The sequence below is a fragment of the Rhinoraja longicauda genome, chromosome 3 (assembly GCF_053455715.1).
Source record: "Rhinoraja longicauda isolate Sanriku21f chromosome 3, sRhiLon1.1, whole genome shotgun sequence".
Taxonomy (NCBI): Eukaryota; Metazoa; Chordata; class Chondrichthyes; order Rajiformes; family Arhynchobatidae; genus Rhinoraja; species Rhinoraja longicauda.
In genome coordinates this window covers 21,018,294-21,079,892 of record NC_135955.1, presented here as the reverse complement: position 1 = coordinate 21,079,892, position 61,599 = coordinate 21,018,294, and the positions used below count along the sequence as shown (strand labels likewise).

Below are 61,599 nucleotides of genomic sequence, written 5' to 3'. Positions count from 1 at the left end.
GACAGAAAGGTCAGACTGGGAATGGGAGGGGGAGTTGAAGTGCTCGGCCACTGGGAGATCAGTTTGGTTAATGCGGACCGAGCGCACGTGTTCAGCGAAGCGATCGCCGAGCCTGCGCTTGGTTTCGCCGATGTAAATAAGTTGACATCGAGAGCAGAGGATGCAATAGATGAGGTTGGAGGAGGTGCAGGTGAACCTTTGTCTCACCTGGAAAGACTGTTTTGGTCCTTGGATGGAGTTGAGGGGGGAGGTAAAGGGACAGGTGTTGCATCTCGTGCGGTTGCAGGGGAAAATGCCCGGGGTTGGGGTGGTTTTGGTAGGAAGGGACGAGTGGACCAGGGAGTTACGGAGGGGACGGTCTCTGTATGTACTTTGTGTCTGGGCAGTTTAAGAGTCCATTAAGTGTGTCCAGGAATGTATTTTCAGATCAGGGAGCTGAAATTGCACCCACTCTATCCAATTCATCAGGAAACCCAAAAATGTTTTTAAAATTTACTTTGGCTGAGTTAACACTAACAGAATTTCAGGTCTGCAGCCTACTGATGAGCTCCCAAATCGTCAGCATCAGCGAGTTAATATACAGTGCACAGCAATTAATTGTCCATAGCAGAGAGATTTATCACCTTGATATTGGAAGTGAATGATAAACTGGATAATTGGTTGGTGGAAGTGTTCCATCTGTCCATGTGAAGTCAATTGCAAACCTTCAGTTGAGCTCTGCACTGAGATTACTAATCATTAACAAGAGTCAAGAGGGAATCAAGAGACTCAAGTCAAGAGTTTAATTATCATACATACCAACATCAAAACAATGAAATTCTTGCAGCAACTACATAGGCCCATAAATATATTAGCCACAGATAAATATAATAATCAAAGGATCCACCAAATTAATAACCATAATACTAGTGCAAAGGAAAACCTTGGAGTCCGTAGTGCAAGCAGGGACATGGTCCATAAAAGTTCATAGTTGCTGAGATTAGCGTTGTGTATTGTTCAAGAGCCTGAAGGGTACTGGGAAGAAGCTATTCTTGAACCTGGGGGTCTTGGTTTTCAGGCTCCTGCACCTTCTTCCTGATGACAGGAGCAAAATGAAAGTGTGGCCAAGCTGGTGTGGATCTTTGATGCAATTGAGTGCTCACTATTAAAAGTCAGCGGGAAGGAAATATGTTCTTATTTGCGTGAACTAAATGCAAACTTATACCTTCAAAACTCCATTAAACTGGACTGAGGAAGCAGAATACTTAGTGGATAGATTTCTTCCCTAATTTATTTTAAGGAGTGTTTGTGTACTTACAAAATGCATACTGTGGAGTTTGGTTAATAAATACATATGCAGAAATAATGTGTTTTCATACATTTGGGATAAACAGGTTAAATTCATACACCATTGACAAGCATTGTACAATATTGTAACAATGCAATTTGTGTGGCAGCACTAATGCATTTGCGGTATTCCTTTCTTTTAAGCAATCAAAATTGTCTTATAAATCATGTGCAAAATTTAACTGGCCTTAAATTTAGTGTATATTAAACAGATTAAGTAATTTAAGAAATTAAGATCATTTGAACATTTTGGATAGGGGTGAGGGGTGAAAATATTTTATAGATTCTCTCTATTCAGCATCATGTATACACATTTCAAGAAGCTTCATTATCCATTTAATAGGAAGACTGAGAATTTTTTTTAAAACTGCAGATGCTGCAAATCTAAAATAAAAACAGGAATTCCTGAAACACTGTGGAAAAAGAAACAGAGTTAACATTTCAGGTTGAAGATTCCTATCAAGGATCTATGTTTGACTTGAAACATGAATCTTGTTTTCCCTTCCACAGATGCTGCCTGACCTACTGAGAGTTTCTAGTAATTTCTGTTTTTTATTCATGTCAGCAGGCTGGATGAACTGGATTGTTGCAGCTGCCTTGAGGAGAAATGGCATAACATGAAGCCTACAGCTTTCTTCACTGACTCTGAATGATACATTTTAAAATCTACCAAAGAACACCACAACTATGATTTGTGACGTTGCCATTCTATCCAAATAATTGCTTAGATTTCAGAAGTGATTTTAGTTTAACTATTAACTCTCTGTTGAGTCCTGGGAATGGGTCCAGATCCCATTCAAGGGTCTAGAATGAATGACTGAAAGCACTGAAGTGCAGCTATTGTTATCATTGTCTATAACGTTGTTCAAGAGAACAAGGTCAACGCCTTAAAATCAACTTATAATTGACAGTGAACAGATTTGGTGCTGTGTCAGCCTCGTTTATTTTAATTTAGAGATCCAGGACGGAAAATGGTCCTTGGGCACATCAAGTCCCTGTACACTAGGACTATCCTACACATACTAGGACTATTTACAATTTTAACAAAGCCAATTAACCTACAAACCTGTACGTCTTTTTAGTGTGGGAAGAAACCAGAGCACCCGAAAAATCCCACACAGGTCACGGGAATAACGTACAAACTGCATACAGACAGCACCTGTAGACAGGATCGAACTCTGGTCTCTGGTGCTGTAAGGCAGCAACTCTACCTATGCGCCACCGAGACGCCCTTCATCTTGTCTTTTTGATCATTATCACATTGTTGTTTGTGAGAACTTGCAATGCATGAATTTCCTGCAATGCAACATTAGGCACATTTCAAAGTAGACACAAGATGCTGGTTTACAAAAAAAAGACACAAAGTCCTGGTGTAACTCAGTGGGTCAGGCAGCATTTCTGGAGAACATGGATAGGTGACTTTGCACACATGATTTGTTGGGGGGTGAGGTTGATGTGCAGATGGTGGACAAAGGCCAGAGATTCAGAGATGAAAATACAGAAGGTGTGCGACAAAAGGATTGAAGAGTTGCAAGTTGTGAAGTAGAGAAAGGAATGCAGGTAGAAGGGAAGGGGTAGAGAGAAATAGGTGTAAGTCCCAGGTGGGATACAGAAAGGAGGAGTGGGGAGAAAGGGGGGCAGAAGGGAGATGGGGAGGGTTTGCAGTTACCTAAAATTTCATACCCTTTTGTTGTAACCTACCCAAGCGGAGTTTGAGGTGTTGTTCCACCAGTTTGTATGTGGCTTCACTCTGGCAATGGAGGAAATGGAGGAGGATCAGGACAGATAGGTCAATATTGGAATGTGAAGAGAAGTTAAAATGGTTAGCAAGCGGGAGATCCCATAGACCTTGGTGAACTGAATGCGTCAGGCTGCATCTCTGGAGATCCTGGATAAGTGACTTTTCAGGTCAGGGCCCTTCTCTAGACTGATTGTGGTGGTGGGGGGTGGGGGGGGGGAGAAAGCTGAAAGAGAGCAGGTGCAGGACAAATCCTGGCAAGTGATAGGTGGATACAGGTGGGTGGGGGGGGGGGTGGCGGGGGGGGGGGGGGGGGGGGGATTGATAGCCAGATGCACTAAAGATGTCAACATGAAAACATGAACCAAAGGCCAGGCATGAGATAAGGACAGAAGTACAAATTGTGAAGTCAGAAAAGGAATATCAGTCAAAGAGGAAGGAGAAGGGGAGTCCAGGTGAGGCACAGTTTAGGGGAGTGGGGGGGGGGGGGGGTGTGCTGAAAGATGGTGGGGAAGAATGGGCAGTGTTAATGCTCTATTGATTATTATGGGACATCTTCAAAGAGAAATGAAACCTGTTGTATAAATGCCTCTTTTCTTATTTGCTTACACAAAGGTGAATGGCTGGCTAAGCAGACTGAACAAACTCAGTGATGCCGCATTTCATTACTACAGTATGATTTATCACTTCTATTATGGTCGCAAAGAGATTGGTTAACATAAATCAGGCAAGTAGACTTCAAAGAGTCTATTACAAAACTTACTGGCTGGCCTACTAACAACTTTAACTACCAGTTCGCAATAGAACATTGATTCAGCATAATGCACAGACTGTCTTTAGACTGACAATATGCTCTGTTAATCACAGAATGCCTGATGTAGCAAATGAACATTCTGAAGGGGCAGATTAAGGAAAACCATTGATTGCATGACAGAGTCAGTAATGTGGTGGATTATGGTGATAGATGCAGATTGCAAAAAGATGCAGTCCATTGGACACATCATTCACAGAGCACTGAATTTGTACAGCATATTCTCGTGTGAAGACCGCGGCATTTTATATCTGGATTGGTAATTGTGGTAAGCAGTGAGCCTATAGCTAAGATTGTGCAAATTCTGCCCAGCTTTGCTTAGCCAGTGCATTGCCCGCATTCTTGCTGAAGCCTTAGATCTGAACATTCTGTAAAGTTAGAGTCATAGAGTCATAGAGCATGGAAAAAGGCCCTCCAGCCTAACTTACCCACGCCGACCAAGGTGCCCCATCTATATTAGTCCCACCTGCCTGCATTTGGCACATATGCCTCTTACATTTTCCGATCCATGTACCTATCCAAATGTCTTTATATGTTGTTATAGCACCTGCCTCAACTACCTCCTCTGGCAGCTTGTTTCATATACCCACCACCCTTGTTTCATATACCCACCACCCTTGTTTCATATACCCACCACCAAAATTGCCCTCAGGTTCTGATTAAATCTTTCCCCTCTCATCTAAATCTCTGATCACTGATCCTTGATTCCCCACTTGCCCAAATGAACAAAATCTTGCTGCAACATTTGATAATCATTTTCACTATCTACAATACCACCCACTTTAGTGTCATCTGCAAATTTGCTAATCATGTCTTGCACGCTCTCATCCAAATCATTGGTATAAACCACAAACAGTAATGGGCCCAGCACCAATCCTTGAGGCACACTCGTCATAAGCCTCCAGGCTGAAAAACAACCTTCAACCATCACTCTCTGCTTCCTTCCAGGAAACCAATATTCTAACCGCTCATTTAGCTCTCCCTGGATCCCATGCGATCTAACCTTCCAGAGCAGCCTATCATGTAGAACTTTATAAAATGCCTTGCTGAAATTCATATAGATGACATTCAGATTATCCTAGGATAATTCAAATCAACCCCTCCATATATGCAGGCTCACTGGTCTATAATTCCCAAGTTTTTCTTTGTAGCCCTTCTCAAATGAAGGCACACATTAACCAACCTTCTGGTACCTCACTCATGTCAAATGATGTTTCATATATCTAAGCCAGGGTGCCTGCAATTTCCTCTCTAGCCTCCCACATATATCTGATCAGGCCCGGAATATTTGTTTACTTTCATACGCCTTAGGATGTTCAGCATAACCTTGACCATAATATGAATTGTCCTCAAGATACTTCTATTAACTGTCCCAAGTTCATCGGTCTCCATGTCTTTCTTCACTGTAAAAATAGAGGAGACATACTCATTGAGAAACTAGAAAATGCAGTAGCTGGCATCTTGCGCAAAACATAAAGTGCTGAAGGGACTCAATGGGCCAGGGAGCATTTGGGAAAGGAATGGACAGGTAACAGTTCAGGTTGGGATCCTTCTTCAGTCCAGCACTTTGTGTTTTTATAATATTAATTCTTTGAGGCTGTAGTAATAACATCAGAAAGAAGATAATACTTTTCCAGTTGTTTGCTTTATGTGAATTATATAAGGGACAACAAATTTCAATTTCAACTACTCAAAATAAATCATAAGAACCTATTGATAGACCACAATTTCCTCTTTGGGAAGAATGGATGAGAAACATTTCTGTCTTCTCTGTTTTGGCACAGTCATAGTTCTCAATCCATGTCATCAATTGCATGATGACTTGCAGTCAATCTTTTGCAGCATGTCCTCTCTGTCATGGCTATAGTGGCAGGCTTGGAATAAGTTTTTATGCAACAAAATACTTGACGGTCACCATAGAAGACATTTACCAGGGAACCCAATCCACATTCATGTATTGACCAAGTCATTGTGAAGAGAATTGTTGAGAAATTTCCTGTTTTGGGGGAGAAAATGTGACTGACTGGAAAAAAGGCACAACGCCATTAATTGAAGGCTTGTTAACATTTCAGGACAGTCTTAATGCTTATCAGCACTAAAGATGTCAACATGAAAACATGAACCAAGCAGAAAGGGATGGCAGGTTGCAAATGCTGTGCTCGTATCTGATGTTAGAAACGTCATTCTACACTTCTGAGAGCTGTAGCAATGGAGTGATAATGTTGTGCACTGAAGATAGCCTGAAAAGAGACAACTAGTGACAGCTGTGATACTGGATTCACCCTCAGTGGCTGGGACCCACAAGTCCAGTTCAATTTCCCAACAAACTCCAAACATTACATGCAGTAACAAAGTTACTCTTTGTTTGTGCTGCCACTTCATTCGAGAGGTGAGGATTTCCAATTCAATGCAATGATGACCTTTGATACAATATTTACAACTCCCAATATTTAGTCCAAAAAGGAGGCAGTCTTTTCCAATTCCCTGTGGATAGAGTACTTACTGCGTATTGCAGCAACAGTTAAAAAATATGCCCACTTGTTTTTAATAGTGTGCATCAGGCCGTTAACATTTGCATCTTCCCAAGAAAATTACAAAATTGGTCAATCACTTTCTAAGTGCTTTAATTCAGCAGGGAGCCTACAGAGAAGCCTAGAATTTCAATGTCATGATCAGCTTCAGTAATGCCCAATATTAAACCAGCCAGTGGTTGAACGAGAGTAGAATCTGTACTTTCTGATGAATAGAATGGGATGGGAGTTTAATCTGAAAGCTCAACATGCACAGTACTGGTTTTGTTGTCCATGAGATAATGTGGCCCAGATGATAGCATGAAAAGTGGATTCATCGTGTTGTATTGAATTCACAGTTGGCTTATTGTTTATTACACTGTGATCATTGTCCAGCATACAGTTTAACCAACTATGTCTATTATCATTCATCTTAGAAAGATAAAATCATGCATTCTGTATCTATACACTGTAAATGGCTTGATTGTAATCATGTATTGTCTTTCTGCTGACTGGTTAGCACGCAACAAAAGCTTTTCACTGTACCTTGATACACGTGACAATACACAAAATTGAAACTGAACTGAACTGAGATCTTTAAGCTCAGTGCACTCCATCCACTGCTGGTGATGTGGTCTCTTTCAAACACACACAGCATGGTCACTTTGCGGACTATCTTTTATTCACAAGCTTGAATCCATGCTTCAGTGACCAATCGCTTTATGTCTCCAACTCACACCCCTCTGACCTTACTATTCTTTGCCTCCAATGTCATGAAACGAAGGAACAGCACTTCGTTTCACTTCTTGCAAAATTCTGGACCGATGCTGAGTTCAATTATTTCAGATAATAAGCAATTTCTTCAGAACTTTTATTCCTGATTTCCAAACTCCATTTAAATCTCTTTCTTCAATTACAAATAACTATTGAGACTTTTGTTATATGTACCATCATTTAATCTTTGGATCTTTCCCCCCTACAACAGACCTTCCCTTTATATTTTTTTTTTGCTTCCCGACTTCTGCACAAATGTCACATTCTCCATATCACTAATTATTCTGATTTCTGACAATAAATGATCAACCTGAAACATTGACTCTGTTTCTCCTTCCACAGATGCTGTTCGTCCTGCTGAACAGCAAGATTCAGGAACAGATTCTTGCCTGCTGTTATCAAGCATTTTCCATGTTTATTACGATTTGCAGCATGACAATTCTTTGAGATAGAATGCTCAGCAACTGTGTGCTACCAAGTCTCTCACTTTCAATGGGCCTTCATTGCCTGTGGTTCTTTGAGAAGTAATAAAATGTGCAATAATTAATACAAATTCTTGTTTCTCAAAGATTATTCAGTTTCCTCAGCGCAGTATTGAATAAAATCAGACGTAAGGTGAATTTTAAGTGATGGAAATTTAATTTTACAGGAAAGAATTTCCAGAAAGTTGTCACCAATGTTCATTTCAACCATATTATAGTGTCTCTTCAAGCATGGGTGCATTAAATTCTCTATATCCATTTGTGTATTCATACTGTGAACCTAAGAAGACAAGCGAGTCATGTGGTGAGCCTACATTACAATAGATTTAAGATTATCACTAAGTGTTTCTCCTCTTCTTTCCTCTCCTGTCATGCAGAAGATACAAAAGCTTGAAAGCATGTTCCACCGGATTCAAGAACAGATTCTTCCCTGTTGTTATCAGACTCTTCAGTGTATCTTTCACATGGTAAGGATGTACTCCCAATCTCACTGTCTACCTCATCTTGCCCTTGCACTTTTTAATGCACTTTCTCTGCAGCTGTCATGCTATATTGTGCACTCTGTTGCATATCTCATTTTACAATGACCTAATGCTATGATTTGCCTGGATAGCATGCAACACATAGTTTCTCACTCTATCTCGATGCACATGGCAATGATAATAAACCAAATCAAAATATTCAGTTTTCCATTTTAATGTCTAAATATGTACACATTTTAAGCATACAAACGCAAATAAATAACTTTTTGTTCAGATAGTATTGTGTTGTAATTCTGTGTATTTGTGAAGATACTACAAATATGTGGAAGAGAGCTACTCTGGGAGTTATATACTGGTGTGGTCCAATGCCTTGCCCAGCACCAGTGAAAGGTGGCAGGGGCTCAGGCAATGATTGCAAAATATCAACAAGAAACAAGTCATTAAACACATAAGGTCATAAGATCATAAGTTAGTAGAATTAGGCCATTCGGCCCATCAAGTTCACACCGCCATTCAATCATGGCTGATCTATCTCTCCCTCCTAACTCCATTCTCCTGCCTTCTCCCCATAACCTCTGATACCCGTACACATACGGTTATTATTGTGCTGCTTCCAGACCTGCAATGTGTTGATACTACCAATGCAGCTATTGTGAAATTGTTTAGACTGGGTGTCCGGAATGGTGTCAAAATCACAAAAGGGTGCATCAAGAAATTATTCCTTCACCAAAACGCTCAATGATTTCATGTGGATCATGGCTTGGCGCAGCCAGGCATTCATCGTTCAATCAGCACATTGAAATTAAGAGAACTTCTGCACCTGTCTGAAATAATTCTTGTGTGCCTGTTGCTAAGCCTATATGGTTTAAACATCAGGTTTCATTATTTGTTGGTTTGCATCAAGTGCCTGTGAAATTCCTTGGTATCTTCCCATACCATTTTTCATTCATGCCACAGGGTTACAGCTAAATTATTTTATTGGATACAATAAAAGGTAATATTGATCTAACTCATTGGTTAGATATGGTGAAATGTTACTTCCGATGTGGGAATATTTTAACATCGGTCTGTTGGCAAAATGGCATTGTCAGGCATTACTGCGAAATTGAACAACCCTTCGCCCTCGAATGCTGCAAGAATATTTGTACTTATGATCTTCCCTTAATGGTTTATATAACAGGAGCAGATGTCACCTAATGTCATTGTGCCAACTCACTGGGAACACCTACCAGCCCCATGACAAACAGTTGTTTATGACTTGTGCAGAAATTATTTACAGAAATGACCAGTTAGTTCTTTATTGATCAATATACTTAATTCTAACATGATTAACTCAGAGCCTAACTCTCCTGGATCTTGCTACATTGGCAATTTGTGCCAAGATAATACTAAAATCAAAAGACGTACAGGTTTGTAGGTTAATTGGCTTGGTAAATGTAGAAATTTAGTGGGTGTAGGATAGTGTTAATGTACGGGGATCACTGGTCGGTGCGGAAAGTGGGCCGAAGGGCCTGTTTCCGCGCTGTATCTCTAAACTAAACTAAAATCCATCAATGTGAAACCGCCCCAGATGCAATGCAATGAGCTTCAAAATATGCTCCAATCATGCAGGGAGCTGTGGATACATGGAAAATGCCTTTCTGTTATAGAAAAACCTTAATAAAAGTAGCATGTAAAACCCATACCCAACTTCTAATGCAGTAAACTCTGCAGTCAAATAATCTACCCTTTAATAGCAAAATGGGTCCTGCATGTCGTTTCTGCCTCAGAAAACCTCACAGCATAACTTCCTCTGGAGTCTGATATTGAGTGGAGCAAGTTGAAGGTGCATAGAGAGGAATGTGGTTGAAAGGCATTGGACCTTATTTTAAATTGTGAAGTGACCTATCGAGACCTTGAAGGGAAATGGCATTCATCTGATGGAATCTGGTGCATAATTTTTCCTCCAATAGGCTTGATGACTTTGTGAACCACATTTTACAGATCCGATCACTCAAGGTTTGTAATTCAATGTAATTCAATCAAAATATTTCCATTTTAAAAGCTTTGAAACACCAATGGGTTGCCTGAAGTAGGCATGGCTCACATTGCATTACATTCTATTGGAGCCCTTTCTACCACTAGTTTATTTTGAACATATTAACAACTATATTAAAGTAGAACTCTATTGCATTCGTCTTTTTTGCAGCCAGAACAGAAATTCTATTGAGATAATATGGATTTTGCAGAGGATAAAATGAATAATAGCAAACCAGTCTGTCTTATATCTCTTTCCTTCCTTGTTCCCTTAGTGAATGTTAAAGCACATTGAACGTAGAGCTTTAATATTTCATGAACCCTATGGGGCACTAAAAGCTTTTGCAGCATCTCTGGAGAGAAGGAATGGATGACTTTTCGGGTCGAGAACCTTCTTCAGTCTCGACCTGAAACGTCACCCATTCCTTCTCTCCAGAGATGCTGGTTGTGCAGCTGAGTTACCTTTGGTTTAAACCAGCATCTGCAGTTCCTTCCTAAACTAAAAGCTTCTACACCTTCCCCCATTTTACTGCAACTGAGGCATAGCAGAGTACCAATCTGCAATACAACACATTACTAATTTAAGTAATTTCCTGCAGGAATGGATAAAATATCACAGAAATGTTTTGTAGGACTGATGTTACAAGCTAAACAAATTTGTAGATGTAATTCTTGAACATTCCCAATGGAATTTTGTAGATTATATAAAGCAAGATAAAGTTGTAACTATTTAATGATACAGATTATAAAATGTATAGCTATGTATTATAAAGTATTTCAAGTATTTCCTTGTGAATTTATCAAACCAATGTTTTTTTGTTTCCATAAAATTCTATGAACAAAATACGGCAATTAAAGCACACACTCTGGGAGACTGAGGAAGTAGGTGATTAATCATGACGGCTTTGCCTGGAATCCGTTGAGACACAAGAAACTGGAACTTCGAAAATTGTTCTCCTCTTTCGTTTCTGTAGAGTGTTCCTGAGAGATACTCCAATGTTCCTTTGGAGTAAAACCTTTGAGATAAATGCAGTCTGAACAATATGGCGAAAGGTAAGTCAAGATTGTATCTCAAAAAAAACATTGTTCTGTAAATTCAGGAAAGTTTCAAAGGTTTCAAAGGTTTCAAAGGCCTTTTATTGTAACAGATACCAATTAAGGTACAGATATGCGAAATACCATACAACCATACGAAAATAAAAAGCACCAAGACACACATCTACATAAAAGTTAACATAAACATCCACCACAGCGGATTCCCCACATTCCTCACTGTGATGGAGGGCAAAAATAAATAAATAATAATACCCAGATTCCTTAAGTATACTTATTATTCTCATTGTTCATTCCAGTTCCCATTTACGTCTCCCATTTGAAGTCCGCAGCTTGCGAGCTGGGTGCCCTGAGGTTTAACACTTTACCTCGGGGAGCTGGTTGTGACCAAGGGGTAACCAACAGAAAGTGAGATCCAAAGGCAAATTCTCAAAGACAAGCCCAGACCCAAATATACCACCCTTGGTTTGGAAAAGCTTTGAGGTAAATGATGGTTGAAAGGGCAGAATGGATTATCAAGTTAACATAGCATTTAGTTGAAAACTGCTGCAGGATGTAGTTTGGGTATTCACTTCACTGAACCATTTGCACATATTAAGTGCTCTCCAGAGGATACTCAGAAACCCCCATCCAGATGGAAGCTTCTTATTTTGCTTTGTCCCCCGAAAACATTGCAATTGACTCAGGTTTGATGCTTATTCAGAATTCTTCTTCCATGCCCTTTCATATTAATGCAAAAAGGTGAATAGACATTCACAAAGGCCGTCAGCAAGGAAAATAGGGATGTTCATGTATTGTTCAAAACCAGTTAAACTTTGCTCTGATTTTTCTTTACCTTGTCATTACATCATGACCATACCTCAGGTAAGCTCAATTTAAAATCAAACACATTTAAACAAAGCAGTGTACCGTACAACTGCCCCAAATAAAGAAGAGTTTTGGGATACAGATGATACAATGCACGACATGGTTTATTGCCTATTCCTAGTTGTCCTGCAATGTTAATTGTGGATCTTCTTTTGAATAGTTGCAAGCCTTTCACTAAAATTTCCAGAATTTTGAACAAGTAAAGATAATATGTTTGGGCAAGTCAGGATGATGTGAGTCATCATGAGATTTCTTGATATGCTCCAGTTTAGCTCCATATCCTAAAAATGTGCGATTGGTGGGTTAATTGGCCCCCTGTAAATTGCCGGTGGTGTGAAGGTAAATAATTATTGGGAATGCAGGGGGAATATAATAGTATTACTATTGCATTACTTGAGGTGGGTGCTTGATGTGCTAAGTGTTCATGTGTTGAGCTGACAGACCTGTTTCATATTGTCCAACTCTAGATTACAACAGTGACTGTAAATATTGGACATTGGGTATAGTTAAAGAACTAGTAATTGACCAAAAGGTACTTGATGGTTAAAGTGTTTCCATTGTTCAATTGTAAATCATTGACCTGCAGCCAATTCAGGTCGATTTTGACTTTAATTTTATTGATAAGCAGATGATCATAACTGCACAATTTATAACTGACAAACAAATGACCAGATCAAGATAAACAGAACACTAGTGAGCACTGTCTCCTTGCTTCCTTCTGAGATGTCCTCTTTCTTTAGTAAAAGTGGTTTCCCCCCCTGCTGTTGTGGATGGAGCCCTTACCCAGTGTCTCCTCTGTGTCAGTCCCCTTCCCCTCAGATGGAACAAGAATAGAGCTTCTCCTCACCTTTCACCTGATAAGCCTCTGCTCCAACACAACATTCTCTCACATTTCTGCTTCCTTCAATGTAATCCCACAACCCTTCCTCCCCAACCCATTCCTTCTCCACTTTCCCTTGCAACCGCAGGAGATGTAACATATTTCCTTACATCACCTCTCTCATTTCCATCCAGGGTCCCCAGCAGCTTTTTGCAGGTGAGACACGCACTTCTTCAAACCTCGTCTACTGCATTCAGTGCTCTCGACATGGCCTCCTTTGCATCAGTGAGACCAAACATAGATGAGGCGACTGTTTTGTTAAACATTTGCACTGAGTCCGCCAAGACCTGCTGGATCTGCTGGTGGCTGACCATTTTAACTCCCCTTCCCATTCCTATAAGGGCCTTTCTGTCCTTGGCCTCCTTCATTGCCAGATGCAAAATGAAGGAACAGCAACTCATGTTTCACTTGGGTAGCTTACAACATAATAGTATGAATGGTGAATTCTCTATTTTGAAATAATAATTCCCCCACCCACCCGGCCCCAGTTCGAACACGTCTATCCCACCATCTCCCACCCGTTATTCACCTGCTGCTCTCCCCTCCTCATGCGCTTATTTTGCATCCCAGAATCCTACAATTCCCTGTTACCCCCCTCTTTACCCTCCCCTGTCCCCTCCACCAATCTCCCTCCTATTTTCACTCCTTCTATTTCACTCCTCCTTATCTGACACCCTTTTGTCTCTTTTATATTTCTAGCTTTTGTTATGTACTCCACCCATGTGCCAACCACATCCCCTCACCGATCCCTTGCCAGGCTTTGTCCTGCCCCCCATTTCTCTTTTTGAGTTGTCTTCTCCCTAACTGAATGAATCCGAAGAGGACTTCTGAGCCTAAATGAATGTCCATTCCTTAAACGATCCTTAAACCTGTGGACCTCTGGTCCTCTGGTCCTCGATTCACCTACTCTGGGCAAGAGACTCTTTGCATCTACCCTATCTATTCCTCTCATGAATTTAGATTTTTTTTTAGATTTAGAGATACAGCGCGGAAACAGGCCCTTCGGCCCACCAAGTCCGCGCCGCCCAGCGATCCCCGCACATTAACACTATCCCACACACACTAGGGACAATTTTTACATTTACCCAGTCAATTAGCCTACATACCTGTACGTCTTTGGAGTGTGGGAGGAAACCGAAGATCTCGGAGAAAACCCACGCAGGTCACGGGGAGAACGTACAAACTCCGTACAGACGGCGCCCGTAGTCAGGATCGAACCGGAGTCTCCGGCGCTGCATTCGCTGTAAGGCAGCAACTCTACCGCTGCGCCACCGTGCCACTGTTTACACATCTCTATAAGATCACCCCTCATCTTCCTGCGCTCCATGGAATAGAGTCCCAGCCTGCTCCCCCCAGAGAGCTCAGACCCTCTAGTCCTGGCAACATCCTCGTAAATCGCTGTACCCTTTCCAACTTGACAACGTCTTTCCTATAACATGATGGCCAGAACTGAACACAATACTCTTAATCCTTGTCTAATTGCTGTTAAGGCCCAGCTTTTTATTTATTTTTGCTGCAGACTATATCGTCAGCCAGATGTGGGAGCTGGCAAAATGGTCTTTACATAAAATGGCTATTTCAACACTGAGAAAATAGGAGAACCTGGATTCTACCAATGATAATTTAACGTTTGCTAAGGAATCATAAAAAATGGAAATCAGAACCATTTCCTTGAGCGCTGACTGCCTTTGTTCAAGGATTTCTGCTGAGAATTGTTTTTTTCAGTTAAAAACCTGAATATCACAGCCATTACCCAGTAAATCTCTGTCAATGATCACTGCCTGACCTGCTGGACCTGTATTAAAGTTCCACAATTCACAACCTTTATTTGTCCTCTCACTCTCCAGCTCTCAATTCATTGCTTTTACATTCCTTTGTTCAGATTTTCTCTCTGTCTCCATTAATCCATCAACTCGATGATCTTATTCACAGTTAATCCCCACAGCAACCCTGGTCTCATTGCAGACATTATCTTTCTCTTACCCAAGTCTGCAAATTAAAATCGACTTGTTTTCTCTCCCTCACAGTCTCCGATGAAGGGTCTTAGACCCGAAACACGAACTCTGTTTCTCTTAAAGATTTAATGAGGAAAGTAGAATAATTACTTTTACGTCAAAGACAGAATATGGAATCCTTTACAAAAAAAATTTGAAACAAAGTATTTAAATTATTTTAGTCAACAATGAGATGCTGGATTGAAAAAAATGAATAATATCATTATCATCAGGTTCCTCCTCAATCAACTCATTCCAGTGGCCAAAGATATTGACAAGCTGAAGTAAAATGTATACAGTAGCGTCAACCACTATACATGACCTTCCTTAACCTCACATTGACTCTAATAATAAAGTGACTTCTTATATTCACTCTATACCCATGACGGTGTAGCTGGACACAGTTCCAATTCCATCTTCGAATCTGCTGATGACACCATCATTGTTGGACAAATTACGGATGGTGTGATTCAGAGTATCGGAGGAAGATCAATCGACTGTCCGAATGGTGCCAGAACAACAACCTTGCTCTCAATGTCAGGAAAACCAAGGAATTGTTTGTTGACTTTAGAAGAGGAAGGCCGATGGATCCATAAACCAGTCCTCATTGACAGGAAGATGGTGGAGAGGGTCCATTCCATTCCCTTCATATTCATGTGTCTATCTAAAAAGCCTCTTAAACACCACTATTGTATCTGCTTCCACCACCACCCTGGCACGGTGTTCCAAGCACCCACATGTGTAAAAATACTTGCCCCATACATCTCCTTTAAATTTTGGCCATCTCATCTTAAAGCCATGCCCCAAGTCTTTGACATTTCCACTGTGGATAAGAGGTTCTAATATCTACCCTATCAATTCATAGCTTTTATATTTCTTTTATACTCACACTAATGGAAGAGGTTGCAGCTATCAAAGGCATATTAAGGACAGACAACACTGGAGATATTCTGGCTGATAACCAGGCACACTTGGGTGCTTGGCCACCTACCTTCTCTTTTCCCTTCTGATTTAAATCTCTCAATCACAAACTCAACAGTGTCAGCCTGACAATCTGGTCAGATATTGTGCTGCCAATGATCAACTCCTCTGCTACCTTGTCGCTACACATTAACCCTTATTCTTCTCCATTTTCTTGGTCCATACAAATATACTGGAGACATTAGCTATGCTTGGGGTGTACCCTTGCTCAATCCTTCTTTGTGATGCACTGACTCCAAAATCAGCTCAAAATGGATGGAGATTAAGAGATACAGTCATTGCAAAGGCTGATTCGTTAAGGACACCTGTCCAAGAACAAGCCAAGGACTAACTAAGGAAAGAATAGAGCAGACCAAATAGAACACATGGGAACAGAAGATTACATACTTTAAGCAAAAGTGATGAGCCCAAGATTGCCTGTACATTGCCTGCCTTTCAAAAGGCAAAAAAATTCAATTTTAATCCTGGAGAAACTGTATCTGATCTAAATGTGTACGTGTTGCACTACATTTGTGGAATGCTTTTGTTGGGCATTCTGGATATAAGCACAAAATAGACTTCGGATTGAGACATAAAAATCTGGTGTAATCTTATTGAAGAAACTCATGTAGAAATCATTGGTGCGGCATTAACTTTGATTTTTCCTTATTTAAGATTCCTCATTGGCTCTATGGCTCCTAATAATCGGTCATTAACTTCCGTCTTTTAAAAAACTCCTGCATAACCCGTAAACAGAGGAATGCTTTCCCAACATAATCAAGAATCACTCACACATTCTTTTCTCCCCTCGCGGATTGGCCAAAGGTACAAAAACGTGAAATCATGTGCCACCTGATTCAAGGACAGCTTCATTCCCACTGTTATCAGACTCTTGAATGAACCTCTCATCTGCTAAGAATGTATTCCCAACCTTACAATCTACATTGTTGCAGACCTTGCACATATTATTTTATGTACTTTGTCTGTAGTGGTAGCACTGTATTCACAATATATTTTTACTCCTTTTGCACTATGTCCTCCTAGATAACCATCAGCTAAAGGCTGTGTGCTCAGCCCCCTACTGTACTCACTCTATACCCATGGCAGTGTAGCCGGACACAGTTCCAACTCCATCTCTAAAGTCGCCGATGATATCACTTTTGTTGGATAAATTACAGATGATGACGAGTCCGTGTATAGGGGGGCAAATCGATCAACAGACAAAATGATGCCAGAACAACAAGGAAAACCAAGGAATTGATTGCTGATTTTAGAAGAGGAAAGCTGAGGATCCACAAACCTATCCTCATCGACTGGAGGATGGTGGAGAGATTGAAAACTTCAAATTCCTCGGGTGTGCACATCTCTGAAGATCTGTCCTGGACCCAGCACATTGGGTACTTTCCCGAGGCAGCATGGTGTAGATAGAGTCGACGCTCATTTGCATGATGCATTGGGCTGCTTCCACAACTTCCAGCAATTTCTTGTGATCTTGAGCAGAGCAGGTGCCATACCAAGCTGTGATGCATCCCGATAGTATGGTGCATCTGTGGATATTGGTAAGAGTCATTGTAGGCATGCTGAATTTCCTTGATCTTCTGAGGAAGTAGTGACATTGGTGTGACATTGGCTGTTGCATTGATGTTGTTGGCCCAGGTCAAATTGTTGCCGATGTCTAGATTTAGATTTTAGATTTTAGATTTAGAGATACAGCGCGGAAACAGGCCCTTCAGCCCACCGGGTCCACGCCGCCCAGCGATCCCCGCACATTAACACTATCCTACACACACTAGGGACAATTTTTACATTTGCCCAGCCAATTAACCTACATACCTGTACGTCTTTGGAGTGTGGGAGGAAACCGAAGATCTCGGAGAAAACCCACGCCGGTCACGGGGAGAACGTACAAACTCCGTACAGACGGCGCCCATAATCAGGATCGAACCTGAGTCTCCGGCGCTGCATTCGCTGTAAGGCAGCAACTCTACCGCTGCAACACCGTGCCGCACATCTATACTTAGGTTGTGATGAACAACCACGATAAATAACTCTTGACAAACTGCGCCGTACTCCATGTCAAAAGCAGTGAAATGCTTGTGATTAATGTGACCCTGACCCCCCACCACCCGATTTCCTGACACATCATTTTTAATGTGTATTTTATGTGCGTAATTTAAAAACCGGTCCTTCTCCAAAGATTGAAGTGCCTACGAATTGCTAACTGCAGCCAACACTCCACTGTGGACTTGCTGCTATCACCAATTAAATATTTATGGGGCTATTCACGACTACAGAGTGCAATCAGCCTGCACTCTGGTTAGGGGATCTTCACACCGAGACACTCCTGCACAACCTCCCCTTCCCATTATTTTCTGAGATGACCCAACACCCATCCACCTGCCCTCATGCTGCATGGAGGCCTCCCTCTCAAAGTGCTGATCTCCACAAATAACATTACGTCTGCCTGTCTTGCAAATGGCAGCATTGGCACAAAGCATACTGGTCAGGCTTAAATATTATCAATGGAGATCGAGCTAGAGAAGAATTTCTTTAAGAAGTGAGGTTTTCAATTTCATTTTTAGTTGCACCCTGTAATGCGAATGAACTAAAATCCAATATCTGTGGTTAGACTGAATTATGGCGTATAAACCATTAATTATTATCTCATACCAGCTATGTACTCCGCACATTACACTTAGTCATTTATGACAATAAAATAATTTAATGATAGGAGATGTGCAATTTATCAGAGTGGCGAGTGGTAGGAAGCACCTTTCATGTTGATGCAGGGTATATAAATCTTTACTAGAACTGTATATAAATCAGCGCAATCTGAGTTACAGAGGAAGGGTAGCAGTCTTGCCACTGTGGTCAAGTACAGCTCATCTCGATAAGGTTCTCCACTTGTGCAGAGGGCATCTCAGAGCACCTACCAGATAAAGATAAAATATATGATGATCGTTGAGCATGGGGTAAAGTGAAAGCCATGAACCCATGACAGAGAATGGGTGGCACAGTCAAAGATGAGAGATTGAGGTCACTTTGAAAGATAGGAAGGTGGGAAGACAGAAAGAATCAGCAGAACATCTCAGAAAAGATAGATGCTGAATGATTGAATGCTATTCAGATTATATTTTTTATATAGAAATGGAAATGCTTAAGATAATAAGTTAATTTATCTTTCAGATTGTAATCCTGCTGATATTATTGCAATAGTTGACGAGATTGATCCCTGGGATGGCGGGACTGTCATATGAGGAAAGATTGCAAAGACAAGGCTTGTATTCACTGGAGTTTAGAAGGATGAGAGCGGATCTTATAGAGACATATAAAATTATAAAAGGACTGGACAAGCTAGATGCACAAAAAATATTCCCAATGTTGGGGGAGTCCACAACCAGGGCCCACAGAATAAAGGGGAGGCCATTTAAAACTGAGGTGAGAAGGAAAATTTTCACCCAGAGAGTTGTGAATATGTGGAATTTGCCACAGAGGGCAGTGGAGGCCAAATCACTGGATTAATTTAAGAGAGAGTTAGAGAGATGCTAGGGGAATCAAGGGATATGGGGAGAAGTTGGGCACAGGTTACTGATTGTGGCTGATCAGCCATGATCACAATGAATGGCGGTGCTGGCTCGAAGGGCCGAATGGCCTCCTCCTGCACCTATTTTCTATGTTTCTATGTTCTTGGCATTCAACTCCCCTTCCCTTTCCCACACGAACCTGTCCATCTTTGGCCTCATCGAATTCATGTTCTTGGCATTCACGCACAGTTCTGCTTTGCATTTCCTGGTCTTCATTAAACTACTTTGGCTGGGTCTTCAAATGTGTGGGATTCTAAGGCTCTTTGTCAGAAAAATGTAGGGTACCAATTTAAGAAATATTCATTAAATCTCCAAACAATATGCTGGAGGAACCGAACGGGTCGAACAGCATCTTTGGATGGAAATGAATGGTTGATATTTCAAGTCAAAACACTGCATCAGGACTGAGCATGGAGAGGGAAGATATCTAGTATGAAAAAAAGAGAGGGAGTGGTGAGGGGAAGCAAACAATAATTGGTGAAGAGCAGTGAAGGATGATGAACATATGTATGTTCATCAAGTAACCCCTGCATCCCCTCTCTCTCCATCCCTCCCCCACCCAAGTCACACCAGCTTCTCGTTCTCACCTAGCAAACAGCTATCAATGGCCTGTTCCCTTATCATTGTTACGTTTTTGCATAAATCTAATTTATTTCTTCTATATCTATCCACATCACCGTCTATCTCTCTCCTTTCTCTTTCCCGTGACTCTCAGTCTGAAGAAGGGTCTCGAACTGAAAGGTCACCCATTCCTTCTCTCCAGAGATGCTGAGTTACTCCAGCATTTTGTGTCTATCTTTGGTGTAAAGCAGCATCTGCAGTTCCTTCCTACACATGAACATATGAAGCCAGATGGGGGAGGGATGCGCAAAATGTGTAGGAAGGATCTGCAGATGTTGTTTACACTGAAGATAGATACAAAGAGCTGGAGCAACAAAGCGGACCAGGCAGCATCTCGGGAGAAAAGGAATAGGTGATGTTTTGGGTCAGAACAAGACTGAATGGACGCAAGGTGCTTCTGCCTCCTTTCCTCAGTGCGGTGATAGTGAACACAGTGACAGACAGGACGTTAGGTGCTATGGGGTCTAAACTTCAAGCCACTCACCTCAAATTACTGTCATTGACTTTACAGTTCAGAGCAGAGATGGTGTAAGATTTGGCTTTGTCCACCACATATTGAATGCCTGATTCCCTTTTGCAGGACATGGATTTTGCCTAATAGTGTGTCACAAATGTTCCTTATCGCCAGGAAGCAAAAGCCTGAATATGGACCAACTGTGACTATCTGCAGCCACAGACTGCTCATCTACCTGAAGAGTTGTGAATAGAACAGAGCTGATTGTGACAATCAGTTAATATTTCCAAGCAAAAAAACATCGTGCTCGATGAACTCAGCGGATCAGGTCGCATGTGTAGAGGGAATTGACAGGCGATGGTTTGGGTTGGGATCCTTCTTCAACCCTAATACCTCCAATGAGATAACATAGAACTATTGGGAATGGATGATTGATGCTTGGCGTGGACTCGATGGGCCAAAGGGCCTGTTTCCATGCTGTATCTTACATTTAATCGGGTTGAAAGATACAGCTTGGGTGTAGGTTAGGGCTAGTAAGTCTCAAATGAAGGACAGGCAGGGAGGGGTGAAGGAATATGGTGATGCAGATGGGCTGAAGTGCATTTAATTTCAATGCAAGAAGTATTGTGGAGTAAGCAGATGAACTTAATCCTGGATTGATGCTTGAGACTATGATGTTGTGGCCACTGTGGAGACATGGTTGCAAGGGGGACATGACTCGCTGCTCAATGTTCCGGAGGTTTGATATTTCAGACGTGATCCAAAGGGAGGCAATAGAGATGGAGGGTTTATGCTACTGATCAGGGAGACTATCATGGCACCATGCAGAGAGGACATACTGGAGGATTTGTCCACTGTGACAATAGACAATAGGTGCAGGAGGAGGCCATTCAACCCTTTGAGCCAGCACCTCCATTCAATGTGATCATGGCTGATCATTCTCAATGAGTACCCCGTTCCTGCCTTCTCCCCATACCCCCTGACTCCACTATCCTTAAGAGCTCTATCTAGCTCTCTCTTGAATGCATTCAGAGAATTTGCCTCCACTGCCTTCTGAGGCAGAAAATTCCACAGATTCACAACTCTCTGACTGAAAACGTTTTTCCTCATCTCCATTCTAAATGGCCTACCCCTTATTCTTAAACTGTTGCCCCTGGTTCTGGATTCCCCCAACATTGGGAAAATGTTTCCTGCCTCTAACGTGTCCAACTCCTTAATAATCTTATACGTTTCGATAAGATCCCCTCTCATCCTTCTAAATTCCAGTGTATACAAGCCTAGTCGCTCCAGTCTTTCAACATATGACAGTCCCGCCATTCCGGGAATTAACCTAGTAAACCTACGCTGCACGCCCTCAATAGCAAGAATATCCTTCCTCAAATTTGGAGACCAAAACTGCACACGGTACTCCAGGTGTTCTCTCACTAGGGCCCTGTACAACTGCAGAAGGACCTCTTTGCTGCTATACTCAACTCCTCTTGTTATGAAGGCCAACATTCCATTGGCTTTACCTTTACCTGTACCTGCATGCTTCCTTTCAGTGACGGATGCACTAGGACACCCAGATCTCGTTGTACGTCCCCTTTTCCTATCTTGACACCATTCAGATAATACTCTGCCTTCCTATTCTTACCACCAAAGTGGATAACCTCACACTTATCCACATTAAACTGCATCTGCCATGCATCCGCCCACTCACACAACCTGTCCAAGTCACCCTGCAACCTCATAGCATTTTCCTCACAGTTCACACTACCACCCAGCTTTGTATCATCTGCAAATTTGCTAATGGTACTTTTAATCCCTTCATCCAAGTCATTAATGTATACTGTGGCAGTATGGCTGGAGCTTAGAAATAAGAAAGGTGCGAGCACTCTAATGGCATTATACTATAGGCTCCCCAATAGCAAGCGGAAGATAGAGGAACAAATATGTAGACACATTCACGAATGATGCCAAAGCAACAGGGTTGTCTTAGTGGGTGGTCTTAACCCACTTTCTTAGATGGGGCAGAATTTGTGAAGTATTTTCTAGAGGGTTTCTTGAAATAGTACGTGGATACTCTAACTTGAGAAGGGAATATACGAGATGTTGTGTTGGTAAATGAGTTTGGCCAGGTGACTGGTGTTTCAGTGGAAGAGCACAAGATCACAACTCCATAAGTCTGGCAATTATTTTGAATTGCGGGAATTGGAGTAAGGCAAACTACAATGTTATTACACAGGAGCTCAGGAGGCTACACTGGGACAATTGTTATTGGGTAAGCTGTTTAAAGGCCAGTTGATCAATGTTCAGAACCGGCATGTTCCAATGAGGAGATGGGATAAGGTTGGTAAAGTAATGGAACCTTGGATGACCAAAGAGGATGTAAATTTGGTCAAAAAGGAAAAGGAAGCACATGCTAGGTTTAGGAGGTTGGAACCATGCAGAGCCTTTGAGGAATATAAAGAAAGGAGGAAAGCAGGTGAGTGGAAGAGTCAAAAGGGGTCATAAAATGGTTTTGGTGAGTTGGATTAAAGAAAATCACAAAGCTTTTCATACCCATACTAAAAACCAGAGCATAACCAGGGAGAAGGTAGGACCACTGAAGGATCAGGAGGGAATTTGTGCTTGGAATTTGGGGATGTTGGCGAGCTTCTAAATGAATACTTTGCATCTCTTTTCACCAAGGAGAAGGACAAGGAGGACAGTGAGATCAGTGTTGAGAATATTAATATGCAAAGGCAATTTGAGATTAAAAAGGAGGAGGTGTTGGGGGTCTTGAAGAGCAACAAGGTGCATAAATCCCCGGGACCTGATGGGATTTATCCCAGGTTATTGAGAGCGGCAAGAGTGGAGATTGTGGGAGCCTTGATGAAGATCTTTGCCTGCGGTCTCACCACAGGTGAGGTCCTGGAGGACTGAGGAGCATCTAATGTTGTTCATTTATTTAAAAGTAGTGAGAAAAATCCAGGGAATTATAGGTCGGCAAGCCTCCTGTCAGTGATAGGGAAACTATTGAAGGGCATTCTTTGGGGTAGGAATTACTCAAATTTGGAAGAAAATGTGTTAATCAGGGACAGTCAGCATGGCTTTGTACATGTGAGGTCATGTCTTACTAACTTGATTGAGTATTTTGAGGAGATGATGAGGGTCGATGTTGGATTTTAGTAAGCCATTTGATAAAGCTCCCCATATTTGGTTGATTCCATTGATTAAGATGTGTGGGATTAATAGTGACTTGGCCGTATGGATTTGGAATTGGCTTACTGATTGAAGAGAAAGAGTTGTGATGGAAGGACAATATTCATGATGGAGGTTTGTGACCAGTGGAGTTCTGCAGGGATCTATGCCGGGATCACTGCTGTTTGTGATATACATAAATGACTTGGACATAGAGGGAGATGGACTGGTTAGTAAGTTTGCAGATGATACCAGATTGCTGGAACTGTGACTGAGGAAAGCTGTTAAAGTATACAGCAGGATCAAAGAGAAAACAAGAAGATCCAGAAGAAGGCATAACAAGCATAGAAACATAGAAACATAGAAAATAGGTGCAGGAGTAGGCCATTCGGCCCTTCGAGCCTGCACCGCCATTCAATATGATCATGGCTGATCACCCAGCTCAGTAACCTGTACCTGCCTTCTCTCCATACCCCCTGATCCCTTTAGCAAAAAGGGCCACATCTAACTCCCTCTTAAATATAGCCAATGAACTGGCCTCAACTACCTTCTGTGGCAGAGAATTCCACAGACTCACCACTCTCTGTGTGAAGAAATGTTTTCTCATCTCGGTCCTAAAAGACTTCCCCCTTATCCTTAAGCTGTGACCCCTGGTTCTGGACTCCCCCAACATCGGGAACAATCTTCCCGCATCTAGCCTCTCCAACCCCTTAAGAATTTTATATGTTTCTATAAGATCCCCCCTCAGTCTTCTAAATTCCAGCGAGCATCTTGTAGTTCAACAACACACATCTACTCCCGACATCCAGTCTTTTTTTCCCTGAAGCAATTTCCCTCTGGAATGCCCTCCCACAATCCTCTGTTGACGTGCCCACCTACGCATCCTTCAAGGCCTCCATCCAGACCCACAGACACAAAGCTCCCACAAGACCAGACCCACTCTCGCCAACTTCCAGTGTAGTCCATGGTGGACTCTTCGGAGGTGATGACCACAAGATACAAGATTCAAGATACAAGATATGGATCAGCTGCAGCTAAGGTTTCCACCTCATTAACCTAGAAAGCCTTCCTCTGACATGATGCTTGACTGGTTAATTATGTGGTCCACTGAGTCGCATGTCTTATCCCCCAAAAAACATTAAATGAAGCAATCTATTTCATGCTCATTCGATGAATGGTGCTGTGCGGATTGAGAGGCCATGGAACTTGACGGCAATTAGGACCCAGGGCGTTGCTCCTGATGTTGAGCTTGTTTAAAACAAGGGAAATCGATAACAGTGCAATCTCTCTCTCTCTCTCTCTCTCCCTCCCTCCCTCCCTCCCTCCCTCTCCCCCTCCCCCTTTCTTCTCTCCCTCTCCCTCTCTCCATCCCTCCCTCCCCCCCCTCCCCCCTCTCTCCCTCTCTCCCTCTCCATCCCTCTCTCTCCCTCTCTCTCCCTCCCTTCCTCTCCCTCTCTCCTCTCCTCTCCTCTCCTCTCTCTCCCTCCCTCTCTCTCCCTCCCTCTCCCTCTCCCCCTACTCTCTCTCCCCCTCTTCTACCTCTCTCTCTCTCTCTCTCTCTCTCTCTCTCTCTCTCTCTCTCTCTCTCTCTCTCCTCCCTCCTCTCTCTATCCTACCCCTCCTCTCTCTCCCTCCCTCTCCCCTACTCCCTCTCTCCTCTCCTCTCTCTCTCCCTCCCTCTCTCCCTCTCTCCCCCTCTCCCCCTACTCTCTCTCCTCCCCCTCTTCTACCTCTCCCTCCTCTCTCTCCCCCCTCCTCTCCTCCTCTCTCTCTCTCTCTCTCTCTCTCTCTCCCGCCCGGAGAATGGGCTGTGCTGGCGCTAACGCGTACACACTCCACCTCCCGCATCATGATATTTTCTTAGATCCATTTGCTTCCTGTTCCACTTATCCACAAGGGGCTTAGAGAAGTTGTGCTGCAGTTTCTGGCTGCGGATGGGAAAGGCTGACAGTTTGCAAGAGGTGCCATGCAGTTGTCAATAGCCCTGATTGTGTGCGTGCTGTCGCTGTCAGGCACCACAGGTGAGTGGCTGCATCGCTGCTGTCGGGTGTCCAATTTTGCAAATAAATCAGTGGAGAATGTTTCTTTTATGTGTTTCTGTCCTCGCAATCGCTCGCAGGCAGCAGTTAAAAGATGAACGAGGCTTGGGTGGATAGCAGACGGATTTATGAGATGGCTTCTCTTGTTGGACTGAGTGGGAACCAGCTCAGATGGAGAAAAACGTCAGTGGTTTAGGAAATATTTCCAGTGACTTCACTGGCGCTGCCATACCTAGTTTAATGGCATATATCTACTTTAGTGTTTTGTTTACTACCCAAATCTTTTAACCACCAAGTTAATAATTAGGACACAGGTATCAGTATTTGATGGCAGCCCTTGCAAAATGCTGGATTTCTGATGTGGATAAGATTAAAGGATATGGTGCGGATACATATTACTTTTAGACATTATTCAGTTCGTCCCAGACAGCACAGACAATGCACGTCTTATCCAGAAAGGGGTTAATGTTACAGAGAATGTGCATGCTTTTTTAAGCAAACGGTAAAGTAGATTATGTAACTAAACTCGGCAAGGTCTCTCTCGGGGACTGTGGAGATGAATATTTCAATCGATTCGGCACTCCACCATCTGGATGGATCTTAATCCGATGATGTTTGAAATGTATTCGCAAACAAAAACAACTGGCTTGCATTCAGAGGCATTTAGAAACATGTTGGACAGAACACAGTTCTACAGAAGAATAAACGCTGAAGCATTAGGAAAACAACAAAATATGTTCCCTGATTAATGAGCAGTATTATCTGGAATAAAACTCATTTGTTTCAGATTGTTTCTATATATATATATATATAGAAACAATCTGAAACAAATGAGTTTTATTCCAGATAATACTGCTCATTAATCAGGGAACATATAAAACTCATTTGTTTCAGATTGTTTCTATATATATATATATAGACAATCTGAAACAAATGAGTTTTATTCCAGATAATACTGCTCATTAATCAGGGAACATATTTTGTTGTTTTCCTAATGCTTCAGCGTTTATTCTTCTGTAGAACTGTGTTCTGTCCAACATGTTTCTAAATGCCTCTGAATGCAAGCCAGTTGTTTTTATATATATATATATATATATAGCACAGCACAGTGTCGAGTTTAATTGCAACCTTATACCACAAAACACAGGATCTCAAGAAACTAGAAGCAGGATGAGGCCACCAAGTCGGTCAAGATTGACCCGCCATTCAGTATGATCACGACTGATCTCACCTGGCCTCATCTCATCTTCTGTACTAATTCTCCATACCCTCAATTTGTCAATCTTCCAAATATTTGTCTATCTACACATTAAATCCATTTAATGATTTAGTCCCCACCACTCTCTGGAGCAGAGTATCCAGGATTTTGCTGTTCATTGAGACAAGAGATTTCTGCATAACCTAGATATTTAGATAACCATCCCCTTATCTTGTAACTATGGTCTCTTATTCAAGAGTTTCCCACATGAAAATATTTCAATATCTACTCCGTCAAGTCCCCTTTGGATATTATATGTTTGAATAAGGTCGCCCCGCATTCCTCTAAACTCCATGGAAAACAGACACAAACTGTTCAGCCTTTTTTATTAGGATAAGACTGATAAGACTGATGTTTTAATCCTATTTGAAATATATTGAAGCATTCTGAATTGAGGGCTCAGGAAGTGAGCTCTATTTAATTTTAAATGTAATCACACAATACAAAAATAAATGAACTAACACAGTATAGGATGGATAATGCGTATATAAGGATAGATTGGATCTATTTATATGTACATTTAATATTAAAATGAAAAAATCATTTCAAATTTCAACATTTTTAGCAATTAGATTTAATTTATGAATGCAGGTTTAAACAAAGACGAGTACAATACTTTTTAGATTTCTTCATTTATGATTTGAAACAATTGTGTCATATGAAGAGTTGATAAAAATGTTTTATTTCATTTTATTATTTTCTCTCTGAACTTTTCCTACTATGTGAGTTCCTTAGCTTAAGGAATAGACACTAACCTATTTCCTAGATGTGGTATCATTCTTTTGCATCTTTCATTCCTCTCTAATAGTTTAAATATGTTGCATCTTGCTTTCTACGGCAGCAGACTATGTATAATTTATTGGCACATGATCCATTGCCTGACTGCACTAACTCTATCAAAGCCATTGACGGCGATCAAAAATGCATCTTGCATTACCTGAAAAGAGTTATTAACATAAAATGATATTAATATTGAATATATGCAACCTGATAAAATATTTTCAAAACATTAATATTTTGGAATATCTTATTTTGCATATACCTATTTTTGTCACCTATGGTCAGCCATGACCGAGAGGGGCCTACAAATATTTTTGTCCCAAAGCAGTCGATAATTTTTATTTTTAAACTGAATTATGCACCATGGGCCATTTGCCTCAATTGGTTTATTCTGATTTTTGTTTTCTCTCAGCTTTATTACTTCATCTTGTCTTTACGATAGGTTATTCTATTCTTTTCTCCTTCATGCATTGAATTGAATTTACATCTTTTCATTTACCGTATCCAACTGCTCAATTAACAATTCATTTTTCTTACACAGGCATTATAATTTAAACAGGAGAATCATTGATGCTTGGTTTAACTTCAGCACATATAACCTAATCTTCCCTGACAAGATGTAATAAGAATTACTATTAGGGATGTCAGGAAAGAAACAAAATAGGTTATTAATGGAAACCCATTATTACTAAATTACCAAATTCTACTTTACCAGAGAAATGGTTCATGTCTTTGTTATTGTTGGGAAGCATTTTACAGTAAAGCTTCAGGAACATTTCCAGCATAACTGTTGGTAAAACTAAACCATTTGAGGGCCGTGAGTCTTTTTTCTTTGAATGAATAAGGACATATGAAAATTGCCCTTGTACACTCGGGTTGTTTCATTGGTGTGTCAATGCAGTCAATTGATATCCAAGATATGGTGAATGCATTATGTAATCAGGCAGATCAAAGTATATAACAGGGTTTCTATTTCCTCAAGTCATCTACAAACACATCCTTATCATCATATCTAGACCCATGATTAGAGATGGTAGCAGCTCAGTGCAGAACTGAAAGCTGATATTATAAACTGTCTTTCCTCATATTTTAAGGTAACCTTGGACAAATGTCACTTCAAGAATATTGGATTGTATTATAAGACAGTGACTTGCTGATCAAATAGATTTGATGCTGACCTCTCTGCTTCTGAAACTTAATATTATCACTCTCCTTGCCCTCATCTTTATCCTTTACCCATATGCCTATGTAGCTCATTTTGCATTATAAAAGTCATTGTATATGTTATTGTGTAAAAATATTCACCTCAGAAAGCAAAATATTATTATTATAGACCTAAGGGTGCAGTTTTGGTCTCCAAATTTGAGGAAGGATATTCTTGCTATGGAGGGCGTGCAGCGTAGGTTCACTAGGTTAATTCCCGGAATGGCGGGACTGTCGTATGTTGAAAGGCTGGAGCGATTGGGCTTGTATACACTGGAATTTAGAAGGATGAGGGGGGATCTTATTGAAACATATAAGATAATTAGGGGATTGGACACATTAGAGGCAGATAACATGTTCCCAATGTTAGGGGAGTCCAGAACAAGGGGCCACAGTTTGAGAATAAGGGGTAGGCCATTTAGAACGGAGATGAGGAAGAACTTTTTCAGTCAGAGGGTGGTGAAGGTGTGGAATTCTCTGCCTCAGAAGGCAGTGGAGGCCAGTTCGTTGGATGCTTTCAAGAGAGAGCTGGATAGAGCTCTTGAGGATAGCGGAGTGAGGGGGTATGGGGAGAAGGCAGGAACGGGGTACTGATTGAGTGATCAGCCATGATCGCATTGAATGGCGGTGCTGGCTCGAAGGGCTGAATGGCCTACTCCTGCACCTATTGTCTATTGTCTATTGTCTATTGTCTAAACTGTTTCCAGTGGCAAGAGGGTCATGAACTAAAGCCGATAATTAAAACTGATTAACAAATGAAGGATTAACAGTCTGAAGAAGGGTCTCGACCCGAAACGTCACCCATTCCTTCTCTCCCGAGATGCTGCCTGACCTGCTGAGTTACTCCAGCATTTTGTGAATAAATACCTTCGATTCGTACCAGCATCTGCAGTTATTTTCTTATATAACAAATGAAGGAGAAATGGCACGAACAGTTATTCACTGGCAATTAACATCTGCTGGAGGAATTCAACCGACTAAGCAATGTCTCTGAGGATTGAAGGGTGAGGGAGGAATTGCCAATGCTTCAGACTGAGAATCTGCGTTAGAATAGACCTGCTGCAGGCAATTGGCCAGAAATGTCAACAATTCCTACAGATGCTGCTCGATCACTGATTTCCTACAGCAGATTGTTTGTTGCTCCAGATTCCCGCATCTGCAGATCATTGTGTCTCTTTGACCATTCTTATGATCTGGGATGCACTATCTGGAATAATGGAGGAAGCCAATTCTGCACATTCAAGAGGCACTGGATAGTGGGATAAAAATTGCAGGGTTTTATGAAGTGGCTGGGGGAAAAGAGTAATTAATTGACACCTTCAAACTCCTGGCATGAATCCAACAGGCCAAATTACCTCCTACCATGCTGCATCATTCTGTGATAATTTCTGTAAACATATTTGCCTCATTGATGACCACTGCAATCTTAAGTAATTATTTAAATTATAATTATTGACTCATGGTTTAGCTAAAGAAATGTGGCTAATTACTGGGTGAAATAATCCTGATTGGACAAGAGCCAGACATGGGTCAAAAGCACAAAGCATCCTTGCCATTGACATTCATTATGAAAAAACAGTATCTGACTTAAATATTAATTTTGTTAACTTAATAATACAAACTGATTAAAGACAACAAATGTGTTGAATTATATAATGTGCCTTAAGGCTCAGATGATGATTGGTGACTACTACTACATTTCATCAATAATTTATGATGGCATTAGAATTATCAACTTTGCATAAAAGCTATCTACAAGATATTAACTAAAGAAGATTGCTTCTTGTGAAATCTATTTTTTTCCAAATTGTGGTTCCTATGTAAACACATTTTGTCAATCTCACAGTTGTGCTTTTCATTATATCAACCCGTCACAGGCTGTGAACATCCTCACTTTAACATTGTGTGGGTAAGATTTAATTGAAAATATGCAAAAAAGTTATAAAATGCTTCAGGCTGGAAAGAGCAAGAATAAATGTGAAATATTATCACTTGTTAGATGATTCGTAGAATAACAAATGAGCAAATATAAATGTGAAGTATTATCACTTGTTAGATGGTTCTTAGAAATAATAAACTATTAATTTAAATTTTGTACCTAATTCTGAATGTAATATTCGAACAGTATCCATGAGTTATATTCCTATTAGTCTGTTATAAAAAAAATGTAAAGTAATGGAATTGATGTCAATGAATAAGGATGATGACCCCTTTGGCTGGAAGATTAAAAGAGGAAATCCTATTTGATAATTGCTATTGATTTTGTAGATAAACTGGTTTATTTAATTTTCAATCAGCATCATGGACAAAGCAAAATAGAGGGGATTGAAAATTAAAGCACACTTTACTAAAACACCAGATGATCTGATTGTTTATTATTTTATTTATCGATCCACTTTCCATTCTGATTTTTTTACCTTCAGCATCCTGAACTGCTGAAACAAATTTCCTTCCTACACCAAAATAAATTTCAACCCAAGCTTGGGAGGTGATCTTCCACGTGGATACATTACATGGTTTGAAACATAACACATGAACTCAGAAGCATGCAAGACAGATTCACTTATCTTGCAGTTGTCGGATTCGGATTAAATTTAACCTCATGATCAGTTCCTTTAACTTAATAAAGGTGTTAAAAGTTGCTCATTCCCAGGATGCCTTTGGACTTGATTTGTAAGGGTAGGTTAGACTGTGGTATAGTTGTTTATCAAAATAGGTGAATTAGATCTGGCATCTTGGGTTGTGTTCAAGGTTAGATTGATACAATGTAAACAGCATACTTTTTAGATTGCAGGTTGATGAGCAAGAACAGATTGAAAATAGTAGCATCTCCTGGTTTGAAGAAATCACATCCTTTCTGAGGATCTTGTAAGCAATTACACGTCTTGCATGAATTAGTTATCACTCCCAGAACTTGTTACAAAAGGAGTATGTCAAGTGTCTTGAGCAAGCTGTAGAATCAAGATTAATAAAAGAGCAATTTAAGGTAATTTGGGGAAGGAAAACATGGTGATGTTATCCTGCCAAAGGTATTGTGTATCTGGATTTGATCCAATATAATTAAATAGAGATGATAGACACAAAATGCTGAAGTAACTCAGCGGGACAGGCAGCATGGCTGGAGAGAAGGAATGGGTGATGTTTCGGGTCGAGACCCTTCTTCAGACTGAGAGTCAGGGGAGAGGGATAGACTGGAAAACCATATTCTCAAAAAAATTAATAAATTCTGATCCTCAAATGACAGGGCCTACTACTGCCTCTATTTCTGATGTTCCAAAAGTGAAACCCTCTGATCATCAAAAAAAATTCTTAATACTATTTTCTGAGCACTGGAAAAAAAATTGTTACATTTGCAAACTTTGTTTTGCCCGATTCTATCCCAAAAACTGCAGAATGGATTATTGGGGCTGAGATTGGGGCTGAGCTCTTTCCCCCAGATCTTTGTGCTTGGGAGGTATCTATGTTTCAATGTGACAATTGCCACAAAAAAAAAGTGCCTTCTGTTTTGCTTTTATCAATCTGCTTTTGATTTTTGCTGTGTGATCATCGCGATTGATGTTCTCCTCCATCCTGCTCTGTTCCAGCTGCAACAACGATGAAGTTGCTTGCTGAGATGGAGGATACTCTTTTGAAGAACTTGTTTCGAGGATATCAGAAATGGGTGAGACCAGTGAGAAACCGCAATGATACAATAAGAGTGAAGTTTGGACTTGAAATCTCCCAGCTCGTTGATGTGGTAAGCAGGTTTGTGGGTTGATATCTGTGGAAAATGCATCTTAACTGGCAGTCCAGCCCAAATATTTTTAAATTAAATTTACTTACATAGAAAATAGGTGCATTCGGCCCTTCGAGCCAGCACCGCAATTCAATATGATCATGGCTGATCATCCAAAATCAGTACCCCGTTCCTGCTTTTTCCCCATATCCCTTGATTCCTTTAGCCCGAAGAGCTACTCATTAATTGGACTTGTTTCTACTCATTAATCGGGAGCGAATGTTACTGGCCAGGTCAACATTTATGGACATCCTAAATGCCCCTGGATCTGAGTATCTTGCTGGGTTATTTCATAAGACAGTTAGGAGTCAATCAAATATACAGTACATTCCTTTCCCTCAAGGATATTAGTCAATCCGATCGATGCTTTAAAAAAAATAACAATCTAGTAGTTTCAATGTCACTAATTAGCAGTGTTGCTGTGCTAATTTTTTAGGTGCCCGAGCTGTCACTGGTGCTGGAGCAGCTGCTGTTAAATTCCCCCGCTGGTTAAAATTCCCCGCTGTTTATTTTGGCTTTTTTTTACAGAGGTGCCGGAGCGGCGTTCCAGTGAGCTCTGGCAGCATTGCACCCTGCTAATTAGTCTAGTTTAGTTTAGAGATACAGCGTGGAAACAGGCCCTTCAGCCCCTCCAAGTCCACGCCGGCCAACGAATACCTGTAGGTAGACACAAAATGCTGGCGTAACTCAGCGGGTCAGGCAGCATCTCGGGAGAGAAGGAATGGGTGACGTTTTGGGTCGAGACCCTTCTTCAGACTGAAGAAGGGTCTCGACCCGAAACGTCACCCATTCCTTCTCTCCCGAGATGCTGCCTGACTCGCTGAGTTACTCCAGTATTTTGTGTCTACCTTCGATTTAAACTAGCATCTGCAGTGTTTTTTCCTAAACGAATACCTGTACACTAGTTCTATGTTATCCCAGTTTCGCATCCTACACACCATGGACAGTTTAGACAAGCCAATTAACTGACAATCCTGCATGTTTTTGGAATGTGGGATGAAACAGGAGCACCCAGTGAAAATCCACATGCTCACAGAGAGAACACCCTGCAAACTCCACACAGACAACACCAGATATCAGGATCGAACACAGGTCTCTGGCGTTTTGAAGCAGCAACTCTACTGCTGTGTCACTGTGCCGCCCTAATACCATGTTTACATTCTAAATTGCATGATTTAAATTGTGTTGTTGTTTTGGTGTGAATTAAACTTGCATGTCCAGATCAATTGGTCAGGACTCTGGAGTTTAAACCAATAAATAAACACAGCTCTATAAGTGTAGTTAAGCACAGAAGCATAGAAAATAGGAACAGATGTGGGCCATTCAAACCATCAGGGCTATTACACCATTCAACATAATCAGGAATGATCCTTATTTTCTCAACACCATATTCCTGTTTTCCCCCTATTCCTATCAATGCCTTTAATATCTAGAAGTCTATCTACTATTCTTTAATACATTGAGCATCTTAGCCTTCACCAGCTCCGTGGTAGCGATGTCCAAAGGGTGACCAGCCTCTTAGTGAAGATATGTCTCCTCAATTGATTTTTAAATGCCTTAACCCATATCCTGAGACTGTGACCCCTGAGTCAGGATCAGCCTCCTCCCTTAAGCCAGGGGAACCATTCTCTATGTATCAGCCTGTCTAGCCCAGACAGAATTCTATGCATCTCAATGAAATCATCTCTCATTCTTCTAAATTCTAGTACTAAATTCTAAATACAGGCCGAGTCAATCCAATCCCCCATGTACAACAGTCCCACCATCATAGGAATAAGGAAAATATCTGCCCCATTGCTGGAAGAATGTGGAGGCTTTGGAGAAGGTGCAGAAGAGGTTTACCAGAATGCTGCCTAGATACAGAGGGTATTAGCGATGAGGAGAAGTTGGGCAATCTTGGGTTGTTTCCTTTGAGGAGAGACCTGATAGAAGTATATAATATTATGAGAGGCATGGATAGGGTAGAGAGTTCAAACCTTTTTCCCACCATGGAAATGTGAAAGGCAAGAGGGTGTACCTTTAGAGACAGTGTGGTAAAGTTTAAAAGAGAAGTATGAGACGTTTTTTTTCACAGAGAGTCGTGAGTGCCTGGAATGCACTGCCGGAGTTGGTGGTGGAGGCAGGTGAGGGAATTGAGGAATGTGGATCACATGCAGGCAGAGGAGATTATTTTAACTTGGCATCATGTTTGGCACACACATTGTGAGCCGAAGGATCTATTCCTGTGCTGTTTTATGTTTAAGTTGGAGACACAAGTGACAGCAGATGTTGGGATGTAGAGCAAAAAGCAAAGTGCTAGAGAAGCTCAGCAGGCCAAGCAGCTTCTGTGGATGGCAATGTGTAGTCTGAAGAAGGGTCCCAATCCAAAACAATGTGTCTCCATTTCCCTCGACAGATATTGCCTGGCCTGTTAAGTTCCTGCAGCAAAATGTTTAAATGGTCGAATGTGGCTGATAGTTCTGATGTTTCTGAAGTTGTAACATGACAGAAGTTATTTGACATCCACATATACCATTTATCTCAATGCATTAAAGAATACTGTATACTTACTAGATATAATTTGATTTCTAGGAGAAAATGGGTTCCTGCACATCAGCGATGGATGTTCATCCACATTAAAGTTGACCAGCTGTATGTTATCTGTAATCTGCACAGACAGTCCATGAATGAGTATCATGTTTTGGGAATTGGTCATACAAAATGCCTGATCATCAGTCTCAAATTCCAGCCACATTAAGAGGTTTATAATGAGGAGCACTCTTATACCAAAGATAGTGCAGTTCCTTTTAATCAACACTCTTACACTGCAAGGATCACCAGTAGCTGGTAGGAAGCACAATACAAGTAGGATACAGGTATTGTGGCAAAGAAGGGTGGTTCTCCAAAGGCAGCAACCTAAATCTGCACTGAGGAAGAAGGCAGATCGGGTTAACAACATTGTGCAGTTCTTAAGTATCCAAGCAAAAGTATGGAACATATTTCTGGTCATCAAATCATGTACAAATGTAAATAAACTCTCTGTGTAATAACTTACTGTCTCTTTCTTCAGTGAAAATGTGTCCAGCAGGTTTAAGTGCTGTGTTTGGCCTCCCTTGCTACAATTTTGGCCTTTTCATTGCTACAGGGCCATGAAAAGAAGTTTGCAATATCCCATGTCCCATAAATGTCTAAGTGCCGAAGGGCCTAAGGGGTGGAGACGGGAAGATGTGACTGGTGGTGGGATCACGTTGGAGGTGATGGAAATGTTCGAGGGTGATGTGCTGGAAGCAATGGCTGATGGGGGAAAGGTGAGGACCAGAGGAACTCTATTCTTGTTCCATCTGAATGGAGGGGGGGGCGAGTGCAGAACTACAGGGTACAGAGGAAAAGCAGCTGAGAGATCCATTTATGACTTCAGGGTGGAAACCACATTAACTAAAGAAAGAGGATATCTCGGATGTCCTAAAATGGAAAGCCTCAGCTTGGGACCAGATGCGGCAGAGACAGAGGAATTATTAGGAGGGAATATTGTCTTTGCAAGAGGCAGGGTGGGAGGAGGTTTAGTGCAGATAACTGTGGGAGGCAGGAGGATTATAGTAGAAACCAGTTGAAGGCCTGTTCCTGTGAGGGAGACTGAGAGCAAAAGTGGGAAAGAGGTTTCGGGGATGGTCCAGGTAAATTTAAGGGGAGGGTGGAGGGGGTTCGGAGGGGGTTAGTTGTGAAGTATTTCTCAATATAAAGAACTAGACCAAGTGGACCTGTTGGGCCCAAACCTCTCCAGCATTGGTGCAGCACCCTCTCCTCCCCCCCACTCCCCCCTCCCTTCCCCCCTCTCCTCCCCTCCCTCCGCCCCTCCCCTCTCCCCTCCCCTCTCCCCTCCCCTCTCCCCTCCCCTCTCCTCTCCCTCCCCTCTCCCTCCCCTCTCCCTCCCCTCTCCCTCCCCTCTCCCTCCCCTCTCCCTCCCCTCTCCCCTCTCCCTCCCCTATCCCTCCCCTCCCACCCCTCCCTCCCCTCCCCCCCTCCCTCCGCTCCCTCCTCCCCCTCCCCTCCACCCTCCCCTCCCCCTCCACCCCCCCTCTGCCCTTCCCCTTCCCCCCCACTCCATCCTCCTCATCCCCCCTTCTCCTCCCCCCCTTCCTCCTTCCCCCCTCTCTCCCTAGGAGATCGATTTAAACTTTAAAATGTGAATAACTTTTAAATCATAACACCGATTTCAATGAAACTTCTTCCATTAGCACCAAAGGAACGACGGTGAGTAAGGTGGGCCTAAAATTGTCGCGCTATCGTGTACCGTTTTGGCTGTAGTTCTGGAACAAACAAACAAACAAGCGAGAGTTTTACTATATAGATTTCTATACTGGTGTTACAAGTGAAGTGAGAACAATGGGGTAAGTTGACTGAAACAATGTGCGACTTCTCAGCTCTGTGGTTGCAACAATTTGCAAAATAAACATTTTCTGGAAAAATATCTACTTTGCAAAAAATAAAAAAGTGTTAAAATTAATTTTAGGTGAAAGCTTTATGACTAGAAGCATTGTAAGTTGCCATGCCGTGGGCACCTTTCACCCTGGGTGGAGATTCCAGCAATGCCTCCAACCATTTGCAATTATATGTCAGGGAGTGTTTCAAAGATGGACGATACTGCTACCTTTTATATAATTCAGGTTATTTTGTTTCCATTGAAATGTCCTTAAAGAAACAAATAGCAGAGCCTGTTAATAAGCCATAAAAAGTATGCTTGTCAGGAACTTGCCATGGTGACACATTCTATGCCCTGTTTGCATGTTGGCCAGCAGACAATGAGACTTATTTAGGCCAATAATAAAATCCTGCAAAATTTATTTTCATGGAAAAAATCTAATGTTTGAACTCCCTTCATTATTAATACTGCTTTGGACAAATTTTAAATGAAATTCACAGGTAAAACTGAGGCGGGGCCAGGAAAGCTCTGCTCACCACCCATTCCGCACTCCATCCTTTCTGAACCTAGCTCCATCCACAACTGGTTGGTTCTTTTTGAAAAATGTAGTCTGCATGTGTTGGAAACCTGATTTTTTTAAACCAGAAGATGCTGGGAGAGAAGAAGATAATATGTTATTGCCTTCCATCACAGTGGTGGATGTTTATGTTAATTTTTATGTCGTTGTGTGTCTTGTTGCTTTTTTGGTATGACTGTATGGCAAAATCAAATTCCTTGTATGGTTTTACATACTTGGCTAATAAATTAATTACAATTACAATTACAATGCTGGAGAAACTCAACAAGTCAGGTGGCATTTATGGAGAAAGACATTCAAGGTTGATATCCTTTCATCAGAACTGGGAAAAGCAACATTGACTATTGCTCCACAGATGCTGCGTGACCCGTTGAGTTCCTCCAGCAGTTTGTTTTTTGTGAGTCCAGATTCCTGCACTGGCAGTTTCTTGTATCTCCAAAGTTAATGTTTGCAGCTTAATGACCTTTCATCAGAACTGGAAAATTTGATGCTACTGAAATTTTTGGTTATTTCATATCAATGTTGAATACCTAGAGCAGTATTCTAACTAGTTAAAGGATATGATATTACTTATAGTTGTGGAGCAATAGTCAATGTTGCTTTTCCCAGTTCTGATGAAAGGATATCAACCGAATGTCTTTCTCCATAAATGCCACCTGACTTGTTGAGTTTCTCCAGCATTGTAATTGTAATTGTAATTAATTTATTAGCCAAGTATACTTATATACTGAAGAAGGGTCTCGACCCAAAACATCACCCATTCCTTCTCTCCGGAGATGCTGCCTGTCTCCCTGAATTACTCTAGCATTTTGTATCTATCTTAGATATTACTTCTTAATCTGTAGAAAGTACGAATTTCATTGTTCCAGTCCTGGTGCATACGACAGTTAAAGTCTTCAATAGGCTGCACATGGCATAGCAGATAGAGCTGCTGCCTCACAGCTTCAGAGACCCAGGTTCTGTCCTGAACTTGGGTGTTGTCCGTGAGGAGCTTGCATGTCCTACTTAGACAATAGACAATAGACAATAGGTGCAGGAGTAGGCCATTCAGCCCTTCAAGCCAGCACCGCCATTCAATGCGATCATGGCTGATCACTCTCAATCAGTACCCCGTTTCTGCCTTCTCCCCATACCCCCTCACTCCGCTATCCTTAAGAGCTCTATCCAGCTCTCTCTTGAAAGCATCCAACGAACTGGCCTCCACTGCCTTCTGAGGCAGAGAATTCCACATCTTCACCACTCTCTGACTGAAAAAGTTCTTCCTCATCTCCGTTCTAAATGGCCTACCCCTTATTCTTAAACTGTGGCCCCTTGTTCTGGACTCCCCCAACATTGGGAACATGTTTCCTGCCTCTAATGTGTCCAATCCCCTAATTATCTTATATGTTTCAATAAGATCCCCCCTCATCCTTCTAAATTCCAGTGTATACAAGCCCAATTACTTGTGACCATGTGGGTTTCCTCCAGTTGCTCCAGTTTCCTCCAGTGTTCTAAATATGTGTGGGTTTGCAGGTTAATTGGCTTCTGTAGAAAAATTACCCCTTAATGTATGGGGAGTAAATGAGAAAGTGGGATAATATAGAATTTGTGTGAATGAATGATCAATGGTTGGTTTGGACCCGAGGGGCTGAAGGGGCTTTTTTCATGCTGCACCTCTAAACTAAATTCTTGACTCTTTTGATCTGCATTTTGCTTCTCCAGTATAGGGGAGAATGCATCATGAGCACGAAATTGGAACAATTACAAGTGATTACACTTTCATCTGCAAGGATTCTGAGATGATGGGAAGGGAAAAGATAGAAAGACAGGTATTGTTTCTCCTGTGCAGTGAAAAGCAAAGTGGTTGTTGGTGGAGATGCAGGAGTGAACACTAGAATCGTGAAGGGGGACATCAATTTGGAATATTAAGGGGAAAGATAGTGTAGGAAGGAACTGGAGATGCTGGTTTAAACTGAAGATAGACACAAAAAGCTGGAGTAACTCAGCGGGTCAGGCAGCCTATCAGGAGAAAAGGAATAGGTGATGTTTCCAGTCGAGACCCTTTTTCAGACTGAGAATCAGGGGAATGGAAATTGAGAGATATAGATGAGAGATATAAATGATGATATAGAGAGATATAGAACAAATGAATTCCTCAACGTGTACATATATGAGAATGGCATGAGGGTCCTTTATCTCCTCCTTCAATTGAAACACATCTATTCTCCGTCCCCCCATTAGTAGGCATGATGTGCAAATAAGTAATGATGATAAAGGGAAACAGGCCATTGTCAGCGGTGGGCTAGGTGAAAACGAGTTACTGACAATGAGACTCAACAAGATGAAACTAGTACAACAACTTGGGAGGGGGAGGGATGGAGAGAGAGGGGCTGCGGACCAGGGGAAAGATAACTGGTGATGGTATCATGTTGAAGATGACAGAAATTAGAAAGGATGATCTGTTGTATGCAGAGGCGGACAGATGGAAGATGAGGTTGATCCTTATTATTGTCCTGGATGGGAGAGAGTGGGTAATAACAGAAGTGTGGGAAATGGAGGAGAAGCATTTGAGAGCTCTGTCAATTGTGACTGAGGAGAAATCTTGGTTAAGTAGAAAGGGGAATATGACAGAAGTGTTGGTGTGGAAAGTCTTATCGCCAGAACAGATAAAGCAGAGCAGGAGAATGATATAAATGGAGAGAGTTGTCATCAGAATACCTGTGAGAGTACTTAGACCTACAATAGATATTGCTGGCTAAATTATCTCTTATGTTGGTTGTAAAGATGTCAAGGAAGGGGAGACATAGAAACATAGAAAATAGGTGCAGGAGGAGGCCATTCGGCCCTTCGAGCCAGCACCGCCATTCATTGTGATCATGGCTGATCGTCCCCAATCAATAACCCGTGCCTGCCTTCTCCCCACAATCCCTTGACTCCACTAGCCCCTAGAGCTCTATCTCTCAGAGACGAGAATCAGAGATAGACTATGTGAAAGTGAGAGCAAGATGGAAATTAGCAGCAAACATAACAAAAACTTTGGTTAAGTACACAAGCAAGAATAAAAAGAAATAAAGGTGAGGGTGGAGTCCTGAGTAGAACTGAAATGCGATCTGCTTCATGTTTGGCATAAAGAGTCAAAAATAACCTGGACCCCCAAGGGTTACCTTAGGTGCAGCTTTGATTTTCAGGAAGTGAATAGAATTAAAGGAGTGGTTGCTCAATGTGAACATTGGGCCTGCTAATGGGGGGACGGAGAATAGATGTGCTTCAATCGAAGGAGGAGATAAAGGACCCTCATGCCATTCTCATATATGTACATGTTGAGGAATTAGACATCCATCAATGAGATGGGTTGGTTGGAACCCGGAAACTGGAAACTCTTCAAGTGCTGAGCGTGTCAGAGATATCAGAATCAGAATTCAGAATTACCTTTATTTGTCATCCAAAAAACAAGTCTTTTGGATGAGATTTCGTCACCCACAGTCCAACAATAAGAGCAATAAAATATGCAATTACACAACCACAACCAACACAACAAAAAAAAGAAACATCCATTACAGTGAGTCTCCTCCAGTCCCCTCCTCACTGTGATGGAAGACCAGAATGTCAGAATGTTGGATGCAACTGAAAAAGACTGGCCACAAAGAGAAAGAATAGAGTTAAAGTTGGAAGTTAGGCCTTGGATTAACTCTGCATTTAGATAGTGCTATACCCAAATGGCAATGGATCCAATACTAAAAGGAAAATGTTCAACTTTAGAACTTTTGCTCAGGTTGCATAATTTGGAAAATAAGTTTAAGATTGTGCTGCATTTGCTTGTCCATTTCTTTTGTTACAGGATGAGAAGAATCAGCTGATGGCAACAAATGTTTGGTTAAAGCAGGTAAGGACATCATTTTGTGGTCCCTAAGTACATTAACATCAACACAAATCATGATTAGGTAAGATGATAGATGATGTGGCATATTTCACCCCCATTGTCAGGTTGGACCATTAGGAGCTTCGGTTCACAAAACAGCAAACAAAGGCAAATATTCCATCATGTCTTCTCAAAGATGACAAGTAATGGATTTAAAACCCTGTAAGTTTTTTAAAACCATTTAAAACCATGGTTTTCCTGATAGTCATAAGAACATCGGGCAAGACTGCATTTCCTTTGTTTGACAAACAACAGTATGTTACCAGTTATGTTGTTTGATCCCTTTCTGTGCTGATACAATGGAAGTGAGTATGTTTAATTTAGAAGAAAAATATTGACAGTGGAAGGATTTGTTCATAACCAAAAGAGCTTTAGTTTCAATATTTCCGTTATGTTCTATAGTTTTCTTCTACTCCTGTGGGAAAATACCTAGTTTCTACTTGACAGCTGCATATTTGAAATCATAAGCACAAGGTCAGATTTAATTTTTGATTAATGATGGCAGTCACAACCTGCTCAAAGTAATAAAGGTTTACAATTGTATTGAGCAGCTCATAAAAAAATTCATGCATACATAATACGGGTTTGACAGTATAATTTTTATTATCTGAAAAATCGCAGGTGCTGTGGTGAAATGTGTTGGACCATTGCTGAATAATCCTCCGGCATCATTTCTTGGATCATTACCTTTAAGAAAATACCACCATTCTATCTGCTGAACATTCCTTTTAAGTTGGATGTTCAATGCTACTTCATGAATTTAAAATGTTAATTTGCACCAATTATCCTTGTAATACAACCTGTTTAAATTGCTCTATCCTTGCTTCTAAAATTGTTTCTTGTAACAAGATTACTCTTTTGAATTGTAGGAATGGAATGACTATAAGCTGAGCTGGAATCCAGATGATTATGGTGGCATTAGCATAGTCAGAGTTCCTTCTGAGTCCATATGGCTGCCCGACATTGTCTTATATGAAAAGTAGGTGTTGTATGTTTGTCCATCGTCCATGAAAATAACATTTTAAAAAAAAATACTGTTATACCAGCAAGTTTTGATGAGATAGTGTTGAATGGGACTTAGAAGTGACCACAATAGAAAGAGTATTGGCACTAATGTAGCCAAATCCATCCTGGGAGTGCTAAGTAGTGGCACCACAGGATGGACTCATATCCTTGCTTGCTGATGTTAAATCTATTAAGGGTGCATATTTTACTCTACTCTCAAAATTTCATTTGAAGTAAATTTTGGATTTGGTATATGCTATTAATATATCAATAATGAAAACAAAATGTCATTAATCTATCAAAGATGGATACAAAAAGCTGGAGTAACTCAGCAGGTCAGGAAGCATCTCTGAAGAAAAGGAATAGGTGAGTTACTCCAGGTTTTTGTGTCTATCTTCAGTTTAAAACAGCATTTGCAGTTTCTTCTTACTCATTAATCTATCAATGGCTGCCGCATGTTCCTGTATAGTCAAATAATCACTTTAGTGATGACTATTTTAACTCAGCAGAATGTACCAAGTTTTGAATTTGGTGTAGAAAGGATTGGTGCCGGAACATTATTCTTTATGCTTCCTTGTTCCTGATGTTGAAACCATTGTAATGACATCATTAATTTAAATTTTTTTTTTAGCTGTGTCTTCGTTTGTTGGCAATGCCAAACTTGTATATTGCACAATAAACTGGATTTTGTAACATGGTGGAGGCAGAGTCAAACGGTGACATGTTTGGTCTCTGCTATATGGCTGCAGCCTGCAATGGTGCCAAAAGCACAGTTGAATTAGCATTGTGCACGAATGCTAATACACAAGCAGCAATATTTATGATTAAGATTGGGTCTATGGTTTGCGTGGATAGAGAGAGGAGATGGGGTTGTAGGGAAGCAAACTGCTATTCAGAAGCTTGGAGAGGTGGGAGTGGCAATGGCCATTCAGCATTGGGACCAGAATTGAGTTAATGGGGTGGGACTACTGGTTCAAGTCAGCCATTTAGGACAAGGGATGTGGAAAATGGATGAACTGAGGTGGCCGTCAGGGCTGTGGATGAGGTGGGGTATGATAGAAATTGATGGATCAGAACTTCCAGGGATTAAGTAGTGCAAGGGTGGGGCTGAGGCTAGGGATGGGACTGGTCATCAGGTGATATGGCGAAAGGGTGCTGGAGTGGCTGAGTAGGGTGGAGGGTCGGTAGGTTTGAAAGGCCAATGTTGCACAATGAAGGCACTTGTCATAAAGTCATAAGTGATAGTAGAATAAGGCCATTTGGCCCATCAAGTCTACTCCCCCATTCAATCATGACTGATCTATCTTTCCCTCCTATCCCCATTCTCTTGCCTTCTCCCCATAACCTCTGACACCTGTACTAATCAAGAACCTATCTTTCTATGCCTTAAAAATATCCACTGACTTTACCTCCACAGTAAGGTCATAAGTGATAGGAGTAGAATTAATAATAGGCCCATCAATAATAGGTTAATTGGTATGAAAACCATTGCATAAACCATGTGCAAACTCTGGCCTTGGGTTCTAAATCCAGTCAGTTTAGTTTAGAGATACAGGCCCTTCGGCCCACTGAGTCAGCGCCGATCAGCGATCCCCGCACATTAACACGATCCGACACATACTAGTGTCAATTTACATATATACCAAGCCAATTAACCTGCATGGCTTTGGAGTGTGGGAGGAAACTGAAGATCTCGGAGAAAGCCTACGTTGGTCGCGGGGAGAATGTACAAACTCAGTACAGACAAACACCCATAGTCAGGCTCGAACCTGGGTCTCTGGCGCTATAAGCGCTGTAAGGCAGCAACTTTACTGCTATGCCATCATGCCGCCCTTGTCCAGGAATGGTCAATGACAGGTGCATTCAGACACCATCAACTAATTTTCAAGCGATGTTCTAACGGGGCATTATATAAGGAACAACGTTATTTGATGCATAATTGTTGCTGAATTTGATTGCACATTCAATCAAGGGAAACTGACAACAGGACGTGCCTGAGTCACTTTCAGTGGTGATGGAAAACAGAGCAGAAACATTCTTCATTGCATTTTGCTCTGGGAAGTGTTCATTTTCAATAACTCAGCGATGCAGTCAATGGTGGTACAAGATCTAATGTCTAGGCCTGCTTAGCACATTGCATTCAGTTCTGGGAGGCACGTCTTGGGTTATATTGATGATGAATTTGATGAAGGACCGCCAATTCATCAAAATGATGCTTGTGCTACATGTGGTATGTAATGAGGACAAATTATTTAAATTGGTATTGTATTCTCTCAGGCATAGAAGATTAAGGGCATATCGAGTTCAGGACTACAAATTAGTGAAGAAGTTGATATATTAAGAGAGAGCAGTGCATCTATTAGGAAATACAGATGCAAAATTAGAGCTGGCCCATTATGAATTCTCTATGTCAGGGAACTTTTCTTCACACTGGAATTTAGAACGATGAGAGGAGATCTTATCGAAACGTATAAGATTATTAAGGGGTTGGACACGTTAGAGGCAGGAAACATGATCCCAATGTTGGGAGAGTCCAGAACAAGGGGCCACAGTTTAAGAATAAGGGGTAGGCCATTTAGAACTGAGATGAGGAAAAACTTTTTCAGTCAGAGAGTTGTGAATCTGTGGAATTCTCTGCCTCAGAAGGCAGTGAAGGCCAATTCTCTGAATGCATTCAAGAGAGAGCTAGATAGAACTCTTAAGGATAGCGGAGTCAGGGGGTATGGGGAGAAGGCAGGAACGGGGTACTGATTGAGAATGATCAACCATGATCACATTGAATGGCGGTGCTGGCTCGAAGGGCCGAATGGCCTCCTCCTGCACCTATTGTCTATTGTCTATAAGAACTTATTAAAACATGGAACTATCCCCCCAGAAAGTTTTGAGGTTGGGTAGTAGCGTGATCAGATGGCAATTAGAATACTAAGATCAGAGGGTTTTAATTGCATCCTGGTTGTTAAAGGTAATGTATTAATAGCAATTGAATTTATGAGCAAAAAAACTGCAGCTGTTGGAAATCTGAAATAAAAAGCAAAAAGTGCTGAACTTACACAGCAGGTTATGAATCATCAGTGGAGGGAGATACCTTTCGTTCAAGACCCCTTTGACAAAATGAGATTGAGAATGTTGGCTGGTGTGGGCAAATTTGGCCGAAGGGCCTGTTTCCAAGCTGTATCACTCTATGACTCTATGACTCTAATACGTTTTAAATTGCAGAGAGGAGGGACAATGGAGAGGACAGGGCAAGTTAAATGGAATTGATTTTCGATCAGTCTACGCAGAGAAAAACACATCTGAGAGGAATGATTCCTGTGTCACTAAATCTTTCTGGATAGTTTCTAAAAGTAAAAACATTATGGGAGATCCAGAAATGACCTCAAATCTAACTATAAAATCAGGGTATGTCAGAAACACCCAGCTAGTCAGGCAGCATCTGTAGAGAGAGGAGCAGAATTAAAGCTTGGTTGATGATCTTCTGAAGCAGTGTCTTTGACCTGAAACACTAATTCGTTTTCTCACACCACAGATGCTGCCTGACCTGTTGAGTGTTTCCTGAACAGTTCCAATCCCATCACATTGATGTGAGATGAAATATACTAAAATGGTTCACTAATTGCCAGTCAGCAAAGGTTATTTGAAATACCGATGTCATAGAATCATAGATATTTACAGCTCAGATGGATTTTATTGAACCATCATATTCTCAGCAGCTGGACTATTTGGTTATTCCCATTTCCCAGTTCTTTGTCCAGAGCCTAGAATGTCAGGTGGTCATTCAAGTGAAGCCCCGGTTTATTAAATGGGGTTAAAGGGTATGTCCCTCCACCAGCCTTTGTGCTCCAATCCCCCACTACACTTTGGATAAAGGAGTTTAATTCCTCAACTCCTTCCACCAATTAATTTAAATTGATGCCCCCTATTGATCAACTGGTCCATCAAGGGAAATAGCCCAGTGCATTCAGTCAACACCTGACATAATTTTAAACACTTTAATAGAATTCCTTTCGGCAACCCTTTTTCAAAAGAACCTTCCAGTAGGCTGGTAACAATTCCATGCTGTAAATGTCCCTTTTCTAAGACTGGTGCTTTACATTTATACTGTATCATCTCAGCTGAACCTTTTTGGGCATTTCCTGCGGTCAGAACCAATGTATTGGTATTAGTTTATAATTGAAATATGTATCGAGACACAGTGCAAAACCTTGTTATCCACGCAAATCATACCATACGTCAATAATTTAGTTCAGTTTGGAGATACAGCATGGAAAGAGGCCCTTTGGCCCATTGAGTCCACATAGACCATCCATCACCCTAATTCTGTTACCCCACTATCACATCCACTCCCTACACAATAAGAGTAATTTACAGAGGCCAATTAAACTACAAACCCACATATTTGGGATGTGGGAGGAAAGTGAAGGACCCGGGGGAAACACATTGGTCACCGGGCGCATGAGCAAACTCCACACAGACAGCTCCAAGATCAGGATTGAACTTGGGTCTCTGATGCTGTGAAGCAGCAGCTCTACCTGCTGCACCAATGTGCCACCCTAAGGTACTTAAAAACAGAAAATAAATGGAGTGCAGAATATAGTGTTAGAGAGAAGTTGCAGATTTAAAAAAATGCAAGGGTTGCAATGAGGTAGATTGGAGGCACTGGAATATATCCTTAGTTTATGAGAGGTTTGTTCAGGAGACTAATAATAGAGGGGAAGAAGCTGACATTAAATTTGGCGGTATGTGCTTTGAAGCTTTTGTATCTTCTGCTCATTGGGAGAGGAAGGAACAGTGGGAACTTGTATTCAGAGTGATAAGGGGGAAAGGTGGATACAAATTATCAATCGTACCGAAAGGCGGAGAAGCATCATATTGATGTGTTCATATATAACATGCATAATTATTACCGCAGTTGAAGTACAATCAGAAAATAGATCTCTGCTTCAAAGCCGTATCTTTCTTTGAGTTGTCTTATTTTCATAAAGATAGAATGACATAAAAGAGCAATATCTTCAGTTTCATCTAATTAACAACAATAATCTTTCAGTGCATGTCCTGACTATAAATGAATCCTTGCAATGAGGATCTATAAAATCTATAAAAACAAAGGCAATGTAAAATCATTTTACTGAACGGATAAAGATGACCCCTTTCATTTCTGTAACATTTGCATTCTTCCTGGTGACGTTGCTGTATGTTTGTCAGCTTGTCCTTCACTGTTTGCCTTTGGACCAAATGACAACTTGCACATGGAAAGAGAATTGTAGTTGACAGTGCATCTGTCCGCGGGACTGTCCTCACCACCTGAGAGCAGTCCAGCAGCTGAAGGACATGATGAGTGTAGACTTACATAACAAGTACATCTCTGAGCTTTCGTCTGGCAGTGAAACAGATCATTCAGATCACCTGCTCCATTTTCGTGCTTGTATTCCACAAAAACATTGCCCCCACACCACACAATCCACTCACACCTTGTTATTTACAGCAAAATCCAAAACCTATTTAGGAGTAAAGATTGTTATCAGATTGTGAGTATCTCCATATAGACTACGACTTTTCAGTGCAGTTCCTAAGGGCCTTAGACATTTTTATTCACCCATCCCACTGGCTCACGTTCATCACACCTCCACAGATACTGCCTGACCTGTTGAGTTCATCTGGCATTTGTATTTTGCCCTAAGATTTTAGCATCTGCAGTTTCTCATGAAGCCATTGACCTTGATTAAAAAGGTAAGTACAATAAGGTTTGTTTATTTTTCTTTATTTTATTTGATGTTTTTGGCTAAGTTTTAATAATTTAAGGTATTTTTCAGTACAGGCTCTCCCTGGGTTACAAACCAACCTATGGATGACCCGACATATGCAGAAGTTTCTGTAACAATCTTAAATTCAGAAGTTGAGCATAGGTTCATACATAAGTTTGTTCTGACGAACACAGAACTAATTTTCGCTCTTTTCACTTCCAGCAATAATTTTGTGTTCCCCATCTTATGCGTTTTTCATGTAATTCATTACAATACTGTAGAGGTATGCTTACATATCAAGTTTTTTTGTTGTTGTATTTTCTGACTAATGAACAAACTTGAATTATGAATTTTTGTTCATTAACTGTTCATTACCCAAAGGCAGCATGTACATTTAAGTCTGAAGAAAGGTCTCGATCTAAAACATCACCCATTCCTTCTATCCAGAGATGCTACCTGTCCCACTGAGTTAGAAACATAGAAACATAGAAAATAGGTGCAGGAGTAGGCCATTCGGCCCTTCGAGCCTGCACCGCCATTCAATATGATCATGGCTGATCATCCAACTCAGTATCCTGTACCTGCCTTCTCTCCATACCCCCTGATCCCTTTAGCCACAAGGGCCACATCTAACTCCCTCTTAAATATAGCCAATGAACTGGCCTCAACTACCCTCTGTGGCAGAGAATTCCACAGATTCACCACTCTCTGTGTGAAAAAAAAGTTCTCATCTCGGTCCTAAAAGACCCCCCTTATCCTTAAACTGTGACCCCTTGTTCTGGACTTCCCCAACGTAGGGAACAATCTTCCTGCATCTAGCCTGTCCAACCCCTTAAGAATTTTGTAAGTTTCTATAAGATCCCCCCTCAATCTTCTAAATTCCAGTGAGTACAAGCCGAGTCTATCCAGTCTTTCTTCATATGAAAGTCCTGCCATCCCAGGAATCAATCTGGTGAACCTTCTCTGTACTCCCTCTATGGCAAGAATGTCTTTCCTCAGATTAGGAGACAAAAACTGTACGCAATACTCCAGGTGTGGTCTCACCAATGCCCTGTACAACTGCAGCAGAACCTCCCTGCTCCTATACTCAAATCCCCTCGCTATGAATGCCAACATACCATTCGCTTTCTTCACTGCCTGCTGCACCTGCATGCCTACTTTCAATGACTGGTGTACCACGACACCCAGGTCTCGTTGCATCTCCCCTTTTCCTAATCGGCCACCATTCAGGTAATAGTCTGCTTTCCTGTTCTTGACACCAAAGACAACCTCACATTTATCCACATTATACTGCATCTGCCATGCATTTGCCCACTCACCTAACCTATCCTAACCTATCCAAGTCACCTTGCAGCCTCCTAGCATCCTCCTCACAGCTAACACTGCCACCCAGCTTCGTGTCATCCACAAACTTGGAGATGTTGCATTCAATTCCCTCATCCAAATCATTAATATATATTGTAAATAGCTGGGGTCCCAGCACTGAGCCTTGCGGTACCCCACTAGTCACTGCCTGCCATTCTGAAAAAGACCCGTTTATTCCTACTCTTTCCTACTCCAGCATTTTGTGTCTATCTTCAGATGGAAGAAGGGCAGGTTCATGACTGAATATCTCAGCCTCAGAAGCCAAATATCTGACTATTGACCTCACCAATGTTCCTCTCTATCATTATATATGTATATCTTCACAGTTATAGTTCAGTTATCTCCTCTAGAGTGTGCCAATGCATTAAAATTGTATTCAATTATTTATATTTTAAAACTCTTTTCTTTGGTCTGCCATTTCCTGGCAGGACATTTTAGCTGCTGCAAGATGTTAGTCCACTTTGACAATGGGAGTAATTGCTTAAGTGACAGAGATTGGCAGAATCAAAAGATTGGAGCGTTACGTGGCTGATGATGAAAGATGGGAGAGATGTGGATGAGACAATGTGTGTTCAGCAGCCTTCAGAATGGCTGACATCACTCAGTGGTTAGGTGATTGCAGAATATATCTGTCTGGTAAATGTCAACACTTTGCTGATACTGAGAAGTGTCTCTCAGACAGCATCATGCACAGGCAATGTTAACATAACCGAAGTATGAATACAACACGAAGATAGGCGCAAGAAGCTGGAGTAACTCAGCGGGACACGCGGCGTCACTGAAGAGAGGGAATGGGTGACGTTTCGGGTCGAGAACCTTCTTTGTACAGCACCATCAAATGGACTGATTTGATGGTAAAATAACATCAAAATGCTGAATTCCTCTGGCTTTTGATAATGTGGGCAGGATATGATTGATCCACACATCCAGCAAGCAATGTGAAGTTTACATTGTTATTCATCTGGAAAATGACCAGCTGGCTAAAATTTTAAAGCAAAGCAGGAGGGAATATTCTGTTCTTGCTTGTTTATTCAAATACAGAGTTGTTCCAAAAATATCTATATTAATTATGCCTAAGTAACAAGGGAATTTGGTTTCCTTTTATAAAGTACATAGAGTGGAAGGTCATTCTTGGTAAGAGTTGCTAAGCGCACAATGTAATTGAGGCTTCACATTATGTTTTGTTTCTAATATTTTATCCAGGAATTTCAAAAATAGGGTAACACAGTTATTGCAACTTTTAAAGAGCACATGCATTGCAGAAGTAGGAAGTCTGAGAGAAAAAAAATATTCAGCAGGTCTTTGCAAAGAGAAACAGAATTAACACCCCAGGACAATGACCTTTCATCAGAAATAGAAATCAAACATGCTTTGAATTGCAGAGAAGGAGGAGGTGTGAAGAGAACAAAAGGATTGTCTATGATGGAGTGGAGTCCAAGAGACACCGAATGATGCCAAATGCAGTGGGGCTGGCTCAGAGAGGGTGTTGAAGGTGCTTCAGTCTGGCAGGGTGAGATTCAAATAGGAGACGAGAAGAGTCAGGGAGAGAGAAAAACAAAAAATGTGAGAAAAATACTGAAGTTACTGACATATAACGGAATGCTAGATATGCCCAGATAGCATCTGTAGACTTTGCAAAACTGATGCAATAATTAGCCAGAGAAAGGGACTCGACCTGAAATGTCACCTATATAGGTTCACCAGGTGTGCTGCCTGACCCGTTATGCCAGCATTTTGTGTCTTTCTTTCAATAATTACTAATTGATAACCTTTCAGATGAAACGCTGTTCCTCAAACTTTTGTAAGAGAGGTAAGAGGGGGAGTAGGGTAGAGAATTAAAATGGCAGCTTCGTGCATTGACCAAAAGCAATGGAGGATGAAATTCTGCCCCAGAGTCTTCAGATGGATGCTCAGCATTCACAGGTTCTTGTTTGAACCTGTTACCTGCCTAAAGAGGCATAGGACTACTTGGTGCTTGTGTGATCTTGCCCTCAGGCAGAGTCTAAAACAGGAGCAAAAATAAGCTGCACAGCCCTGAAACCTGCTCCAGCATTCTATCAGATGACTGATCTGATCTCCCACTTCCTTTGTCAAGTCAAGACTCTTCTTCAGACTGAGAGTCGGGAAAGGGGAACAGGAGATATAAATGGTGCTTAGGAGAAATGAATGGAAGATGTACAAAAAGCAACGATAGTCAAGGAAATATGGGCCACACAATAGGCCATTGGTGGCTCTAGGATAGGTGACAATGAATAAACAGACACTCAACAGATGACAGTAAAACTAGTACGACAACTAGGGTGGATAGGGGACAGAGAGAGAGAGGGAATGCAAGGGTTACTTGAAGTTAGACAAATCAATATTCATACCACTGGGTTGTAAGCTGCCCAAGTGAAATATGACATGCTGTCCCTGCAATTTATGTTAGGCATCACTCTGACCATGGAGGAGGCCTGGGACAGACAGGTCAGTGTGGGAATGGGAAGGGGAATTAAAGTGTTTGCAACCGGTCGTCCCAGGTGGACTGAGCGAAGGCAAAACCTTAGGTTATATTTGCCATTACCAATGGGATAAAAGTACTCCATGATACCTGCTAACCACCCTGCCAGCTGTTTGTCCTCGGGTAACATCATTATGATAGATATATCTCATCATGAACACAAATTCACAACATTAGCACAATGACTGTGCCTGGAGAATTGACACAAAGAACCTTTAGAGATCTTGAATTGCGGAAGTGCGTCACAGAGATGCAAGTCCTTTCGTTATTATTTTAAGTATTAAAAAAGCAAGAATGTGTTTTCAAACTCAAGAAGGTTACAGACTCGAAACATTGCCGTTTCTTTTTCATAGATGGCCTAGTGATGACGTCATTGAGGTGTACATGATCATGAAGGGCATGGATAAAATGAACACTCAGTCTTTTTCCCAGTGTAGAGGATTCTAACATTATAGGGCACAGGCTTAAAGTAAAAGGGGAGAGATTTAAGAGGGACCTCAGGGGCAACCTTTTCACCCAGAGGCTGGTCTGTGTCTTGACGGAGCTGCCAGAGGAAATTATAAAAGGGGACACAATTACAATTACGAAACAATTATTAAAAGTCACTTGAACATATATAAGGACTAGAAGGATTTAAAGGGCCATGGGCGAAATGTAGTTAATTGGAATTAGCCCACTATGCTGACTTGGTTGCATGGACAAGGTGAGCTATATGACTCAATTACTTTAAATGGCTAGCAGTGTCCATGAGGTCAAATTGTCCTTACTGTGACCGTTGATTAGACTAGAAACTGTAGCTTTTAGCTATTCCCACCAAAGTCTGAGACTTGCTGTCTGATACAGTGTGTGGAATCAATCACTAGATCAGATCAGATTAGCTTAATTTATTGTAACATACAACAGGGTGCAATGAACTTTCATGTTCACATGGAGCTAAATGAGCAAATAGTATACATGTAGTAATAATAAATATAACAATAAAAGGAGTTGTAGTTATTTACAACAGTGCAATCTGAAGAGGTGCAAATAAAATGGAATAACGGACTGACAGAATAATGGAATAACAATACACTCTGTTACTGAAGTCACATGGAATCTAAACATAGTTCTCAGTCTGAGGAAGAACCTTGGATCCTGTACCCACCTGGTGCAGGGAATAAAACAATTGATATCACTGAAGATTCTGGTCTAATGGACTAGGACTTAAAACGGAAAGTAATTAGCTTGATTCGGTTTTATGTTGTTAATTATTTCTAAGAGTTTTAAAGTATTTTAAGAAATATTAAGACTTTTCATCATTTACAATAAGGTTTACTTTAATTTTTCAACAGTTCTAAAATGTCTTTGACTTTTGCATGTAAAAACCATTAACTTCAGCGACAGCTTTAACAGAAGGCAAAGCTCCAGCTTCAGCTTTGCCTTCTGTCAAGATTTATTAGGGAAGGACTTCTGTGTTTTACCAATGCAGTCTAATCAGGGTTCAGACCTCGTCTTTAGACCCATGGATTGGTTATCTGCATCCATGTCAGGTAAGTGTTAACAGATGGGGGTCTTGACCATTCAATCTTGTCAATGGAAAGTGTCCACCATGAACCAGCCCAATATCATGTTGCTGCTTTCTGCTCTCATGTTCTCCTTTATGTTTTGTTACCTTCAGTGCAGATGGACATTTTGAATCCTCCCTCATGACCAAGGCTATGGTAAAATACAATGGGACCGTGAGGTGGACACCACCTGCGAGCTACAAGAGCTCTTGCACAATAGATGTCACATTTTTTCCATTCGACAAACAGAACTGCTCAATGAAATTTAGATCGTGGACCTATGATGGTGGATTGGTCGACCTCATTCTCGTGGACCAAGATGTGGACCAGAAGGATTTTTTTGACAATGGAGAGTGGGAAATCTTAAATGCCACTGGGATGAAAGGGACAAGAAGTGATGACTATTATTCCTACCCATTTATCACTTATTCTTTTATATTGAGGCGCTTGCCTTTGTTCTACACACTATTCCTCATTGTCCCTTGCCTCGGCTTATCTCTTCTAACTGTCCTGGTATTTTACTCGCCGTCAGATGAAGGCGAGAAGCTATCATTGTCCACTTCAGTTCTAGTCTCCTTGACTGTGTTCCTCTTGCTTATTGAAGAAATAATCCCTTCCTCTTCAAGGGTTATCCCTTTGATTGGCGAGTACTTATTATTTATTATGATCTTTGTCACCCTTTCGATCATTGTCACTGTCTTCGTTATAAACGTTCATCACCGATCCTCAACCACTTACCACCCCATGGCTCCATGGGTTAAGAAGCTGTTTCTTCAGACCCTTCCCAGGCTTTTGTGCATGAGGGGCCACACTGATCGCTACCACCACTGTCCAGGAAGTGCTCCGAATAGTCCAAAGGGAAAACAAAAAGCCTCTGAGAAGCATCGTCATACTTCTTCGACAAGGAGTGATGAACATGCAGCAATGGTGACCATCCTAGAAAAGGCTGCTGAGTCGGTGAGATACATCTCAAGCCACATGAAGAAGGAGCATTCCATTCGAGAGGTAAAGACGTTGGGTGTGTGTGAAAAACCCCATCAGTTATCACAACAGAGTAATACCACTAAAATGCATTCATTGCCACTTCATTCAATCACTGGAAACAATTTCCAGCAAAAATGGTGTAATTGTGATCACTTGAGACTTCTCTTAGAAACAGTCTTCAATTTCCTTTTCATTCTGCCATTTCAAAATGTTCCTCTTTTATGTGCTGCAGTATTGATTTTTTTTTGTGAGAGAGCAGCAAAGGAGATTTGAAATGTTATGATGACTGCTAGTCTCTACAACTTGGTGAGGTACTCTGATGCACTGAGGTAGAAACCTCATTCCCCTGCTCCCTTCCCCTCCTCCCAATGATTATCTCCATCCCAAGTCCCATACTTCCCTTTTAACACCCTCTTTCCCCTGTCCCATTCCACCCATATCCTTCCCTCCGGTTTTACATCTTGAGAGGTCCGATGTCTTGAGAGGTCGGGAGCTTTTCTCTTGAAGGTTGGGAGGTGTGGGTGCCGGAAATGAAAACAGAAAAGTTCTTGTTTTCAAACTTAATTTCCATATATTTAGTCTTTTCCAAAAACAGGTAAACTTAATTGTTTGCAGACGGGTACACAAAACCAAAACAGGTAGTTAACTCAAAACTGTAGCTTGCTGCCTTCTTACAAAATATAACTCAAACGCTGCTTCTCTTCCTGTCTGCCCCAGTCGTTGTCTCTCTCTTTAAATACACTGCTTCCCTTCCCTTTTAGCTCTCTCACTGAGGCAATCAGCTCAGCTGGTTTAGCTGGGCAGCAATCAGTGTCAGCAGCAATCAGTGTCAGCAGCAATCAGTGTCAGCAGCAATCAGTGTCAGCAGCAATCAGTATCAGCAGCAATCAGTGTCAGCAGCAATCAGTGTCAGCAGCAATCAGTGTCAGCAGGGCAGGCAGCCCTGCTGACTATGGGTTTTGTAGTCTTTTGCTGGCAGCCATGATGGTTTGTAGTCCTTGTTGCGTCCACTGGGAGGAAATGTATCTCCCCTCTATGACTCTACCTCTCATGATATCACAACCTCTTCTTATCTTATCTGGTCACCATTTGTCTTCACTTCGAGCCTTTATCACTGACTGCACTAATCTGCCAATCATCCTCCCTCTCCCTTTTATTTCTCCTCCCCCCTCCACCCCCCCCTTCTCCTGTACCCACCTTTCACTTGCCAGGGTTTCCTCCACCCCCACCTTTCCACCTTTCTGCTCTTCCCTTCTCCCACCAGGCCGAAGAAAGGTCCCAACCTGAAATGTTGTCTGGCCATTCCCTCCACAGATGCTTCATCACCCAGCAAGTTTGTCCCGCTGTTTATTTCCAAGCAAAATAGTTGGCCTTGAGGCGCAAAGCCCATGCATTGGACCACCATTTAATAATCCAAATTCAAGTACCAAGAAGCTTATCATCTGAGTTTGTCAATTTCAGTATTAACCAGAATAGTTTTGGAAAGTGGCCCATCTCATGGATTTAGTTTAATTGATGTCAGGTGCCTTTTCTGGTTTGAAAAGTAAAATAGCTGATGATTCCTAGGTATTTATATTAAATTCACTAATATACAATACATTGCATGTCATAAATAGCCTCAGCTCGGAATAAATAGAGAAATAACCAGGATTTGTAAAGTAGCATCTTATGTCCATTCATTCATGTTGCCAGGAATAGAGTCTGAGCTCTTAACTGAGGTTGGGACTCTATTCCTTGGAGAACAGGATGATGAGCGGTGACCTTATAGAGGATCATGAGAGGAATAGATCAGGTAGATGCGCAGAGTCTTGCCCAGAGTAGGTGAATTGAGGACCAGAGGACATAGTTTTATGGTGAAGGGGAAAAGATTTAATAGGAATCTGAGGGGTAATGTTTTCACACAAAGGGTGGTGGGTGTATGGAACAAGCTGCCAAAGGAGGTAGTTGAGGCAGGGACTATCCCAACATTTAAGAAACAGTCAGACAGCTAAATGGATAGGACAGGTTTGGAGGGATATGTACCAAACACGGGCAGGTGGGACTCGTGGAGCTGAGACATGTTGGCCGATGTGGGAATGTTAGGCCGAAGGGCCTGTTTCCACACTGTATCACTCTATGACTCTATGACTCCATTCATTCATGTTTTCTTTCTCCAGGAGTCTGAATGCATCTTTAATGTCGGCTGAATCGGAGTGCCATTCATTAATCTGTTCTCTAAATTACCAATAGTTGATGCATCTAATCCACTGTTCCCAAAACTGTTTATCTATTTGTGCTTTAGAAATGTAAAGAAAATAATAGTTTGGTAGATGCCTATCCCTCCATCTCTTCAAACAGTGCAGTTCACGTTCTATCTTCCATCCAAAAATCACAGGTTTTCTTTGGGATGTGCTAATAATGCTCAGATTATTGTTCTTTCTCTCTGTTTAGGTTGTGGAAGACTGGAAATTTGTAGCTCAAGTTCTGGACCGGATTTTCTTATGGATATTTTTGCTAGTGGCCATTCTTGGAACAATATTGATATTTGCACCAGCGCTTCGAATGTGGGAGAGCATTGTCATAATGCCCAATGGAAACTATAATTAATCAAGGATGTTAGCCCATTGATACTTTGGAGCTGGTTTGCAAATATATTGCTTGTTACAAGATTCAATTATATTTTGTAGATGGAAAATGATTTGATAAGTAGCTATTTAAAAGGCATGGGGACATATATGTTCATAGATAATGGACATGGTTTTCACTAGATTGCTACGGAAACACCAAAATCTTTCATTGTAAGAATTCTAGGGGGTAAATTATGTACAGGACAATTCAGATTTCTGTGTATTTTGGCAATAAACTGAAAAGTATTGAATTAGATGTTGACCTTGTCAGAGTGACTGCACTCTTTGATCAAATCAATTCATGCAACAATGTTTCTCTCTAATTCCTGCCTTTGAGTGGAAACATGAAAAAACAGGAACAAGAATAAACCCTTTAACCCTTCAAGCCTGCTCCCCCATTCAATACAATACTCCATCAAAATGCAATGTTCCTGCTTGTAAACCTAGTGATCCTTTAGATGCCAGCTTTATAAAATAAATGAGGATTATTCTTTTACATTTGTAGATAAATTGCCCATCCTTAACTGTCCTGGCTTGTACATGATACTGTATCTGTATTTGACATCATTTTCAATAAGATTAGACATGTCGGTGATGGGTGTTATTATTTTGTGATTTCCTCTATTTTAAATTACATTCATCAAACTGCATTACTATTAAATGTAACAAAGGATAGTTGTAATGCAATTGTTCAAAGTTTTGTTCAAAAATGTGGTCAGGATGCAGAGCTCCATGAAAGATTTTCCATTCATAGGGAGGCAAATGGATTTGAATAGAAATTTGAGAAAGAAAGACCACTCTGCCAATTAACTCTACGCTGAACATAATCTGCACCCAGATTACAAATTACAAAGAACTCTCAGCCAATTGTATTTGTGCACATGCTTATCTCTCTTTGAACAAAATAATATACATTTGTCAGCTTGTGATGTATTTCACCTCCTCAAAGCAATATTAGATTATCTGTTCGTTTTCATTACACTTCATTTTACTGTTTTAAAATTTGATTTGTGAAAGAAAAATTCTCCAGCAGGAAGGTGAAAATCTTTCTGCCACTGTCAATGATCACTTGCACAGATGTATTATAACATCACACATTTTTACATTTTTGGCAAAAGAAGACTTTATAAAGCAAGAAAACTTATCATAAGACACCATGCCACAGTTTGTTTGAGGAGTCACGAGCAATAGTCACTTTATTAAAAAGTACCAGCAAAGTAGACGTTGGTGAAGTCAATGACACCAGCTATTCTGTTTATTAATAGTTTATCTTCAGAGATGAAAATTGAGGAGCTATAGGTCTATTGTTATTTATTCATTCATACCATCGTAAGTTCAGCGGATAGACACAAAATGCTGGAAAAACTCAACGGGACAGGCAGCATCTCTGGAGAGAAGGTATGGGTGAAATTTTGGGTCGAGCTGAGGCTATTTATGACATGCAATGTATTCTTCAGACCCAGACCCGACCCAACCCTTTATTTCTCTCCAGAGATGCTGCCTAGTTATCCCTGCTGAGTTACTCCTGCATTTTGTGTCTATCTTTGGTTTAGAGCAGCATCTGCAGTTCATTCCTTCACATTCCTAATCATTTCAGCAGAGTTTGTTGCTCTGAAACACAAGCACAATTTCAATGTCTTGATATGCATACAAATTATGGTTTGTTGAGTATTGACTTTATTCCTTGTAGCTGCATTCAGTGCTGTTGCAAACTTTAAACTGTTAATTTGTACATGTGTGCTTTAGTAAAATAAACTATTCTCCTGTCATGAACAACCTCTCGTCTCTTGTCTCTATCCTCCATGTAGAATACCAGGGATTATGAACTATTATTTTGAACATAACATGGATCTTTAACCAAGTTTGGAATTATTTAGAGTCATAGAGTCATAGAGTGAGTCATATCCCTCCAAACTTGTCCTATCCATGTACCTGTCTAACTGCTTCTTAAACATTGGAATCGTCCCAGCCTCAACTATCTCCTCTGACAGCTTGTTCAATATACCCACCACCCTTTGTGTGAAAATGTTACCCCTCAGATTTCTCTTAATTTTTTTTCCCTTCATCTTGAACCTATGTCCTCTGGTCTTCGATTCCCCTACTCTGGGCAAGAGATTCTGTGCATCTACCCGATCTATTCCTCTCATGATTTTGTACACATTTCTAAGCTATTCCTGTCTTTCTGTCTTGTAGGATTCCATGATTCTGTGACTTCACTGTGCAGTCCCACTATGGAGAATAGAACATTACATAACTGTAACACTCCTTCGTTAAGCTTTTCATGGTATCTCGGTACATGTGACAATAAACTAAAACTGAACTGAACTTAACATGACCTCAAGACTTTGGTTTTCTTAGTCTTCCATTGCAGGTTCTGGGTGTGTTGGTTCACGAATGCAGAAAGTTAACATAAAATTACAGTAATTGTATTCAGCAGGCAAACACTATCAAGACCTCTAATGCAAGGTATTGAATACAATAATAATGAAAACCTGCTTTGGTTACAGGTGGCTTTGGTGAGACCATACCTGGATGAGTTCGGCACTCTGATCCAGGCAATGACATGTCTGACTTGCAAGCAGTGCTGTATTGAGTTACTAGATTGTTGCCAGAAGTGAGGAGATTGTTTAAGATTAACCTATGTTTGCTGATGTTGGGTGGTGATATCTCTGGATTTCTGAAAGATTCTGAGAGGGATGTACCAGGTGGATGCTGAGAGGAGGTTTCTCTAAACTGGTCTACAACTAAGAAATGGGGTTTCAGGATAAGAGAGCCTATGTTTGGAACCGAGATATGGAGGAATTTCAGTTCTCAGTGGACTTTAAATCTTTGAAATAGAGTCATAGAATGATACAGTGTGGAAACAGGTGCTTCAGACCAACTTGCCCACACCGGCCAACATGTCCCAGTTACACTAGTCCCAACTGCCTGCGTTTGGTCCATATCCCTTCAAACCTGTCCTATCTGTGTACCTTAAATGTCAGGATAGTCCCTGCCTCAACTACCTCCTCTGGCAGCTTATCCCATACACCCACCACCCTTTGTGTGAAAATTTTACTCCTCTGATTTCTATGAAATCTTTTTCCCTTCATCTTAAACCTATGTCCTCTGGTCCTCGATTCACCTAGTCTGGGCAAGAGACTCTGTGCATCTACCCGATCTATTCCTCTCATGATTTTATATATCTCAATAAGATCACCCCTCATCTGTGTTCCAGAAAATAGAGTCCCAGCCTACTCAACCTCTCCCTACAGCTCAGACCCTCTGGTCCTGGTAACATCTTCGTAAATCTTCTCTGTGCCCTTTCCAACTTGACAACATCTTTCAAATAACATGGTGCTCAGAACAAAACACAATACTCTAAATGTGGCCTCTCCAACGTCTTATCCAACTGCAACATGACTTCCCAACTTCTCTACTCAGAACTTCAATACTCAGAATGTTCTACTACAGAGGATTGCACAAGCTCAATCATTTTGTATAAACATGATTGTGAAGAATAAATGTTTGGGATATGGGGACCATGCTGGAGAGTAGAGTTGTAAGCTTGGCGTTATTATATGAAGGGTGGAGAGACTTACGAAACTGTGTAGTTTACTCTTGCTCCTGTCCCTTATCATCTTTGTGAGTCTTGACCCTCAAATCTGTACAGACGTTGGTGAGGCCGCATTTGGAGAATTGTGCAGAGTTTTGGTCACCCTGCTACAGGAGGGATGTCACTAAGCTGTAAAGAGTTGAGAGAAGATTTACAAAGGTTGCCAGGACTTGAAGGTCTGAGCTATAGGGAGAGGCTGGGCAGATTAGGACTTTATTCCTTGGAGCAGAGGAATGGTGATCTTATAGAAGTGTATAAAATCAAGAGGGAATAGATAGGCTGGATGAACAGAGTATTTTACCCAGAGTAGGGGTACCAGAGTAGGACAGGAAGCAAAGAGTAGGAATAAACGGGTCCTTTTCGGAATGGCAGGCAGTGATTAGTGGGGTACCGCAAGGCTCAGTGCTGGGACCCCAGTTATTTACAGTGTATATTAATGATTTGGACGAGGGAATTGAATGCAACATCTCTAAGTTTGCGGATGACACGAAGCTGGGTGGCAGTGTTAGCTGCGAGGAGGATGCTAGGAGGCTGCAGAGTGACTTGGATAGATTAGGCGAGTGGGCAAATGCATGGCAGATGCAATATAATGTGGATAAATGTGAGGTTATCCACT

General features: G+C 41.2%; 1 protein-coding gene across 1 annotated transcript; it reads left to right on the top strand.

The window, feature by feature from the left end:
- Window positions 1-25,452: 25,452 nt before the first annotated feature.
- Window positions 25,453-59,287, top strand: LOC144590052 (neuronal acetylcholine receptor subunit beta-3-like). Its single transcript, XM_078394922.1, has 6 exons — window positions 25,453-25,735; window positions 32,579-32,730; window positions 41,563-41,607; window positions 42,513-42,622; window positions 53,912-54,803; window positions 57,213-59,287. The coding sequence occupies exons 1-6, from the start codon at window positions 25,681-25,683 to the stop codon at window positions 57,366-57,368; spliced, it is 1,410 nt and encodes a 469-aa protein (XP_078251048.1). The 5' UTR covers window positions 25,453-25,680; the 3' UTR covers window positions 57,369-59,287.
- The last annotated feature ends 2,312 nt before the right edge of the window (window positions 59,288-61,599 follow it).

Excerpts from the sequence above, each read along its gene's own strand:
- LOC144590052 (XM_078394922.1), top strand. The coding sequence starts at position 25,681 with ATGCAGTTGTCAATAGCCCTGATTGTGTGCGTGCTGTCGCTGTCAGGC. Across the intron at positions 32,731-41,562 it reads TCTCCCAGCTCGTTGATGTG|GATGAGAAGAATCAGCTGAT; the intron begins GTAAGCAGGTTT and ends CTTTTGTTACAG. Across the intron at positions 42,623-53,911 it reads GACATTGTCTTATATGAAAA|TGCAGATGGACATTTTGAAT; the intron begins GTAGGTGTTGTA and ends TGTTACCTTCAG.